General features: G+C 52.4%; 1 protein-coding gene across 5 annotated transcripts; it reads left to right on the top strand.

The window, feature by feature from the left end:
* Window positions 1–9,097: 9,097 nt before the first annotated feature.
* RASSF2 (Ras association domain family member 2) lies at window positions 9,098–56,565 on the top strand. Of its 5 annotated transcripts, none has more exons than XM_055131889.1 (12): window positions 9,098–9,172; window positions 10,181–10,259; window positions 33,099–33,189; window positions 37,726–37,801; window positions 43,141–43,292; window positions 45,544–45,632; window positions 47,761–47,921; window positions 48,429–48,530; window positions 49,459–49,510; window positions 50,098–50,219; window positions 51,787–51,884; window positions 53,195–56,565. In XM_055131889.1, the coding sequence occupies exons 3-12, from the start codon at window positions 33,131–33,133 to the stop codon at window positions 53,262–53,264; spliced, it is 981 nt and encodes a 326-aa protein (XP_054987864.1). In that variant the 5' UTR covers window positions 9,098–9,172; window positions 10,181–10,259; window positions 33,099–33,130; the 3' UTR covers window positions 53,265–56,565. The 5 variants fall into 5 exon arrangements, with proteins under 5 accessions (XP_054987864.1, XP_054987866.1, XP_054987867.1 ...); XM_055131891.1 differs by having other exon boundaries at window positions 9,127–9,172; window positions 10,167–10,259; XM_055131892.1 differs by lacking the exon at window positions 9,098–9,172 and adding an exon at window positions 9,414–9,605.
* Window positions 56,566–63,886: the final 7,321 nt, after the last annotated feature.

Below are 63,886 nucleotides of genomic sequence, written 5' to 3'. Positions count from 1 at the left end.
CCAGCGACAACCACAGCAGTGCCGTCAGGATGGCCTTCTGCAGTGAAGCCGCAGAATTCACAGCCTCACACCTGCAGGCCAGTGGCGTTCCCAGCTGGACCCCGGAGCACGGGCCCTCTCTACTGTTATCTTCTTCCTCTTTTTTTTTAAAAAAAACTTTTTAAATTTTATTGAATCACCGTGGGCTGGAGCGATAGCACAGCAGTAGAGCATTTGCCTTTCACGCAGCCAACCCGTGTTCGATTCCTCTGCCCCTCTCGGAGAGCCCGGCAAGCTACAGAGAGTATAAAGCCTGCATGGCAGAGCCTGGCAAGCTACCCATGGCGTATTGGATATGCCAAAAACAGTAACAATAAGTCTCTCAATGGAGACGTTACTGGTGCCCGCTTGAACAAATCGATGAACAGGACAACATTGAAAGTGACAGTGATTGAATCATCAGAAGATAGTTACAAACTTTCATGTTTGGGTCACAAGCTCACAATGATCAAACACCCATCCCTCCACCAGTGCACATTCCCCACCACCAATATCCCAGGTATACCTCCCCTTTCCCACCCTCCCCCTGCCTCCATGGCAGACAATATTCCCCATACTCTCTCTACTTTTGAGCATTATGGCTTGCAACACAGACACTGAGAGGTCATCATGTTTGGTCCATTATCTACTTTCGGCATGCATCTCCCATCCCAACTGGTTCCTCCAGCCATCATTTTCTTAGTGATCCCTTCTCTATTCCATCTGCCTTCTCCCCTCCGCTCATGAAGCAGGCTTCCAGCTATGGGGCAATCCCCCTGGCCCTTGTCTCTACTGTCCTTGGGTGTCAGCCTCATGTGATGTTATTCTATACTCCACAAATGAGTGCAGTCCTTCTATGTCTGTCCCTCTCTTTCTGACTCATTTCACTTAGCATGATACTCTCCATGTTTATCCATTTATAAGCAAATCTTATGACTTCATCTCTCCTAACAGCTGCATAGTATTCCATTGTGTATATGTACTAAAGTTTCTTTAACCAGTCATCTGTTTTAGGGCACTTGGGTTGTTTCCATATTTTGGCTATTGTGAACAGTGCTGCAATGAATATATAGGTACAGATGTCATTTCTACTGTGCTTTTTTTGCATCCTCGGGATATATTCCCAGAAGTGGTATTGCGGGGTCATATGGAAGCTCAATTTCTAGTTTTTGAAGGACTGTTCATATTGTTTTGCAGAAAGGCTGGACTAGTCGGCATTCCCACCAACAGTGAAGGAGTGTCCCATTTTTCCCACATCCATGCCAGCATTGGTTGCTTTAGTTCTTTTGAATGTGTGCCAGTCTGTGGTGTGAGATGATATCTCACTGTTGTTTTGATTTGCATCTCCCTGATGACTAGCAATGTGGAGCATTTTTCATGAGCCTTTTGGCCATTTGTATTTCTTTTTTGAAGAAATTTCTGTTCATTTCTTCTCCCCATTTTTTGATGGGGTTGGAGGTTTTTTTCCTTATACAATTCTACTAGAGTCTTGTATATCCTGGATATTAATCTCTTATCAGATGGGTATTGGGTAAATATTCTTTCCCATTCTGTGGGCTCTCTCTGTATTTTGGTCACTGTTTGTTTTGAAGTGCACAAGCTCCTCAGTTTGATGTAGTCCCATTTGTTTATGTTTGCTTCCACTTGCATGGTCTCTACTGTTATCTTCTTTTTCTCACCAAAATTCACTGCTTATCTGCACGTTCCTGTGTTGCTTTCTCTCAGTTCTCTCCCATGGTCTTCGCTGAATGTTCACTCCTGTTGTAATTTTGCTGCTTCACTTGCTTCTTCTTTTCTGTGGTTTTATTTTTTGCTTTCACTTCTTTCCTGAGCCCTGGCAGTCTACATTTCTCCTCTTTCCCACATCTTAATTTTTTTCTTGTGTATATATCATTTTTCTCCCTGAATTATTGTTTACAGGTCACTTAAGAAATTAGGTTATTGGGTCACTGAGACAATTTTGTTTGTGGTTTTTATCAAAATAAGTAAAAGGGTTTCTCAAGTGCAGCAAGAACTTTTTCAAGCTCTTTGGAAGAACAACTCTGAATGACAGAGTTGCGTGTGTGTTCTTGTGTGTGTGTTTGTGAATGTGTATGAGTATAGATGTGAGTGTGTATGTGAGTATGTGTGTATGTACATGTGTAAGTATGTGCGTTTTGAGGGTGTGTTGTTTTTCTAGGTCAAACATAGCAGAGCCACTAACTTCTCCTTCATTCCACAGCTCTGGTGCTGTCTTAAGTCTGTAGATTTTTTTCATTCAGTGCCACCTCCCATGCCACAGTCCCCAGTGTCCTATAGGGTTCAGGAAGGCTCCTCTCCTAAAGTGTGTGTGTGTGTGTGTGTGTGTGTGTGTGTGTGTATGAGAGAGAGACAGAGAAAGAGCAAGAGTTCTGTTGATATTTCAGCCTGTTAATGAACCACAGCAGTATACATTTACTTGTTACCTAGAACAACATGAAGGAAAGAAGTCTAGAGTCTGGCATGTCCATTGGATGGCTAAGTGACAAATGTCATGTCATGACAGAAAGTAGAGGTGTGGGATGGAGCCCTTCTGCTGACTGAGGGCATGAGTGCTGTACCCTCGGGAGAAATCTCATGGGATGCTCCCCCGCCCAGCCGTGTGGAGAGCACCAAGAAGTGACAGCGGGGACACCCCATACCAGCTCAGAACACAGACAAGGCACCTGCACCCCAGCTGGCTTCAGGTTTTGCTGGAGGCCAGCAACTTGGGCGAGGGCTCGTCTGTCCTTCCCCGCTGGGGCCAGGCACTGAGGAGGCAGGAAGCACAGGGCTGAGGGGGCCTTGACGACGGTCTGGTGTCCTGGCCCAGCTCCGGCGCCTCTGCCCTGGCCCACCTCTGCGTCTTCACGAGAGGAACAGGCCAGCAAGACGGGAGCCTGGAGCTAGGAGGGGAGCCCGGCCCTGCACCTCTCAGGAGCTCCAGGGGCCACGGGCCCTGGGGAAGGGCCCCCAGGGCTGGCCGTGGACCTGGGCAGCCAGAGGAGAGCCTCCAGGTGGAGGCTGAGCAGAGGATGGGATAGGGGCCCCCTCCTGCCGCCCTTCCGGGGACCCCCGCTTCCCTTTCTGAGCACCCCGACTCCCCTCACAGCAGGCTACACCCCAGGGTGGGACACAGAGGCTGTGTCCCCACCTGACATTACGTGAGGAAAGGGGAGAACAGGGAGAATTGGTAATCACAACAATTCGGGGATCATACATGCGGTGACACAAGGGAAGCTGTGAGAAAGATTCAGGCGAAGGGCACGAGGGAGCAGGGGATGGGGGGGCAGAGAGAGGAGAGGGAGAAGATTCCATAAGCCACAGTTTCCCTCATTAAAAAACTCTGATGGATTTTTTTTTAAGAAACTATTTTTATTATAGCACTGTGATTTGCCAAGCTGTCAAAACAGCTATTTCTGGCCCCCGATGTGCCAACACCAATCCCAGCACCAGTGTGGCCTCCCCTCCGCCAGGGTCCCCAGTTTCCCACCCACCCCCTAGCAGGCACTCTGAATTCTTATGAAGCTCAAGGCAAGCTTCTCCACTTCTTGGCATGAAGCTGCTTCAGCCACCAACCTGGTTGTGTCCCCAGTGCTGTCCTTAGTCCTCTGAGTTGGGTGTGAGCCCCCACTACCAATGTAATAATGATCATAAACCATGTGGGTTCTTTATTATTGTTATTTTATAGGCACCAAACCCAGCCATGCCGGGGAGCCTGAGGCCATGCCCCAGGGTGCTTAGGAGTCTCCAGAGCTGGTGGCCCTAGAGAGGTAGGGCAGGTGGTGCTGGACAGAGACCCCAGGACCTTGTGCTCGACCACTGGAGACATATTTCTGGCCCCTACATACGCTTATTTAAACTGCCCACCCCCCACCCCCGCCTTTTTCTCTTTCTTGTGTTTGGGCCATCCCAGTGGTGCTCAGACATTTCTCCTGGCTCTGCACTCAGGAATTACTCCTGCCGGTGCTTAGATGAAACTGGGTCGCTTTCATGGGCGACAAACACCTGCCCTGCTCCAGGCCCTCTCTCTCTTTTGGGGCCTCACCTGACAGTGCTCAGGACTTACTCCTGGCTCTGCTCTAGGCGTCACTCCTGGTGGGCTCAGGGAACCACCTCAAATGACTTTTCTGTTTCGTTGCGACCAAATGATATGGCGGATGGATATCTCTTAGTCTTAATTTCTGAACCCACCATGGGGTGAGATGGGATGAGATGCTGATTAATGCTTTTTCTTTCTTAGGCTTCACAGTTCTTATTTTTCCGACTTTTCTCTATGGAGCCTCACGTGCCACAGATGTCTAGTAAATGTCATCACTATGACTCTGGGTGTATATTCAATTGGCCTGCTGAGGGATAACAATTCCACACTAATACTAAATACAAGCACTTAGTATTTCGATACATCCAAAAATGGAAAGGAAGTCTTGATGGAATGTAACCTTCGGGCTAAAGCAAATGGAATGGATTCTGAGAGAGATGAAATGAAATCTAATTGGAAACAGTTTAGTAACCGTTTCTGTTTATAAAAACTTAATTTAGAGGGATGCTGACCCAGGGAGTTTATCCTTCAGGTTCTCTGCCAGACACATTTTTTTTTGGTGAAAAGACAGAGTTGCCTTAAATGAATGAGTCAAGATCATGTACTTTGACCTTGTACCACTCCCAACCTATTACCCAGGGATCACTGCATCACTCCCAGTGGCACTCAGCGGGCCTTGATGTTCTGGAGAACCACACCCGCCCGGGCTTTCTTGAGCTCAGCCCACTGAGCTGTCTCTCTGACTCCGAGGGTCATGTGGTCATGAGCTTCGAGTCCTCAGCTCTCCTTGTCCCCTCCCGCCACCCCCTGGCTGAAGGGGACCCAATCTTGGACGCTAGGCATCTTCTCTGGGGTCTGACACCCACACATCTGATCCTACTTAGGTACCAACTGAACTTCAGTCAAATTTTCCATCTTGCAGTGAAAATACTTTAGCAGTTATGGGAAGTCCTTAGTGGCAGATCGAGTGTGTTCTCTCCTCCTTCCTCCCCATGACTGCTGTTGTGTGTGGGGACGGAGGTGGCACAGTGGGTGTGATGTGCTGGAGATCACACACTTGCCGACAGCGGTATTGTCTGCATTGCATTTGACCCCTGGGCCGGTGCTGGGAATGGAGCTCAGTGGCCTCCCGCCCCCCACGGAGATGCTCTGCCACTGAGACCCCCCTGCCTGGGATCCAATGAGTTCAACGAGACTCATTTCCTTAAGATCATCTTGCTCAAATATAATGTTCGAAAGTAGGGAGAGAGTAGCACTGTAGCACTCTCGTCCCGTTGTTCATCGATTTGCTCGAGCAGGCATCAGTAACGTCTCCATGGTGAGACTTGTTACTGTTTTTGTCACATCAAATACGCCACGGGGAGCTTGCCAGGCTCTGCCATGTGGGCGGGATACTCTCGGTAGCTTGCGGGGCTCTCCAAGAGGGACAGAGGAATTATCTGCCATAGAGGCAGGTTGAGGACTAGGATGGTGGGGGGATAACGGGGACATTGGTAGTGGAAAGTTTGCACTGGTGGAGGGATGGGTGTTTGATATTGTATGGCTGAATCTCAAACATGAAAGCTTTGTAACTGCACCTCACAGTGACTCAATAAAAAAGAAGAAGAAAAAGATCATCTTGCTGCTGAAAGACGAGCTGGGGGAGTGCAGTGAGCAAATGTCTGTGCCTCAAAGCACCTTCCCTCTCCTCATTTTATGAGCACAAGTGCGGTTATGGTCTTTAGACTTGCAAGCAGTAAATCTAAACTTTCTTAGCTCCCTCCGACTTCTGGGCTCTGAAAACTCCTCTCTGCTACTTTGGCATGGGGGAGGGTTTTGAATGCAGAGTTCCATAAGCATCTCTCCTGAGCTCAAATCCAGGGAACTCGAAACCCATGACTCGATGTGCAGCATCAGTTATGACTCCTGCACTGACTTCTATTTTTCCCTTGTAATGAAGTTTTTATTTTTCCCCCTCGCTTTATTCAGATAATAAATGTGGCACATTGTTTTCATTTGAGATATGCAGGTGATGATGCAATTCACCTATAAATGCAAAATGATTATCACAATAACAAATGTCCCAGGACGTCCTGCTTTAAAATATTAAGTTCTTTTCTTCCTTTATTTTTGTGGTTTTGGACCACACCTGGTATTGCTCCGGGCCTAAGTCTTCCGGCCTAGACCCTGGGGGTGGAAGGCTGCAAGAGAACATGGTTGAAGGTTGGGGAAGTACACTGAAAGCAAGAGGTTGGGCCAGAGATAGCTCAGAGGGCTGGCGCTCCCTGGTTCAGTACTGGCACTATACATCCCCTTGGATGGCTGGAGAGGAAAGAGCAGGGGGGAGAGATGGAGGGAGGGAGGGAGGGAGGGAGGAAGGGAGGGAAGGAGGGAGGAAAAAAAGAAGGGAGGGAGGAGGGAAGGAGGGAGGGAGGAGGGAGAGAGGGAGGGAGGAGGGAGAGAGGGAGGGAAGAGAAAAGAAGGGAGGGAGGAGGGAAGGAGGGAAGGAGGGGGGGAGGGAGGAAAGGAAGGAGGGAAGGAAGGAGAGAGGGAGGAAGGAAAAGAAGGGAGGGAGGAGGGAAGGAGGGAGGGAGGAGGGAGAGAGGGAGGGAGGAGGGAGAGAGGGAGGGAGGAGAAAAGAAGGGAGGGAGGAGGCAGGGAGGGAGGGAGGAGGGAGAGAGGGAGGGAGGAGGGAGAGAGGGAGGGAGGAGAAAAGAAGGGAGGGAGGAGGCAGGGAGGGAGGGAGGAGGGAGAGAGGGAGGGAGGAGAAAAGAAGGGAGGGAGGAGGGAGGGAGGGAGGAAGGAAAAGAAGGGAGGGGGGAGGGAAGGAGGAGTGAGGAGGGAGGGAGGGAGGAGGAAGGAAGGAAGGGGGGAGGAGGAAGGGGGAGAGAGGGGATGTTATACTGGGAATGTAGTTCAGTGGTAGAGAGTTTGCACTTCATGTACGAGGCCCTGCATTTGATCCCTGACACCACAAAAAAAAAGGAAGATTTTTTTTTAATGTAGTAAAGTTGATAAGTCAATTTATTCAAAAAGATGGAGACTATACTAGATTTTATCTAGACTATAACTAGAATTCCTGGCAACCAGGTTGGACAATATGGACCCATGCTGGCCCTAGCTGATTTGGCGTAGAACGGTCACCTGACCCAGGCTGGGCCACTGAGCTGTTCTCCTTGGAGACTGGCCTAGAGACCAATTAGGGCCCAACAACAGGAGCTTCCTGCGAGGCCACATGTGTCTGCAACATAGGGAAGGCCAGGCTGTCATTGAACAGGTTCCGGTGTTTGTCACCATTAGGTTAATTACTGACAAGGGTTGATACGAGGAAAATAGGTTTATTCCGGTGCTAGCAGCCCGACAGGATGGGTCAGGTTGCTTGAGAGATACTGAAGGAAAATGAGGAGTAGTGCGAAGGGGGTGTGGAGGACCGAGTGAGCTGCGACTCAGGGATCCTCTCAGAGAGTCTGCAGAGTAGCCTCCTCCCCCCACTGCCAGAGCTGGCTCAAACACGGAACACACAGAGCAGGAGAACCCCCTTTTAAGACTGGGCCAGGGGCTGGAGCGATAGCACAGCGGGTAGGGCGTTTGCCTTGCACGCGGCAGACCCGAGTTCAATTCCCAGCATCCCATATGGTCCCCTGAGCACTGCCAGGAGTAATTCCTGAGTGCAGAGACAGGAGTAACCCCATGTGCATCACCAGGTGTGACCAAAAAGAAAGAAAGAAAGAAAGAAAGAAAGAAAGAAAGAAAGAAAGAAAGAAAGAAAGAAAGAAAGAAAGAAAGAAAGACTGGTCCAGGCAAGAGTCAAAGGGAGAAAAGTCAAAGGGTCAAAAGGTTTTCTTTTTCATGAGACACTTAGAAGAAAAAACCTGGCTAGGAGCAAGATGGAATCTCTGATGCTCTGTTATAAGGCTTTGGCCCCTTGAGAGAACACTTCCAGGTTCCCGGGAGTCCTCCAGTCCTCGTTAAGGAGCTATTCCTGCCCTCCAGACTGAGATCATAGGGATCCCCCTAGTCCCCATCACCTGTTCCCCAGGGGGTTCATGTTACCTGTGAAGAAAAGAAGTTCAACCAATTCAGACCAGGGGCCCCAGGTGGGGGCGGGGGCAGGGGATTAAAGGGAGCGCTTTTGTTTATTCCTCCAGGGGAAGGAACCAGATTTTTTCCCCCTCCCAGTATATATAAGCTGATCAGTGGCCTGCTTGTTCTGGGGTAGCTGACACATTTTTTTCAGCCCCCACCCTACAGCTGCATTTTGGGTTCAAAAGACTTTTGTGGCTAGCCGGGGAAGCAGATCACCAGTAACAACATTGTTTCTATGGGAGACACATTCCAAGATCCAAACAATGAATTTAGTAAAGAATGTTGGCTTCCAGGAGGATGAGCCTAACCCCGGCGGCCGGCTACCAGTTAACCATTTAGGCCTCCTTTCCCCTTTCCTCTTTGGCCCGGGACACACTCAGCAGCTGGGGGCTGGGGGCGGGGGATATTCTGATAAGGAGAGACCAGAGGGGGACAGGCCAGCTGGGTGGGCTGCAGCTTCCAAGCCCCGAGAGCCCTCGAGGTGGAGGAATGGATCAGAAGGGGGAGACGAGAGGTGGACAAAGAATCTTGGCCTCCTTGGCATGGCTGTCACGTCCTGTCGGCCCGGGACGCCCAGTCCAGTCCCGGGGCCTCTGCTCTGCGCAAATCCTATTTGGAATAAGCCTATGCTTTCGGAGAATTAAAAAAAAAAACAACAAAAACAAAACACAAGGATTTCCCACCTCCCCTGCCTGGGAAATTTGGGGTGCTCGAGGTGGGCTCCCTGGAAGCGGGTGCAGAGTGACTGTTCCCAAGGAGTGACAGCGCGCAGGACGACACGCCACCCTTTTGGAGAGGGCAGCTGCCACCCGGCTGAGGGGGCCCTGCTCCCCGCTCTTTCCACCCCCGCACTCCCACTCTCCCCAGCCGCAGGAGGTGCCGACACTGGCAGGAGGGCCCCCCCCACCACCCCGCTTTGTCTGGGAGGGAGGGGAGAGGCTCCGCCCCCGGGGGGAGGGGAGCAGGGGAGGGAGTGGAGGAAGAAAGGCGAGGGGCGAGGTGTGGGGGGCGAGATGGAGAGGAAGACCGGAGAGAGGAGCGTCAGGCCGGGTAGGGGCTGCTAGAGACCGAGGGGCGTGGGGGAGGGCCCGAGGGGGCGCGAGGAGGGCGGGGCGCCCCACCCCCCTACCGACGCGTGGCCGCCGCCGGCCCAGCCCCAATGGATGTGACCCCGCAGCCCCCGCACGCCGCCGCCCTGCCCTCTCGGAGCCCACCGTGCCGGGCGGGGGCGTGCGGGTGCAGCGGGCGTGGGGGCGGGCCGGGCGCGGGGCGCGGGGCGCGGGGCGCGGGGGGCGGGCGATGCCCTCGCCCCTGCCCTCCGCAGCAGCGCTGAAAGTTTTCCGCACAGTGTCCCCCTGTCTGGCCCCGGCCAGCCTCCCAGTTGTCGGCGGTCTCCTTGGCGGGCCGCTCGCCCCAGCGGAGAGGGGTTCGCCGGGGCGAGGAGGCGCGCGACCCCGACCCTGCCGCCTTCGGGCCGGACAAAGTTGAGGTTCCCCCGCTGGTCCTTCCTTCCCGCCACCGGGGGGTCCTGACTGCACTCGGTGCCTGGGGCGGCTTGGAAAGCCGCCCGCACCTCCCCCCGGGGGGTTGGGGGGCTCGGGGTGCCCTGGAGAGGTGCGAGGCGGCAGGTGCAGGGGCGGCAGGGTCAGCGCAGCCCGGGGAACGCCCGACCCCAGCCCCTCTGTCCCCTGTCCCGCCGACCCACGCTTCCCGGGAGGCGGGGTTCTGCCCTCGGCGCAGGGCACGGCGGGGCCGAGGCCGGGATAGCGGGATACGGGTGCGGGGTCTCCTTGGCTAGCCCAAGGCGCGCGCGGCTGCGTTGGGGTGCTTGAGCCTCCGTCGGTTCCCCAGGCCGGCGCCTGCTGTCGTTAGGGACCCGGGGCTTAGCGTCCTCCAACCCCGAGAGGCAGGTGGCTGGGCGGGCCCCGCCGCTTCTGCCACTTCTGCTTTTTGAGCATTTTGCACGCAGCTGAAAGCCGGGGCCGCGCGGGGACGGAGAGCAGCTGGGGAGGGCGGGCGGCCCCCCTTATCCCGGGCTTCCACGCCCTTTGTTCCCAGGTGTCTGGCGCCCGGAGCCCTAGAGCCGCCGAGGACAGAGACCGCTCCGTGCACCCGCCGGCCCGGAGGACCGCAAGTAGTAAGTACCTGCGCGGGGTGCATGAATGGGCGCCTCAGTGAGCCGAGAGCAAATAGCAACTTGTCCCGCCCGGCTCCGTTCCTGCCACCGTCAGGTCCTTCTTGCTACAAGGGGAGGAAAGAATTAGAAACAATGATTCTTTCAGAGAGCTACAAAGCAGAGCCGGAGCTTTCTGTCCACAACCTCTGGATGAGGACACTGGGTGGCTGTTTTACTCATCCGTGCGCGTTTCCTTAATTTACTTAGTGGGAACTTGAGCAGGTGGGCTAAAGAATCAGAGAAACTTATGGAGCTGAGATAGACTAGGCTGTCTGAGAAGGGCTTGCGTGCTTTCTTTCTTTCTTTCTTTCTTTCTTTCTTTCTTTCTTTCTTTCTTTCTTTCTTTCTTTCTTTCTTTCTTTCTTTCTTTCTTTCTTTCTTTCTTTCTTTCTTTCTCTCTTTCTCTCTCTTTCTTTCTCCCTTTCTTTCTTTCTTTCTTTCTTTCTTTCTTTCTTTCTTTCTTTCTTTCTTTCTTTCTTTCTTTCTTTCTTTCTTTCTTTCTTTCTTTCTTCCTCTCTTTCTTTATCTCTTTCTTCCTCTTTCCTTCCTTTCTTCCTCTCCCTCTCTCTCCCTCTCCCCCCCCTCCCTTTCCTTCCTTCCTAAATAGTGTCCCAGGGACCAAGTGTCGCTTTCCGTCTGGGCCCACAGGTCCTATATAGTGGGGCCTAGCGTGTGGGTCCCAGTGGCCAGCCGTTTCCCGGGACCCGAGACTGCCCTGTGGGCTCTAGAGAGACAGAAGAAGTGGGCTGCTGAGGACTGAGCTTGGAGAATGGGGGCGATTTGGACAGAGCGTTGTTCTGGCCCTGGGAGGGGAAGGAGGTCGGCACCCCGAGGCCTCTGGGCTCCACAGGCTTGGGGCTTGGTTGGAAAGTCTGGAAGGTGAACCCCGTGCAGAGGACGGGAGAGCAGAGGCAGTTCCGGGGAGACTGGATCATCTTCGGGGTACAGCACAGACACAGCCCGTGCTCCTCTACCTTCGTTTTTATGCTGTTGGAATTTGGTTGGAATGACAAGGGTCACCTTGGGGGGAGCCTAGCGTAGATGAGGCCGGGGACCTGGGCTCCCAGGTGTGACCTCCGCTAGGGCCTGGGAAGTGTGCCCCGTGCACCTGCGGAGTGGGAGGGGCCCACGCAGCACCTGCTCTGCCTGTGCCTGGCTGCACCCCCTTTTTGAAAGACATCTCATTCTGGCCTGGGGCGCTAGAACCCAGCTTTCTGTATCTGCTTATTTCTGGTATTCTTTTTTATGGGGGGGGGCTCTCTAGTTTGTTTTCTGAGGAGTTGGTGGCAGATGATCCAACTCTTCATTTCCCGTTTCTCCCATTGGGTCCCCTTTCAGCCCCCCTCTGGCTTTGCTCTCACCTCTGGGTCTCTTTCCCGGTGCCCCAGAACCCAGCCCCGTGCCTGCCTTCATGCGTGAGCTGTTTACGAATGATGAGTGTGGGCTGGAGAGGCGCCCAGGATGTCTTGGCACCTCCTCTGGGGTGCCAAGAACTAGGCCGCTGAAGTTGCCAGACCAGGGGGCCTGGCACCAGGGCACAAAGGCACCTCAGCCTGCTGGGCGCCGTCAGCCTGCTCCTTGGTCAGGCCGTGTCGATGCAGGGCACCCCTGGGAAGAGCTGGATGGCACAGTGGGAGGGGGGCATCCCGAGAGCAGCCCGGGGGTGCTTTCTCCTCCCTCCTGCCCACCAGGGGGTCGGCCCTCCTCCCGGAAGGGAGCAAGCCATTCAGCCCGTCTCGAGATGGAGTTGCCGACATCCTGCCCATTCCTGCCCTCCTCCCGCTCCACACTGCTCATGGGCCACACTAGTTATTTACCCGACGGCAGGGTCCTGGTTAAACGCCTCCTTGCCTCCTCAGAATATAAATCCTCCAGCCGGGGGAGCTGCACAGCCCCGTGATTACTGGTTCCTTGTGGCCTTGGAGGATGAGGGCAGAGCCGGGACTGGAGGCACAGTAATCAGGGCCTCGCCCCCAGCCTGGGCTCCCGGTTGCCAGGGGCGTCATTTTGACCGTCCCCGGGATGGTAGGCCAGTCTATAATCACAGGCTGTCTGCTGCTGGGGCTGACAGCTCCAGGTGGTAGCAAACTCCTGCCCTGGGCAGCAGGGCTGGACTAGAAAGGGGGAGGGGAGGGTTGACAGGGCCTCTGGCTAATTCCCACGGGATGAGCAGAGTGGCCTGGAAGGGCTTATCCTGTTCCTTCCATTGGTAACAGTTTTCTGGGGTTGGGGATATAGCAGCTGGTGCCCAGGGATGACTCGTAGCAGGGCTCTATGGGATGTGAGCATCAACCCCGATCCCTGTTTTTCAGCTCTGTGGTACTGGGCAATGTAGCAAGGCAGGCAGTATCTTTCCCACAGTCCCTGGCCCTGGCCCTCCCACAGCCAGGGCTGTAGCTCCAGATCCCACTGATTGTCTTTCCTTCTCCATTTTCCTTCCCACTCCCCTCCACCTTGCACTTGAACCCCAATCTTAGGTTTAGAGCCAACTTCCGGAGGAAGCCAAGCAGAGAGATTTTAGTAGTCTAGAGTTAAAAAGTCACTTCAAGGGGCTGGAGTGACAGTACATCAAGCAGGATGTGAGTGATGTACCTGGATTCCATCCCCGGCATCCCCGTTGGTCCCCCGAGCACTGCCAGGAGTGATGTCTGAGTGCAGAGCCAGGAGTCACTCTTGAGCATTTCTGAGTGTGGGCCAAAAAAAAAAGAATAAAACCAAAGACACCTAAAGGCCTGGCTCCCAGTTTCCTCAGGCAGAGAAAATGAGAATGACCTCACGGGGTTATTGTGGTTGGTGCTGAGACAGGGTCTTTGCAGGCACTCAAGATTAACTCAGAAGCGGCAGGGCTGGGTTTGGGGTGGACCATGGAGAGTTAGAAGGCTTTGGAGGAAGTGGCTGTCCTTACCTTTAGAAAGGACTCAGTCCTGGTGTGTTTACACAATGGGATACTATGTAAGAAAGAACAGAATCATGCAATTCGCAGCAACATGGATGGAACTAGAGGATACCTTGCTGAATGAAGACAGAAGGAAAGAGACAGATGAAGAATGATTTCTCTCATAGGTGGGACTTAGAGATCCAGAATGAGCAACCGAGATCCCAAGACAGCATGATGGGGGAACTGACCCACATCACTGAGCTGGTGGAGGGGATGGGGAGGAGTCTGAGTTTTGGGGGAGGGAGACGGTTACACTGGTGATAGGGGTCGTGTTGGATTATGTCCACGAAAAATGTTACTAATCATACTATAAATAAAAATATAATGAACAAAACAAAGTTAACAGGCAAAGTTAATAGTTTTAACAAAGTTAAAACTCGGTGGGAATCAGCAATGTTCTGATGAATGCTTAACAGTTGGGTGTCGCGGGTAGGAAGAGCCTTTTTTGGGGGGGGTGGTTGGTGGGTTTTGTAGTGTGAATGCTTTAGGCTCTCAGTATTGTGTCTCTGAACCCCTGAGTTGAGATGTGCCAGCAGCCCCAGGACGTTAGGAGCTGGTGGTTAGAATCTAGCTACAGTCTGATCTCAGTGATTGTAATGTCCAGTGAGGCCCATTTCGTGAGGAGGATAAAAATGAGCCCAGGCATCCAAAACGTGGGGGTGGGTTCAAGGTCAGCCTGTCGAATCACACAGTGGGTCAGACATTTCTGGGGGTTCACTTATAGCTTCTTGCCACGTTTGTGCTATACCTTGCTGGGGCTCTACTATGCATTCAGTGACTCCAAGGGTCCTTCCTGGCCCCGGGCCTCTTTTATTTTTTTATTTAAATTTTAAATTTTTGTTTTCATAAAGTTGTTCACAATAACTGATTATATTCAATATTTCAACACCAATCCCACCACCATTACACCTTCACCACCATTATTATTTTGTGTTGCTTGTTATGAATAGTATGAGATGTCTATAAGGGTCTGTCTCACAGTGATTTAATAAAAAAGAAAAAAATAGTATGCGATGTTGCGCGGCCATGAACGAGGCCACACCCTCCTGGAATTCTAAAATTTTAAATGATTTGGGTCTGGAGACATCTCAGCAGCGAGCTGCTCGGTTCCAAGATTCATTTGTGAATTTCTGGATCATGGCCATTAATGAGCTTAAATGGCACCCAGAGGCAGTCCGTGGGCGGGACAGCCAGGACCCCAAGGGGGCGGGGAGATGGGAAGGGGGGCCCATCCCTGGCTCCTTGAGGCCCGGGCCTTTTTTGGAAGAAGGCACGGCCTTCTCTTTCTGTCCACAGAGGAACGAACTCTTTAAGAAAAGAAAGCCTTCTGTGTGTCCAGACAGAAGTTGTCCATCATGGGGCAGCTAGCAAGGGGCCATCTAGGGGTTCAGGGTGCAGCCTTTGCTGTGGACAGTAGAGATTTACTCCATCTGATTCTGCTTCTGGGGGCTGGGGAATAGCTCAAAGGGCTATCCGGGTTCTGTAGGCTTGATTCCAGCACTGCATGGTCCCCCAAGCACCCCCAGGAAGTAGCCCTTGAACCCCGTCTGTCCCTCTGTACCATGTATGGGTTTTACTCCATGGCAACCCCTCCCCCCCAAAGGAGGCCTGGGTCTGGGGAGAAAGGAGCTAGTTTTTTCTTCATAAAAAGGCCTCTTCCCTTCCCGCTTTTGCTGTTCCTGTTGCTGATGGCCAGGAGGTTGCTGGCACACTTGGTTGAGGTGCCCGAACACTCAGCCTCAGTGCTTGCTAGGCACAGAACATTTTCAGTGTGTGACTCCAGAGGGCACACGCTTAATTTCTGGTGTCTGCACACCCCTGGCTGCAGTGGCTCAGAGGTCTCACACATTCTGCTGTGCTACTGGAGATGCCAAATTTTGGAGGTGCTGGGACTGTGCTGGGCGCATATGGGTGGTGCTGGGAAAGGAACTCTTGACCTCATACAAGGCTTGCCGCTGAGACATCTTGGGGCGCCAGGAGCTAGTTTCTTTTCTTTTCTTTTCTTTTCTTTTCTTTTCTTTTCCTTTCTTCTTTTTTTTTCCTCTTGGCCACACCCAGTGATGCTCAGGGCATACTCTTGGCTCCGCACTCAGGGATCACTCCTGGCAGTGCTCAGGGGGACCAGATGGGGTGTTGGGAATTAAACCCAGATCAGCCTTATGCAAGTTCCCAACACACTATACTACTGCTCCAGCCCCTCTGGAAATAATTTCTTGTGGGAAGAGCAGCCCCGGGGTCACCAAACTTCTCTGTCATGTCACAGATAGCAGTGGAATCTTGGAAAAACCCATGTGTAGAAAGAGACTTTGACATGATGGAATTCAACATCCTTACTGTGGATTTACTCACAAAGCTCTGGTGACAAGTAGCCTCTCTCAGGATTTCCTGACAAGGCAATTCCACCACTCGGAATTCTTTGCCTTAAAGATATAAATTGACAACTGCAGATAATATGTGTGTGAGATGTTTATGAACAGCACAACCACAACAAATAAATGCCCAACAAAGGCAAATTTGTTCACGTTGCTATGTCGAGATGTGAGAATATCCTGTGTCCCAAAAGGTATGTATTTTTATAATATGTTATCTGTCTGGGTTTGCCTCTGAAAGGATGGATGGCAAAATGATAATGATGATTATCTTTGAGTGGTGGAATTTAGGAAGACTGTGATCTTAATTTTTTAATTTTTAAAATGTATTTTTAAAAATGTTTTAAATACATTTTTTAAATGTATTTCTTATGGAGGCCAGAATAGTGCAGCAGGTAAGGCACTTGTCTCACGCGTAGTCCATCTACAGCAGACTCAGATTCCACCCCCAGCACTACTTACGGCCCCCCAAGCCTTGCCAGGAGTCACTGCTGAGCACAGGGCCGGGAACAAGCCCTGAGCACTGCTGGGTTTATCCCCCAATAAACAAGTGAATATATTGCTTATGGTAAAATATATAAAACATAAGCTCTGCCTTTTTTCGCCATTTTTTTGGTTGCTACTGTCCCACCCCCCACCCCCCACTGGCCCACCCCGTCCTACTCTGTGGTGTTGGGGATTGGGAGAGGCATGTTCAGGATTGATGCCAGGGTCTCACGTGCAAGACCAGGAGCCACATCCCTCACCCCATTGAACCATTTTGTTCTTGTTTTGGGGTCACACCTGATGGTGCTCAGGGCTTACTCCTGGCTCTGTGTTCAGGGATCACTCCTGGGCTTGGAGACCAGGGGACCATATGGGGTTTTGGGGATCAAACCCAGGTTGGCTGTGTGCAAGGCAAATGCCCTACCCGCTATACTATTCTTCTGGGCCCTTTTAACCATTTTTCAAGTGTCTCAATTCAGAGACTGTCTTAGTCTGTGTGACTTGTAGGCAACAGAGAGTTGTTTCTCATACTTCTGGGTGGGAGAGTGTTGGAGGGTCAAGGACTTTGAAACAGAAGGAAGAAGGCTCTGGAGAGGGTATTTGCCTTACACACAGCCAACCTGGGTTTGATCTTCTGCACCCCATAATGGTCCCCAAGCTCACCCTCATTCATTCATGAGAGTTCTTTCATGGCCTCATCCCCTCCCAAAGATCTACCTCCAAATTCCACTACATGTGGAGCTAGAATTTCAGCCCCTGAATTTGGGCGGGGAAAGCAAACATGCAGCCCATAGGAATGGCATTAAGTACACTCACCACTATTCATTTCCAGAACTTTCCATCATCTCAAACAGTCTCTGTATTACTTCAGCACTAATATATACCATTTCACTGCTTCCCTCTCCCCTGGCACCCTCTATTCTGTTTACCATGGCTCTCAAGTTGCCTGTTCAAGGCACCTCATCGAAATAAAATCATTCAATAGTTATTCTTCTGTGGATTTTTTTGCTCTATCTCTCTATTTGGGGTCACACCTAGTGGAGCTCAGGAATTATTCTTGGTGGTGCTCGGGGATCATGTGGGCTGCTGGGGATTGAGCCCAGGTCAGGCACATGCAAGGCAAGTGCCTGACTCTTTGTGCTATCTCTCCAGCTTCCAGTTTACCTATATATTTAAAATTCAATAGAAGAGGAAGGGAGAGAGGAAGCCCTGGGAGAGAATGCTGTGGCACTGGGTCTTTGCTAGTCTCATTTCGGGGAGGAAGCGCAGGGTCCCTCCTACCACAGCCCCAACCCCTGGGATGGAGGTCATGGTCTGACCTTCATGCCAACGGGGCAGAACAAAGGTTGGTGGCCAGGGACTGGGGAGGGCTGAGGCCAGTATGGCTTGCTGGAACCTCATGGCATAAACCCAACGGAAGTGGGTTCCTGAGACCTAGAGGTCCCTGAAGACTGAGTAGGGGGCACCCACCTTTCCCTCAGCAGTCTTCGGGCGTTCCACTGTGGGTGGATGGGGGCTGCTGAGTGCGCTGGCCCCCACCCAACATGGTGCTGGAGAGTGGGGCTGCAGAATCCTTCATTCCTGGGCAGCATCAGCCTGGTGGGGTCCACGAGGCCCCAGGGATTCTGGGAAAAGGGTGGCAGCCTCCAGTGATGCGTCACCTCTTCCTCTTTCTAACTTCAGTTGGCATCTGGGACACACGAATATTTCGTTTTGTGTACCTGACAGGATCATGGGGACTGTGGCACATGGGGGGTGGGATATAGAGGAGGCATTGTGTGCACCTGGTGTCTGAGGGGGGAGAAGATCCAGAAGCTTCCATACCATACTGAGTGCCTTGAAACCAGGTTGTGTGGTTAGAATCAGGGCTCCTGGGCGTGGGGTCAGGAGGCTCTACTTGGGGATGCCTAATTCTGTGGGGATGATGCTTCAAGTTTCCTGTGAGCTCCCGGATGCACCAGCCTGTGTTGCCAGTGAACTGGTGGGAGAATGTAGGTCTGAGGGGAGCTTCTGTACCACAGGGCTCTCTGGAAGTTTCTTGATCAAGACTTGTCTGTTTTCAGTCAGCGCCAGGGAGGCTGCTTACGCCCAGACAATTTGGGGAAGTGTAAAGATTTGCCAGAAGGCCGTTTTGAGAAGTTCTGGTGCTGATTTTACTCTAGCGCTCAGTCAGCTGGTCACAGGGCAGGCAAGGGATGGGGGTTTGGGAGGAAACTTCCTCTCGGCCCCCTGAGAAAGTTCTGGGAATTCCTGCACGGGCCACCCCCCCCCCCCCGTGGCCCTAGGAAGGGCCGAGTCCTCAAAGGCAGGGTGAGGGCTCCCTGGATATCTGGGAGCAAGCGGGTGAGGCTCAGGGAGCGTGGATGTAAGGGGGTGCCCTCCTCACAGCTGCTCTAGGGAAGGGCTCCCCACACATGGATCCTGCTGTCTTTTCTCGAGACAAGAAACCAGCCTGTTTCTGGGGAGAAGGAGGCCACAAGCCTAGTTTTGGGGGTTTCCAGCCCTCACCCCAGGGAACAAGGAGAGGAAAACCCCCAAGATCTCTGCACACAAAGCTCAGTGTCTCAGCCTAGAGCACCAAAAAAGGAAGAGCTGCTGGGGTTCCCTGTAGGAAGAGGATGTGAGATCAGAGATGAGGCTCAGTAAACAGGAAGCGAGGCCGGCCGAGACCTGCTGAAGGAAGTGGGCCCGGAGGCGGCTGCTCCTCACCTGCAGCTCTCCTCAGAGCTGAGACGCCCACAGCGGGCAGCGGCGGGGGTGTGGGAGGGGGGCCTGCAGTGACCGAGGGTGACCTGCCTTGGGCCCTCTCTGTGGAACAGGGCATCGCTTCAGTCAGGTAATTATAGGCTGGAGGAGAGCCATTGCTCTTGCCCCAGGTGGGACATCAGAAGTCCCCTATAAAGTCACCCACCCTCTCTTCTGAGAAATGCAGGTCAAGGGATGCTAATCTTTTTGTTTTGTTTTGTTTTTGCTTTTTGGGTCACACCCGGCGATGCACAGGGGTTACTCCTAGATCATGCACTCAGGAATTCCTCCTGGCGGTGCTCAGGGAACCGTATGGGATGCTGAGAATCGAACCCAGGATAGCCGCGTGCAAGGCAAACGCCCTACCCGCTATCGCTTCAGCCCCAAGGGATGCTAATCTGGTTTGCTTTCTTGGGGCTGCCGGTGTTAGTTACCTCAGCAACTTCCCATTCCTTCCCAGGAACAGCACATCTGTTCTCACTGTTGAGTTTTAGCCCATGAGGGCAGTCCCACTGCAAGTGCCCAGGTGCCAAGATACGTTCTTCTTTCTTGAGCCCTCACAGTCTGCTTATCTGCTTGTCCAGACCCTCACTGTCGTCGTGTTCCCAGGAGCCCTCTTGTCGAAGGTGATGAAGCAATAGCTTTAGATGCCTCTAAACATTCCCTGGGGGTGTGTGGATAGGGGAGGGCTGGCATCCTAGGTCCTTGGTTTCTCTGATCCAGACTTTACACGCATTTATACACACTCTCACCCCCACACACTCAATATACACTTACCCTCGTACACCCATATGTACCTATTTATACATATGTTTTCTCATACACCCATATATGGAGACGTTACTGGTGCCCGCTCAAGCAATAATGGGACCGATAAATAACGGGACCACAATGCTACAGTGCTACACCCATATATACCCATTTACACACACATTCACACACTGTCCCTCACATGCCAACATATACTCATTTATTCACTCTGTCTCCCTCACACACCCAGTTACTCATTTACATGCACATTCACACAAACTTTCTCTCACCCATATATACCCGTTTACACATCTACACGCTTCCTACATACACACAGCCATACATACTCACAGACACAGACTTACATGCCCATATGCCCATTTATATGCTCTTACTCCCTCATGCATGTACCTTTACTCATACATACCTGCTCACACATTTTCACACATGTTCTCCTTCACAAGCCTGTGCTTACACATGTACACACAAGCCTGCATACACATGTGAAATTGAGATTTTACTTTTTAAACTGCAGTGTAACTGACACATACCTTTCCATTTCCTGCGTGCCCTTCCTGTTTCTCTGACAGGAGGCTGGGGGCCCTGGAGTTCCTTTGAACCCGAAAGGTCAACACTTGAGGGCACAAGTGGGTCTTCCCTATAAACAAGTTGCTTCTCCTCAGGGCCCGTGGCATGATTGTGTGATTGTCCAGGGGATCCATGATTACTTTCCAGGTCACTCAGTAGCCTTCTCTCCTCCTCCCTGTCACTGTTAGCACTGTCATCCGGTTGTTCATCGATTTGCTCGAGCGGGCACCAGTAACGTCTTCATTCTGAGACTTGTTACTATTTTTGGCATATCAAATACACCACGGATAGCTTGTCAGGCTCTGCCGTGTCTCCTCCTCCCAACCCCCACGTTGGCATCGAGGTGGGAGGCAGGCCTTTCCAGCAGAAATCCCAGGACTGTTTCCTCAGACTTCCCCCAACTGCACTGGGGAATCCATCTCTTGCAGAGGCCTGACAGGAAGGGCTGCGCCGAGGGCCCAGTCAGCAGTGGGAAGAGCCACACCAAGCTGCCTGAAGGGGAATTTCACCTCAGCGTCCTGCTGGACCTCAAGTTCTTCACCTGGTGGGTGGCCCCGCAGGCGCTGCCTCCCGGTGAGGGACCGTGGTGAGGGCAGCAGGACCCTTGGACCTGCTTCTTACTGCATTCCTGCCCTCTGTCGGGTCTCCAGGCTTTTTCTGAGGTGGGGGCAGGTGCTTTGGGGGGCTCGTGCGTGGTAAGGGGCTGCTTGCTCTTTAGATGGTGAGATGTGGCCGAGGGGCTGTGACTCTGTGATATCGCACTCGACACAGTCCTCCCTCCTGGTTCTCCCTCCCTGGGCCCTGCGCAGTGCACGAGTCTGACCTGGTCTGCCTGTCCGTCCCTTGCTCGGGAACCCAACCCCAGTCTGTGTGGGGACCTGCTCTTGCCCGGCTCCTCTGAGGCACTGTGGAAGGAGCGCGGCTTCCCGTCGGCTCTGGGACCTGAGACTCGATGCTTAACCTCTGGGACCTGCAGTTTCCTCTTCTGTAAAATGAGAGAAATCAAGGTTTCCCCCCGAGTTCTTGGAAGGAATAAGCTGAAGCTTCCAGAGCCTCGTGGCTGGCCTTGCCTGCAGCCCTCAGATCTCGGGCGCTGGTTAGGAATGCGCGTTCTCTCACCATTCCAGAAACACTGACTCAGAAACTGGGGGGAGTCCAGCCATAAAGCGGCCATGTGCAGAATGCATCTGTGTTGAAGAAGCTCAGGAAACTGGCGCTCCAGTGCGAGAAAACTGCTCTTCTAGAAAATGGCTTGTCAGGTGGTTTTTAGCTGGAAGCTTCTACTTCCCTGGAGTCACCAGGGACTGTCCTGTGTGTCTCTGGACAGGGCAGCTTGCTTCCTGGTGCCTCCTTCGCTTCATCTGCAAAATGGGGATGTTAAGGTTTCTTTCTTCCTGGAGGTGATTGTGGGGTGGAATAAGTTCCAGCGGGTAATAGCCACAATCACGTTAAGCTCACATCAAGGCTGCTATTATTAGCCCCATTTGGAATTTTATGATTAGCCTCCACCTGGGGAGGGTCTGTTTCTGATTGGTGGCTGGGGATCCCCCCCCCCCCCTGTCTCCTGCAGCTCTCTCCTACTTAACTCCAGGTAAGAGCAAGCCAGGCACTTTCTTCCCCAGACACTTTCTTCTTCCCCCACACACCCCAGCATTCCATTGGGGTGGGGTGTGGTCATTTGGAGCTGGCTGAGCTTGATCCTTTTCTGAGCAAAGGAAAGAGCAAGTGGACTCCTGAGGCCTGGGACACCCTCCTTAGGAAAGGGGTGTTGATTTGGGCCAGGGAATGGGGTGAACAGGCCTTCCATGGACTAATCCAGGCAGATACAGTAAAACAAAGGGCTGGTAGTGTCGGCTATTTCTCTCTTTCCTTCTTCCCCTCACTCTTTCCTTCCTTCCTTCCTTCCTTCCTTCCTTCCTTCCTTCCTTCCTTCCTTCCTTCCTTCCTTCCTTCCTTCCTTTCTTTCTTTCTTTCTTTTCTCTCTCCCTCCCTACTTCCTTCCTTCTTTTTTTTTTTTTTTGGCTTTTTGGGTCACATCCGGTGATGCTTAGGGTTAACTCCTGGCTCTGCACTCAGGAATCACTCCTGGCAGTGCTCGGGGGACCATATGGGATGCTGGGGATGGAACCCTGGTTAGCCACATGCAAGGCAAACACCCTACCCACTATACTATCGCTCCAGCCCCTCCCTTTCTTTTTTGCCCATTCCCGGCTGAGCTCAGGGCTTACTCCTGGCTCTGTGCTCAGGGATCACTCCTGGTGGCCTCAGAACACCATATGTGGTGCCAGGGAATGCACCCTGGTCTGCTGCATGCAAGGCAAGTGCCCCTGCCCGCTGTACTGTCTCTCTGACCCCAGAGAGTGTGCTATTTCTTCTGACGCAGCTTCAACTGTACCCTTGTTCTGGCCAAGCTCAGTTCAAGTTCTGAGACCATGAGACCAGGAGGTGGAATCTCTTGTAATCTCCAGATCTTGGCAGCACCCCAGGCCACAGCTCAAGTCTCCTTCCTCATGTGGCACAATAGGGCTGGGGTTTCCTGTTGGCTGGGGACACTTCTTCCTGCCCCCGTGCCAGGGCCTGAAGCACCGGGGGGCTTACTTAGCGCCTCTGGCCCTGCTGGGTTCTGAAGCCACGTCTCCCGCAGGAAACGAGGAGGCAATCGTGGACACTTTCAGAACAAAGCCCTGTGTCGGACAGCCTTCTTCTTGAACCCGGCAGGCTGCAGCTTCTCTGCAGAGGCCAGTGCCAGGGCTCAGCAAAGAGGTGGGGACAGGCCCCCAAAGAGGAAGCTTCTGGCCTGCCCCAAGCGAGCCTTAGCAACGGGGCCCCAGTGCTGGCTTCCTGGCTGCTGTGGGGGTGGTGCCCCTGTGGCCAGAGGGTTCCCTGTGCCCTGTGTCAGCTCTGTGCTTGCAGACAGTGTGACCCTCTGGACTCTTCTGCCTGTTCTCTGCCGCTCCTCTTTGACATGGAGAGGGGAGTACTAAAATCCAATTCGACTGCTTTGGGGAAATCCGATTCCTGCCATTCTTGAAAGGCTGTTCTGAGCTCTGTTTGGGGGTGGGGTGGCAGGGTGCATCCTCAGTCTATACAGCTCCACCCCAAGTTGCCTCTGACACTGACAGGAAGTAGAAGGTGGGGTCCCACACAGGATAGAGGGGGTACCACACTGCTGGGTGGCATTGCCCAGGAAGTTGGTGGCATTGAGAAGAACCCAGAACGTTCTGCCTGGGCATGAGTCATTCCTGTCAGACGCGTGCAGTGATGGTTGGTGGCCCCACAGGGTTCCAAGCTGACGAGGACCTGTGAGGCCCGGGTGCCAACTCACATATTCACACCTCCAGGTGTTTCTGAGCCCTGCCTTGGACTTAGCGGGCATTCAAGCAGCATTTTATCTTTTCTCATGAGAACTGGTGCGGATTTGGGTTCCTGAGGGGGAAGCGTCCTGAGAGGGAAGCATCCTGAGGATGAAACATTCCTGAGGCTCTCGGGAGACTTCCTGCAGCTTTCAAGGAGCAGCTTCCACGTGACCCCTTCCTGAGAAAGCCGCCCGGGCCATCTTGGCCTCTGTTCACTCAAGGCCTCTGGGAGCCGTGCTGGGGATTCTGGTGAGGCCTGGAGGAGCCCTGGAGGGGTCTGACATTCCTGATAGACACAGAAGGATGTAGCGTTACCTTGAGCCAGCAGAGCAAATCCACTTCTCCAAGGAGGCAGCTGTTGGCAAGCCCCGTCTGAGGAAGGAGGAAATGTCCCCGAGGAGCCACATTCCAGCCTCAAGCTCCGGCTTCCCTGCACCCTCTGAGGCAGAACAATGCTCTGCTGAAGGACTACCGGACTGGACCCTGCGCTTCCGCCCCTTTGTTATTCCCGACGAGGTGTTTGCCTCCCAGCGTGTGTATGTGTGTACACTCAGCTGTGTTTCCCAGCTGGCGGCTGGGAGCCAGAGGTCCTTGGTGATGGTTGGATGCAGGTGCTAAGGAGGGGTTGGAGCGGCTACCTGTCATTTTTGGTCGGGTGTGAGGTGAGCTCTAGGTGTCTTCTCAGTACCCCTTGCCCAGGAAAGATGATAGTAAGAGAAACGGGGAGCGCTGGAGGTGACTTCAAGAAGAGGAGAAGACAGAAAATTGCTTCAAATAATGTTTTTTTTTTTCTTTGGAGTTTGTGGTGAGAAGTTTCTATTCAAGTTTATGTTTTTTTTGGGTTTTTTTTGTTTGTTTGTTTTTGGGTCACACCCAGCGACGTACAGGGGTCACTCCTGGCTCTGCACTCAGGAATTATCCCTGGCGGTACTCAGGGAACCATATGGGATGCTGAGAACTGAACCCGGGTCAGCTATATGCAAGGCAAAAGCCCTACTCGCTGTGCTATCGCTCCAGCCCCACAATTTATGTTTTTATAGTATATTAGATATCGTCTACAAAAGGCTGCCTTTCTCTCCAGCTTTTTAGTGGTGACTTTTTTGGGTTTGTTTTTGGGCCATACCTGATGGTGCTCAGGGCTTAATCCTGGGCTTATGCTCAGGGATGATGATGGTTAGGATGAGGATGATGATGATGATGATGAAGAGGAGGAAGAGGAGGATGATGAGGAGGAGGAGGATGATGGTGATGATGATGTGATGATGATGATGATGACAATGATGATGAGGATGATGATGAGGAGGAGGAAGATAAGGAGGAAGAGGATGATTATGAGGATGAAGATGAGGATAATGATGATGATGAGGAGGAGGAGGAGGAGAAGGAGAAGGAGGATTCCTGGCAGGTTCAAGGATTGTCAGGGATGCCAGGGATTGACTGCCTCAGTCAAGGCAAACACGCTTCCTGCTGTACTATAGCTCTGGCCCCAGTGGTTACACTTCTTTTGGCTCTATAATAATCTGTTGGTGGAAGGATTGGGGGAGGAATTTGACTTCCCCCTTTGCTCTTTTCTAAGACAGCCAATTCTCCAGAACCATAAAAAATTATGATTTCCCTATTATTTAGAAGTGCAGCCCCATCCTATGTTCCCAAGTATATTTGGGCCTATTTCTGTCTAACATCTTTTTTTTGTTAGCTGGCCTATCATTTTTCCTCAAGTACCAAATAGCTTTAATGATCGTCGAGAAAATTTAAACTCTCTAATTGCTATTCTCAGTGGTTTAAGAGGACATGCTATCAAAAGGGAATTGTCTTAAGAGCAGGACAGATCGCTTTCAGATGCAAAACAAAATTACCAAATTATAGGTTATGATGGAAGCTGTGAACAAAAGAGAGAGAGAATTCTGCAGACAGTCCAATCAGTGGGTTAGAGGAAGAGCTGAAGAATTATGAAGAAAGGATGAAATGGAGATTATGAATAAAAATGATATGGCTTGGAGGACAGCTGTAGGGATGGAAGTCTGGATGGAGGTTGGATGGATGAATTGATGATGGATGATGGCTGGATAGGTAGGTGGATAGACAATGTAGACAAATGGTTGGAGGGATGATGGTTGGCTGGGTAGATGAGTAGATGTATGGACAAACAAATAGGTGATGATTGGATAGGTAGATGGATATGTGGATGAATGAATGGATTGGTGAGCAGATGGGTGAATGGTAGGTGGGTGAATGGAGGGTTGAACAGATCGTGAGTGGAAGATGAATGAACACCTGATGCACGGATAGTGCTAGGTGGACAGAAGCATTGTCAAAGAAGAACCAAGAGCGGAAGGAAGAGAAGCAGGACTCAAAGAATATAGTAACATTTCCAGGCTGTAGAAACCCTCAGATGCTCGGGGCGACAAGGTCGAACCAGGTGCAACTCTTCTGATTTCTGTTCCCACCAGGCTATGACACTGACTCTGCCTGAGGTCCCTGCTGACTGCATGTGGTGAATCAGGGTGGCGCTGGGTCTTTCTCTGGGTTCCCGACCGGCTCCTGCCTTTGTTGACTGTGGCCTCCTCAAATCACCGTTTTCCCCCGTGGCTTCCTGGCCATAGCCTCCTCACCTGAGACTTGCATTTGGCCTCTCCCTGGCCCTCCCTGGGGAGCCCCTCAGTCTTCTGTGCTCTCTCCTGGGTGAGCTCTGCCCCTCCGCCTGGGCCAGGGACTCCTTCCTCCCTGGCAGCTCCGTGCTGCTGCTCTCTTGGGCCACTCTCTTGCACCAGCACCAGCGGATCCTGCCGGCCCCCTTTCCTCAGGCAACGCAGGTGACTGGTAACCCCCCTGCATTTTCAGGGCTGGAGCGATAGCACAGCGGGTAGGGCGTTTGCCTTGCAGGCGGCCGACCCGGGTTCGATTCCCAGCATCCCATAGGGTCCCCTGACCACTGCCAGGAGTAATTTCTGAGTGTAGAGCCAGGAGTAACCCCTGAGCATCGCCAGGTGTGACCCAAAAAAGAAGAAAAAAAAAGGAAAAAAACCCCCTGCATTTTCTTTTCTTTATGTTTTTAATGTAGGAGTACTGCGATTTATTCAGACATTGATTAAGCTGATTGAATTTGGCATAAACTCCACGTTACTTTTTTTTAATTCAGAGTGTTAATTTTATTTTATTATATTTTATTATTATTATCTGATACCATTACAGAGATTTCCTGCATGAGTTTCAGTCACACAATGATCAATCCCCCAACCCTCCACCAGTGCACATCCCCCACCACCAAGGGCCCCGGTCTTCCCCCCTCCCACCCCTCCCCCTGCCTCTGTGGCAGACCGTCTCCCCCATACTCTCTGTTGTATTGCTTGTTATGACCCCCTGCATTTTCATTCTCGCCGGTACCCACACACCTGCCTCCAGTCGGCCTGGGACCCCACTTGGGGTCAGCACTCCCCTTTCTAAATCTTTTACTGTCAGAAACATTTTCCCCCCTGGGCGCTCCAGACCTTTGACTCTGTCCCCAGGACCCTTCCGTGAATCAGATTCTGGCTAGTCCCCTGATTCTGTCCTTTCTCCCCAAAGTAGGGGAGGAATGTGTGTGTGCGTGCGTGTGTGTGTGTGTGTGTGTGTGTGTGTGTGTGTGTTGAGGAAGGTTCTAGAATTCAAGTCAGATCCTAGCCTCCCTCATAACCCACCTTGTTATCCTCTTAGCTCCATGAGAAGGGAACACAGACTTGGTAGTTGACAATTCAGACTTGGATTTCTTGTGGGATGGAAACTTAATGTTCTTGCATCTTACAAACTCATGTGAAATATATAATTACTGTCACTGTCGTTCCATTGTTCATTGATTTGCTCGACCGGGCACCAGTAACGTCTCCATTATGAGACTTGTTACTGTTTTTGGCAAATCGAATATGCCACAGTTCTGCCGTGTGGGCGGGACACTCTCAGTAGCTTGCCAGGCTTTCTGAGAGGGACAGAGGAATCAAACCCGGGTCAGCCGCATGCAAGGCAAATGCCCTACCCGCTCTGCTATTGCTCCAGTCCCCAAATGACACTGTAAGAATTCAAGCACGACCTGCAGCTAGTGCACAGAGGCACCAGACCGATGTGGTTCATGACACCGAGAGATCCTGCGTGAGGGATTTTGAAATCATTCGGCTACTGAGGATTCTTCCTCCTGATAGTGGGGGGAGGCGGGAGGAACAGGCATGCTGGTTTCCGTCTGTCCAGATCGTTACTTCTGTATATTGCACTCTCTCTCTCTGTCTCTCTCTCCCTCCCCCTCTCCCTCTCTCCCCCCTCCTCTTTCTCCGCCCCCAGTTCAGCATACTTTTCTAAGGGTTTGTGAATTGAAGATTTTTTAAAAAGTTTTTATGAATATAGAGCATTCCAGCCGGCACAATGAAACCTGTTAAAAATGTCTCAAAAATGGGGCTGGAGCAATAGCACAGCGGGTAGGGAGTTTGCCTTGCATGCGGCTGGCCTGGGTTCGATTCCCAGCATCCCATATGGTTCCTCCAGCACCGCCAGGAGTAATTCCTGAGTGCATAATCCAAGAGTAACCCTTGTGCATCGCCGGGTGTGACCCAAAAAGCTAAAAAAAAAAAAAAAAGTCTCAAAAAAAAAAAAAGGAAGAACAAAGAACCCCAACAACTTTCTTCTCTTACATCCTGAGGGCCAGAGGCCTGGATTTGGCCTGCGGGGGGTGGGGGGCCCACAAAGGCCTGAGCAGGGCCCTGTGTCTCCAGAGGGGGCGGGTGGAGCGGGCACTTCATCTTCCGCTGTATAAAAATAAAAAGAAAAGGAAAGGGCGCGCAGGCGGCGAGGCAGGCGAAGGAAGGAAGAAGGCCAAACTGGTTGCTCGATCGGTTTATTTCATGTCCATCTCCATTCTCCTCTGATTCTCCTCCTGCTTCTTTCTCCCCCATCCTACTTCATTCTCTCTCTCTCTGCCTCTCTCCCGGCTCTCGGTCTCTCTCTCGATCAGTGGATCTGGCCCCCGTGGATCTGGCCCCCATGAATCTGGCTCCGTGGATCTGGCCCCAGTGGATCTGGCGCCGTGGATCTGGCTCTGGCCCCCAACCCACTCTTACAGCCTAGTTAAATCTCCACAGCATGAGGGGGTTGGGGCATACCCATAGGTGTGGTCAGCAATAGGGTAAGGTTCTTTTCCCTCAGGGGATGCTTCTCCTAGGACTTAATTCTCTTTCAGCAGGAGGATCCACCCAAGGGCAGAGTCCCATGAATGTGTTTCTCTTCTCCTCAGCCAGCAAACATATAAGAATTCATAATATTAATTATTTTGTATGGACACAATAAGAGATGCATTAAAGCTTATAGAATTGCTCTCCTGGGGCCATCTCAATCTCAGACTACAGTGCTCAGGCCAGATCAGTCTTTCCTATCCCTGGCAGGGTCCCAGTCTCATAATTACTATTGGATCATGACAGCATTTGTCTATGATCAAGCTCTTAACTTATAGTTAAGAATTAGGCACTTTGGCCAGGCCCATCTCGATGCCAGGGTAGCACATAACTCACCGCTTGCCCTGGATCCTTCCCGTCCCACGTCGGGGACCCTACTTTGGGGTGCTAGGAACTGAGGGCAACTGAGGCTTAAGTGGAGAAAGCAGATGCCCAGGAGGGAATATCGAGGCCAATTAAGTCTTAAGTTATAAAAACATAATATTGTCTTCTTGTGTCTATACAAAAAAGACATAGCTTTAAAGTAAATTATTCAAAAGGCATAAAGAGGAGAGAAAGGCAATGTTATAATATTCAGTGTCCTAGGAAGTTCTGACCTTACCAATTAACAGAGTTTGATTAAGGGAAGAGCAGATAAACTGGTAGAATTGGTTACAGATAAACAAAAGAATGGGAGTGACTCGGGAGCACTTTGATGGGTGTGACTGATAAACCTAAGCTCCTAGTGGCAAGGGGAAAGGACAAACCAATGATATCCAACATTCCGCCTTGTAAGGCTGCCTGCGCTCCTTGGCTTGTGGCCGCATTCTCCCTCTGGCTCCTCACTTGGGGGTGACTTCCGTTCTCTGTAGCGCTGACCCTCTGCCTTTCTTACATACGAGGACATCTGTGAGCAGCAGGCATGAGGCTCCCTGGTAGAGCACTTGCTCTCCATGTGGGCGGCCCTGGATTCACCCCTGGCACCATCTGGTCCTCTGAGCGATCCCCGAGCACCAAGCCAGGAGTAACTTTTGAGCACTGCTGGGGATAATCCCCCAACCCAAACTGATAAAAACGGAACACTTGCGTGTACCTTTGGGGTGCATTTGGATAATCCAGAATTGTGCCCCTCTTTGAAAGTCTGCAAAGTTCCCATTACCAGACGAGGCAATTTGCCCAGGTGCCATGGTGAAGACCTGGCTCCTTGGGGCCCGTTTTTTAGTCCCCTGTCCCCATCTCCTAAAACATCTGGGTAAAGTCCAGACTCCGTGACATGACGCAGTAAGGGTCCTGCAGAACTCACTGTGAAGCTGCTCTCTGCTCCCCCCCTCATCACCAAGCCCCTGCCCTTGGATTGCTTGTCTCCCAGGCATCCCTCCCTCTAGGCTTCACATGGAAGGCGGGTCTGCACCGTGCAATCACCAGGAGGGCCTGGTGCGGCCCAGCCCTAGGGAGTAGTGAATGCCTTGTGCATGCATGCGTTTTTTCCATTAGAGAAGGGGTAATCTACTTTCAAGGGTACTCACCAGTTAGGGGGAGTACCTGAAGACCAACTCTTTTTTGCTTAAAGACCAACTCCATTAACCTTTTTTTAAATATTTAAAATACCTGTTTTGTTTTTTGAGCCACACTGGCAGTGCTCAGGGCTTACTCCTGTCTCTGTGCTCAGGGATCACTCCTGGCCATGCTCAGGGGTGGAGGGGGGCACACGTGTGCCACAGATCAAACCCAGGCCAGCAGTGTGCAAGGCAAGCACCTCCAATGGCTGCACTCTCAGTCTGGCCCTGGGAGCTTGATTTCCTTGCCGTTCACTCCACCCCCCAGCCCCACCCCTGACAGTGAATATGGGCTCTGATGTTAGCCATTCTTTTCCTTTTTAGAGAAATAGGGGGGACATAACTTAAAGTTGGCAAAGATCAACTGTGCCCATCCAGTGCTACTTTGGGGTACATGGTGGGGGGTTGTTTCATTTTCTGAATGGAGCTCAGCTCTCCACTTGCCCCCAACTTCAGCCCATTTCCTGATTTTGCCACAGTGAATGACCAAATCACAACAGTGTGAAACCCACAAATTCTTTTTTTAAAAAAGTTTTATTGAATCACCATAAGATACAGTTACAAAGCTTTCATGTTTGAGATTCAGTCATATAATAACCGAACACCCATCTCTCCACCAGTGCACATTTTCCATCACCAAAGTCCTCAGTATCCACCCCCCCTCATCCCAGTCTTCACACTGCCTCTATGGCAGACAGTTTCCCCAAGACACTCTCTCTACTTTTGGGATTATGCTTTGCCTGAATTTTTCCACCACCATTCAAGGCTGCCTGCCAGGCTTGAAAATAGATAATTTATTTTTTGTTGCTCATTTTGAATATCACGAGAGTTCAAGCAGCCGCTTTGTGGCCACATGCTTCTGGGATCCTAGATTGTAGATGGTTGGGTTCCGGAGACATCTCTGTTGGGCACTATTCCATTTTGGGATTCAACTGGCCGTCTCTGGACCAGGGCTGTTGGTGCGCCAAGATGGCACCTGTCAGAAGCTTGTGGGCGTGACAGCTCGGCCTCGGAGCGGGTGGGGAGTATTGTGGGACTGCCGGGCACCTTGCCGCCATGTGGCCTGGAGATTGAATCCTGGCACCCGAATACCTGGCCTTGCTTGTGGGAGCTCTTGGGTGCCGGGATTCCATCTGGAGAGGGCAGGGAGACTGCTCCTGCTCCATCTGGGGTGCCCTGGGGAAATGGACTCGGTATGAAACCCACAAACATTAAGTGAGAGTCTGACACGGGTCTTGTGGGACTGAAATCAAGGAGTCGGCAGGCTGGCTTCTGGGTCCTAGAGGCCCCAGGGGGAATCCACTTCCGATCCTTATAGCGTCTTGGGACCACCCTTGGTTGTTTCTTAGCTTGTACCTCTTCCTCCTGCTTCAAAGCCTGTGCAGGGGCCCAGTGCCAGCCACGTACAGAGCTGGTGCCTTCCCTTTGTCCTCTCTCTGTCCTCTCTCCCGCACCCCAGGATTCCTTTCCTTTTCAAGGCACCATAAACCTACCACTGTCTGTACCACACATGGTTAATCCTTTCAGCTGATCTGGATGGACACTTAAAAATTTTATTTATCTATATTTATTTTTAATTTAATTTTGATTTTGTTTTTTGGGCCCACACTCAGCGATGCTCAGAGGTTACTCATGGCTCTGCACTCGGGAGTCACTCTTGGTGGTGCCGGGGATCGAACCTGGTTGGCTGTGTGCGAGGCAGACGCCCTCCCCGCTGGACTGTTGCTCGGGTCCCATGTACGGGGCTTGGGGGGCCCCACCTTCTTGTGCTGGGTTAAGCACATTGCACAAATGTCTCTGAGTTCCTACTTTTACTTATTTTGTGGGTGTATACCCGGAAGTGGAATATGGCTGAATCATACAGTAATGCTGTTTGGAATGTTTTTGAGGAACTTCCATGCCACTTGCACAGCCACTGTGACTTTTACGTTCTTCTCAGAAGGAGGCAAAGCTCCAATTTCTCCACACCCTCCTCCCGACACTTGGAATTCCTGTTCCTTAGCAGCCACCAGAGAAAGTGGGGGCTGCTAGTGGCTAGAGACCAGGGTGGCTGCTACATGTGCCCCAATGCTCAGGCCAGCCCCACTCGGGGAATGACCCTGAAGTCAGCAGTGCCAAGGCGGCGAACCCCTGACGCGTGTCTACCTGAGTATCCTATGCATCCAGATAGATGGGCATCTCTTTTACGCCTACACATCTTATGCATATTTATTTTATGCATAGTTATTTTTATTTTTGGCTTCAGGGGCCATGCCTGTTGATTCTCAGGAGTTACTCCCAACTCCGTGCTTAGGGACCCCTCCTGACGGTGCTCAGGGGACCATATGGGCTGCTGGGGATTGAATCCAGGTTGGCCATGTGCAAGGCAAACGCCCTCCCCTCTGTGCTGTAGCTCCGGCTCCAGTTTTATGCATATTTTATGCCTGCACATCTGTTTTTTTCTGTGCTGGGGATCAAACCCAGATCTCATGCCTGCAAGGCACATGCTTTACTGCTGAGCTATAAGCAGGGTTGGATTACTGGGGTGGGGGGGGTGGGGGGCTCCCAACTGGGGCTCAGGGCTCCTTCCTGGTGACTCAGCCAGTCAGGACAGGGGTCCAGTTCTAGGTCCGAGGATGAGCTGCTTCTCGTGTCCTGCAGTGCCAGGACTTACCAAGTCACACTCGGAGTTGCCCGAGGGCTGCCAGGGCTGCATCCGTGATGCTTGGGAGACCATGAGGTGTTGGGGACCAAACACGGCAAGTGCATGAAGCCTGGCACTCGGCCCCGGCCCCGGCTTCTGTGCACTTTTCGGCGCCCTGACCTGACCTGACCTGACCCTCTGTCTCCTTTCACATCTAGGCCGCTCCTTCTGATGACAAGAGAAGGGAGATATGGACTACAGTCATCCAGCTGCCCTCGTCCCGTGCGGACAGGACAAATACATTTCCAAGTAAGAGCCTTTGTGATGGACTTTCTTTCTGGGTCTTCTGGACACAAGTGGTGGGCTCACGTGTGGGAGTGGCAGCTGAGTGCACTAGTGAGAACATTGTCGGGTCGTTGTTGTGCATAAAAGCCGCTGTGAGCGCCCCTGAGACACAGAGTGAGGAAAAGTGCAGCTTGAAGACATGGCACTCTGGAACTCTGAAGTCATGGAGGGCTTCCAGGAGGTGGTGATGCTGGCTGCTCTTGGTCCTGTCCTAGGTCCTCTTCTGTCAGAAACCTGCCTGTCTGCCATCCCTTGTGCTGCTGACTTTCGGCTGAACTAGGATCAGACAGATGTCCCCTGTACAGAGGACACGGTTGGTTTTGTGGCTGTCTAACCTCTGAAATACCTTGTACCCCAAGTGTTGGCTGATGTAATTGGATTAGGATTTGAGCCTAAATTGCCTTTTTTTGATGTGAAATTGGAGGGATTTGTTGTTATGCGCAGCACAGGGATTGTATCTCTTGGATGATCTCGTCTTCACAGAGAATTTAACTCTCTGGACCAAAGTGTTTTTTTTTTTTTAATTTTATTTATTTTTTTTATTTAAAAATTTTTATTAGTGAATCACTGTGAGGTACAGTTACAAACTTATGAACTTTCATGTTTGCATTTGGTTTACATCCCTTCACCAGTGCCCATTCTCCTCCACCAATGTTCCCAGTATCCCTCCCACCACCCCCACCCCAACCCCCACCACCCCACCCTGCCTCTGCAGCAGGGCATTCCCTTTTGTTCTCTCTCCTGTTGGATGACCCACTCGGGTTGAAAGCTGCGTGCTGAAAGTAGACTACAGACTGAAAATGATGGCCACTCAATACCTCTATTGCAAACTACAACATCCAACAAGTGTTTTGTTTTAATTTTGGAGAGCGAGGAGGTGTTTTGGACCATAATCAGTGGTGCTCAGGGATCACACCTGGGGGTGCTTGGGGGATTGAACTCAGCTGTGAGCAAGGCCAGGGACCTACCCCTTTGTTATCATTTTGGCCCTGGCAAAGTTGTTTTTCCATCCGTTAGACACTCTTAGCTGAGAACACATAGTTGTGTGAACTGAATCATGCTGATCTGTTCAGCCCTAAAGCAGATAAACTCCTAGTATTTCTACTGGCCAGTCATTTCATTTTCCTTAAATGAATGAGAATGAATGAATGAATGAATGAATTGCTCCCCAGCAGTGCTCGAGGCCACCGGGGCTACATGTGGTACTCACGAGACTGAGGAGGCGCCAGGAACTGAACCCAGGACCTTACCTTGTGCATGCCAGGGGTGTGCTCTAACCTTTTCTGAAAATTCAATTAAAATTGTTTGGGGGTGGTTTTTGTCACACTCAGCAATTCTCAGGGGTTACTCCTGGCTGTGCACTCAGGCAGTAGTCCTGGCAGTGCTCGGGGGACCATGTGGGATGCCGGGGATCGAACCTGAGTCGGCCGTAAGCAAGGCATACGCCCTCCCAGCTATGCTCCAGCCCTGCATGCCAACTCCCTGCCCCCCCCCGCCCCGGGTCAGTCATTTCAAGCCCCATCTAGTTTCGGATCTCTGTGTTCAGAGTGCCAAACAGATTTTGTTTAAAGTTATTTGGAGTCACATTTTTCCCGAGTTCGTTTTGGCTTGCTTAGCATCACTCCAAATTAGCTGGGCTTAACTTGTCAGAAGTTTGATGGCATTTTCAGTCAGTTTTAGCCCGTGGTGTGACCCCCACATCTCTCCCCTGCATGGGTGGACGGAGAGAGAGCAAACGCCCCCACGCTGACCTGGGAAGAGGCAAAAGGTCCTGGCAGCTGCCCTGAGTCCCAGCCCAGACCTTAGAAATGCACTTTATTTTATTTTTTTAATTTTACTTTTATTAAATTTTTTTTTATTAGTGAATCACCGTGAGACAAAGTTACAGACTTACAGGTTTTCATGCTTACGTTTTGGTTATGATCGAGTACCCATCCCTCCACCAGTGCCCATTTTCCACCATCAATGGTCCCAGCATCCCTCCCACCACCCCTACTCTGTCCCCTTCACCTCACCCTGCCTCTGTGGCAGGGCATTCCCATTTGCTCATTCTCTCTTTTCGGGTGTTGTGGTTTGCTACAGAGGTATTAAGTAGGCATCACGTTCAGTCTATAGTCTATTTTCAGCCCGTGTCTCCCATCCCTAGTGGGCCCGCCTAGCACCCTTTGCTTGGTGATCCCTTCTCTATCAGAGCTGCTTCTTCACCTAGCATGTGAGGTCAGCTTCCAAGCTGTGGAGTACTCCTCTTGGTACTTATCTCCACTATTCTTGGGTGTTAGTCTCCCATTCTGTTACTTTATATTCCACAAATGAGTGCAATCTTTCTATGTCTGTCCCTCTCTTTCTGACTCATTTCACTTAATATGATACTTTCCATGTTGATCCACCTATATGCAAATTTCATGACTTCATCTTTTCTAACAGCTGTATAGTATTCCATTCTGTAGATGTTCCAAAGTTTCTTTAACCAGTCATCTGTTCTCGGGCACTCGGGTTTTTTCCAGATTCTGGCTATTGTGAACAGTGCTGCAATGAACACATAGGTGCAGATGTCACTTTTACTATACTTTTTGGCAGCTCCGGGATATATTCTCAGAAGTGGTATTGCTGGGTCAAATGGGAGCTCAATTTCTAATTTTTTGAGAAGCCTCCATACTGTTTTCCAAAAGGGCTGAACCAGTCGCATTCCCACTAGCAGTAAAGGAGAGTCCCAGAAATGCACTTTTAGATTTCCTCACATGTTCTCAGAGTGCTGAGGGCTCACGAGCAGGTGGGCTTCTCTCTCTTTTCAACAGGAGAGCTGTGCTCCCACGGGACCCTCCCCGCCAATAAGATCAGTTTCCAGGCTTTGAAAGTCTCTTGAAAAAAACTGAGGTGGGGAAAGGGTCCCTTTTGGGCCACAGCTGGTGGTGCTCAGGGCCTTCTCCTGCTGGGGCTCAGGGGAACAGATGTGTTGCCAGGGATCGAACCGGGGTCCGCTGCACCCAGGCAAGTGCTTTAACTCCTTTACTATCTCTCCAGTCTTAATTTTTTTTATTTGAAATAAGATAAAAGTTTCAAATCATCTAGAAGAAAATGTTCTAGGCAGGGCCCAGAAGTTGCTCACCCTAACAAGGAGAACTGGTCGGAAGCTTTGGCGGGGGGAGTGCAGTGGGGCAAAGGCAATTAGGAGAGAGAAGGGACCACTATGACAGTGGCAATTGGAAATTATCACTTTGGACAAGAACTGAGTGCTGAAAGGAAGTAAAGGATGGTGATGTACATGTATTGTACATCACCATGTATTGTACATGTATTGTACATGTACATGTATTGTACATGTATTGTAAACATGGTGATGTACCTGTATTGTACACCGTAATATGCAGGAAGGGGTGGGGGGCAGAGAGAGAGAGAGAGAGAGAAAGTGCCAGGCTGGCCAGGTGAGCGTGGCAGAAACTGAGGACATCAGTGTGGGAAATGTACACTGGTGAAGGGACAGTGTTGGAACATTGTATGACTGAAACAACTTTGTAATTGTGTATCTCATGGTGATACAATTACAGAAAAAAAAAGAAGTCTCTCTTTCTGCCCATTCTGATCATTCTCACCAGAGTGACCACTGCCCAGAACTCTGACTCACTCTGAAACTCATCTAAGGGATGATGGCCAATGTGCCCTTTTGTGTTTGGTATCTTTCACTTCAAACAACATCTGTGAGATTCGGGGTGAGGGGGATACGATGCAGCTTGCACTGCCTCATCACGTTGCTATGGAATATTCCTCTGTGTGGCAAGAGCTGCCTTTTCCTCCTCATTCCACCACGGAGAGAAGCTTGAAAGCTTTTACCCTCACAAGCGGGTCATGCCTACGAAGCATCATCGGTAGATCACAGACCTGTCCCTTTGCACCTTCTGCAAAGCCTTAGAGATTCTGAGCCCCCCGAAGCTCTGTTTGATGGTCCTCTGTCAAAAGACAGCATGCACGAGGGGAGAGAGGCTGTGGAGAAGCCTGTCTGTGGACCAGAAGTGCGTTTGCCTCTGGAAACTAACTGACTGGCTGAGGCCTCCCAGTTCGGCGTGGCTTTGGGGAATATTATTGGGGCAGATCGCGCTGCCTTCTTTCTGGAGTTGCTCCTTCCATTGATGTTTCATGTATTTATTTTTGGGTTTTGGGGCCACATCTGGCGATGCTCAGGAATTGCTCCTGACTGTGTTCGGGGCTAACTGGGATCAAACTGGGGTTGGACGCGTGCAAGACAAGTGCTCTACCCACTGTGCTATCTCTGAGGCACCACTGATTCTTGAGGCTGGTGTTTATTCTTGATGTTGACCCTGGAGAAGCCAGGAATGTTGGGACAGATGGGGTGGTGGTGCAGAAGATGGAACTCTGGGTATGGCCAAACGCCTGCAGACAAACCTAGGGTAACCGAGAGTTGGGTTCCAGGGGAAAAGAGGGAACGACCATATTTGAAGTGGCTTCTCTGAGAACGTTGCTTGTGTTCCCTCCTCCACGCTCCAGGAATGAACTTCTCTTGCATCTGAAGACCTATAACTTGTACTATGAAGGCCAGAATCTGCAGCTGCGACACCGTGAGGTAAGGATCAGGTGTTCAAGGACACTGCAGAGGGCTTCTTCCCAGGTGGGAGAGTTTGGTCTTTGTCCCCCCCACCACCACCACCATGTCCCTGGGATCTGCCACAGTGAGAGGCCTCTCAGATATTAGGAGTCCCTGGAGTTCTCTGGAAGGAGACTCCAGATCTCATTCTCTTCTTAGAAATGATGAACTCCGGGGCTGGAGCGATAGTCCACTGGGCAGGGCATTTGCCCTGCATGCAGCCAACCCGGATTCAATCTGCGGCTCTCTGTAGGGTCCTCTGAGCACCACCAGGAGTGATCCCTGAGACAGAGCTGGGGAAAAGTCCTGAGCACTGTTGGGTGTGGCCATCTCCTCCCACAAAAGATGAGGTTTTCTGTTCAGGGATAGTTCAGGGCCCATCCAGGTGAGTTAACACGAGCCTCCCAAATGGGGTTAAGTCTGAAGGACCTTGTGAAGGACTTTCAGTGACCTATAAGCAGGCTTCCTCTGGTAGGGCAAGTCAGAAACCTTCCCCAGCACTCAGTGTGTATTCATGTTGGCCCCCGTCCCTTTGCACAGCAACCCAGACAGGCAGGCAAGTCTGGAGGGCACCCCTTATCCCTGGCCGGCAACTGCAGCTTTTTGGGTTCCTGGCAGTGTTTAGAGGGACCATATGGGATGCCGGGGATCAAACCTGGATCGGCCTCATGCAAGGCAAACTCCCTCCCAGCTGCACTATGACTCCAGTCCCTGAGGGTTCCTTCTTGAAAGGCCCTCTCTCACCCCCCTGTCTCTGCCCTGCCCCCATCCTGAATCTAAGCTTACTCATCCTGGATCCGTTTCTGTGACAGCATTATCAGATAGATGCTGAGTTATAGAGGAGCTAGGCGGAGTAAGTTACACGCAAGTGTTCCTGACCAATAAGAAGGCCTTCGGGCATCTCTCTGGATTCATTTTCAAGGTGTGGAGCCGTGGCGATGTAATCCACAGAGAGGGATCACTGATGATAGAATTTCAGCTACCAAGCCAGTGACCTGGTCTAGTCTCTGGCTGTGGCTGGGGACAGAGTGAGGGACGTGATGGCCTTCTCTTTATCCCTAAAATCACTCCACTTAGGCAAAGTCTTACTTTGAGTTGAATTCTGTCCTACAATCATGGGATCTAAGATGCAATTCCAGCCTTCAGGGCCATTAGTCTATGGCCTATTTTTTTTTTTTTTGTTAAAATTAATTTATTGAAAAATCAGATTTATTGTTGCATTGAATGACATTATCAGGGTTAAAAGACAATAATCATAATGGAAGAATATTAGATATCATGTGTGTTATAAGGGATTATATGTATAATATAAAAATAAATTTTCTAATACATTAATAAAAATTATCAAACACAAAATATTCTAAATATCATTAGACATTAGAAAAATGCATTAAGCACAATCAAATACTATATCCTATGTGCTTGAATGGCAATAAATAAGATAAACAACAAATGTTAGGGAGGATGTGTTGAAATTATAACTCTAATATTTTCCAATGAGAATATAAAATAATAGGATTTTTTTTATAATTTATTTATTTTTAATTAGAGAATCACCGTGAGGGTACAGTTACAGATTTATACACTTTTGTGCTTATACTTCCCTCATACAAAGTTCGGGAACCCATCCCTTCACCAGTGCCCATTCTCCACCACCCGTAAACCCGGCGTCCCTCCCACCCTCCCCAATCCCATCTCCCCCCCACCCCACCCTGCCACTGTGGCAGGGCATTCCCTTCTGTTCTCTCTCTCTAATTAGCTGTTGTGGTTTGCAATAAAGGTGTTGAGTGGCCGCTGTGCTCAGTCTCTAGCCCTCATTCAGCCCGCAACTCCCTTCCCCCACATGGCCTTCAACTACAATGTAGTTGGTGATCGCTTCTCTGAGTTGCCCTTTCCCCGGAACGTGAGGTATGGCCTATTCTTGAATGCAAACTATGCTTCCCCAAGACCCCTAGGACCCCAAAGTTGCTTTAGCCTCTCCTGCCCTCTTTACTCCCCCTTTCTCTAAAGATGATGATGGGTTTGTTATTCACAAGCCAGGGTCATTGGTATCTACAGCCTGGGCCTGAAGACACAGCCAGTGATGACCTGGGTCTAATCTCTGAGCCCTGGCCAGACGGTTTGGTTCCTAGGGGGTTGAAGTGGTCATATAGCAGGTAAGATGTTTACTCCTTACATGCGGCCGGCCCTGGTTTGATTCTCAGCACGATATAAGATCCCTGAGCACAATTAGGAGTGATCGCTGAGCCCCCATCAAGGAGTAAGACCTGAGGAGTGCTGGGTGAGGCCCTCCGACCCCATATTTGGTTCAGAAACCAAAACTCTGCAAAGGGGGCTGGACCTTTAATTAAAAATTTTTTTTTTATCTTTGTGTGTGTGTGTGTGTGTGTGTGTGTGTGTGTGTGTGTGTGTGTTTGGGCCACACCTGGCAATGTTCAGGGCTTACCCCTGGCTCTGTGCTCAGGAATCCTTTTTGGGGGTTCAGGGGACTATATGGGATGCCAGGGATTGAACTTGGGTCGGTCGCGTGTGAGGCAAGTGCCTTACCTGCTGGCCTGTTGCTCTGGTGCTGCTCCTTTTCAGACGTTTTCCTCAAAGCTTCTACAAATGAGTGGCCGACGTTAGCAAAATTTTACTGTGATATGTAAGGGCTAAATTGCAGTTTTACTGTGCTTCCCAGGTGCTCCTTTGCATTAAAAAATGCCTTCTTTTGATGTATTGATGCAGTGAAAGTTAGAAGCATAAGCAGGTCACTAAGTGCAGTTACGGGGGAGGCAGCCAGGGGCAGGAGGTCCGAGTGGCCCGTGTGAGAGCTGGGCTGTGAATAGGTCATAAATCGTAAAGCTGGCCAGAGCAGGACAGAAGGGCCCCAACCTGCCTGCTACCTAGGTGGGAAGGGCAGTGGGGCCGAAAAAAACAATTAGTACATTAATGAACGTCTGTTCAGGACCCAAACAGAATGTACCCACCAGAGACTTCCCAGCGAGGACCCCCTCACAGTCCTGTGCTGTGCCCCTCCTGCCTCAGTGTCCCTCAGTATATACTGTATATACTGAGTAAAGCCGATCAAGAAAACCCCATTGTTTGGCTCTTTTCTTTGTCCCACCATTTGTTAGACTGCCAGAAAAAATTCCTGTAAAAGTGCCCTGAACCCCTGCCTGGGGCCATTTCAGGCAACTTCCTAGTTGTGATCTGTCTTGCCATTAAATAATTTAACTTCCTTGGGGCCGGAGTGATAGCACAACGGTAGGGCATTTGCCTTGCACGCGGCCGACCTGGGTTTGATTCCCAGCATCCCATATGGTCCCCTGAGCACTGCCAGGAGTAATTCCTGAGTGCAGAGCCAGGAGTGACCCTTGTGCATCGCCGGATGTGACCAAAAAGCAATAATAATAATAATAATAATAATAATAATAATAATAATAATAATTAACCCTCCTTGTTTTCTCACCTAAAGATGTTTTCAGTGTGATTGATGGATAGATTTCGTTACAACAATTGTACTCAAACCAGCTTTCCTGGGGAGTAGCCCCTTAGAATAAATTCTTGAGATGCTCGGTGATGAAAGAGCTTCGTGCTCACAGACGCAGTGAGTGTGAATGTTCAGGCCTTTAGAAGGATTTCACATTTAACTTCTCATCAGTCAGCAGCCCTGGAGTGTAAATTTGGGTTTCTTGCAGGATTTATTTATAGATGACAGCTCAGAGAGTGGCAATCTCCCCCCCCTCACTCATCAGAGACTCAGGGAAGTTGAGTGGTTAAGGGCCGGAGCACTGGCTTTGCATGCGGGGACCGAGGTTCCTGGGTACCACGTAACCCCCAGAGCACCATGGAGTCAGACAACCCCTCCCACAGGAAATCTGAATTACACGGCATGTCCCAACGCATGATCATTTGACCCCCCCTTTCCTCCCCTGACGCCCTCTGTGAGGTAACGGTTAATCTGCTAGGGATGCTAGGGAGTTCCCTGAAGCACAAATGGGGGAAGATGCTTCGAGTGTCCTCCCAGCAGCCTGTCAGATTGCTAAACACAGAGCCACAGACACAGCGGGGCGGGGAGGAAGCTAATTCCAGAGCTGAGTCCTTGTTTCTGTTAGCAAGGCTAGTCTCGCTTTAAGAGATGGGTCTGTTGTTCTTGAAAGTCATTTAGTATAAAGATAGACTTTGTGGGAGAGGGAGGTTGGGCCATACCTGGCAGTGCTCCGGGCTTACTCCTTGCTCTGTGCTCAGGGGCCCATATGTGGTGTCTGCTACTGAACTGGGGTCAATTTCATGCAAGACAAGTGCCCCTACTACTGTACTATCTCTCTGTTCCCATTGTTGGCTTTTTGCGCTCTTGTAACAGAATACTCTATAAATTATAGTGTATTTTCTTCTTCCTTCCTTTTCTTCTTTATTTCCTCCCTTCCTCCCTCCCTCCTCTCTCTCTCCCTCCCTCCCTCCCTCCCTCCCTTCCTTCCTTCCTTCCTTCCTTCCTTCCTTCCTTCCTTCCTTCCTTCCTTCCTTCCTTCCTTCCTTCCTTCCTTCCTTCCTTCCTTCTTTCCTTCCTCCCTCCCTCCCTCCCTCCCTCCCTCCCTCCCTCCCTCCCTCCCTCCCTCCCTTCCTTCCTCCCCTCCTTGCTCCCCTCCTCCCCTCCTTGCTCCCCTCCTCCCCTTCCTCCCTCCCTCCCTCCCTCCCTCCCTCCCTTCCTCCCTCCCTCTCTCCCTCCCTTCCTTCCTTCCTTCTTTCCTTCCTTCCTTCCTTCCTTCCTTTCTTCCTTCCTTCCTTCCTTCCTTCTTTCCTTACTCCCTCCCTCCCTCCCTCCCTCCCTCCCTCCCTTCCTTCCTCCCCTCCTTGCTCCCCTCCTCCCCTCCTTGCTCCCCTCCTCCCCTTCCTCCCTCCCTCCCTCCCTCCCTCCCTCCCTCCCTCCCTCCCTCCCTCCCTCCCTCCCTCCCTCCCTTCCTTCCTTCCTTCCTTCCTTCCTTCCTTCCTTCCTTCCTTCCTTCCTTCCTTCCTTCCTTCCTTCCTTCTTCCTTCTTTCTTGCCTTCCTTCTTTCCTTCCCTGCTTCTCGGGTCTGCCTCATGCAGGGCAGGTGCCCCCCCCGCCCCCCCCACTCTCTCGGGGTCTAAAGAGCTTTTCCTGATGGCGCCTGTGCATTTGCACTTCTGGGCTGCTTTGGTGCTGGCCTCTCCGGTCAGCTTTGGGGGCTGCAGGGCAGCGCCTCAGAGCTGGGGTGGGGCTGCCTCTGCCCTGTGACTCTCCCTCGGTGTGCTCAGCAGCACCCATGGCAGGGTGGCGCTGGCTTCTGTGTGGGGTGCAGCGTGCCTGTCTGTGGCAGGAGGAGGACGAGTTCATCGTGGAGGGGCTGCTGAACATCTCCTGGGGGCTGCGCCGGCCCATCCGCCTCCAGATGCAGGACGACCACGAGCGCATCCGCCCGCCCCCCTCCTCCTCTTCCTGGCACTCGGGCTGCAACTTAGGGGCACAGGGGTGAGTGTGGGGTGACGGGCTGGGAGGGGGTACGGGCCCAGCCTCTGCACGTCCTGAGGCGGATCAGCCTTAAACTTCTCTCCGCCAGCCCCGGTGCCCCTCAGATGGGGAGGGGGGCTGGGCACTGACTGCGGGCCTCACCCCTTGTTGCGCCTGTCTCCAGAGGAACTGTGACAGGACAAGAAGGGGAGACTCCGAGTGTGAGAGAGGAATCCTGGGTGCCCGTGGGAGCCAAGGGCTTTTGCCCCTGGGGAACACCCCAGTCTTTGGTGTGTGTGTGTGGGGTGGGACCAGCAGCTAGCCAGGCCCCGTTTGCAGATGGTGGGTCGGGTACCCCGGCACCCCGGGCCCGCCCTGCTAGCCCCTTCTCACAGAACAATCCCGCGCCACTGACTGGGAGGGCGAAACCCTCTGAACCAGCTCTCTGGGCCTTGGGGGGACCGAGGAAGAGGGAAAGGAATGTCAGTTCTGTGCCAACCAAGCGGGGTCGGCCAGGGGCCAGGAGTTGAGGGGTGGGAGGGCATGTGCTGGTCAGGTGTCTGGAAGGTTCTGTCCTCCGAGTCCCCGCTGGAAGGTCATTGAGGCTGAGCCTGTTTCCCACCTCTCCCCGTGCCCCACTGAGTAGCTGCCCGCCTGGCGGGAGGCTTGCTCTCCGGCTTCCCCGAGCATCAGCGTTTAGCTTCCAGAAGCTTCTGAGGCCAGCCCGGCCCGGGGGCGGGGAGGGCGTGGAGCCTGGGGCGCTGCCCGCGGTCCCAACCACAGGGGTGTTTTAGAGGAGAGCCCAGCCCTCTTGTGCTGACCACTCTGAACACGGCCTCCAGCTCCGCAGCCAAATCTCTCTCCCGAGTGGAGAGAAACCGATGCTGTGGCCCAGGCGGGGAGCGGCCCCGGCCCCTCCGGGAGGTCAAGGCAGGGCGCCCCTGCCCTCCCTGTTGGCTGCGGCTGCCGCCCCCGGCTCTCTGGCTGCTTCTCACTTGGCGGGCTTCGCGCTTTGGCTCTGCTCAGTTCCAAGGGGCCCAGCCCTTTGCACAGCCCCCAGCCTGCCGTGGGACATGCCGTTCCGAAGAGCGATGGTTTCTGGAGTCGCAGCCCGCCCCAAAGCCCCTGGCTGGGCCTGCCAAGGGCCCCTTCCCGGCCGCGCCGGTCTCCTCTTCCTGCTCTGCGGCCGCAGGCCGGGCTGGTTCTTGACCCCTGCAAACGCCTTTAGGGAAAATCTGGGGATGGTGAGTCCTGTTTTCCGGTGGCTGCTGAGCCCGGCTCCAGCACACGGTAGCTGCCGAGGGGCCCCGTTTCCCAGGTTCCCCAGCTGTTCCCGTACTGGGCCTCCAAGTGTCCCTTCTCCCGTGAGAGGAAGTTTCTTCAGACTCTCCACTTCTTTTGAAAAACACTTTGGGGGTGGGGGGTTACCCAGTTGGTGCTCATGGTTTGCTCCTGGCTCTGCACTCACCTTTACTCCTGGTGGGCTCGGGGGGCCTGCCGGGTGCTGGAGACCCACGTGGTCCAGGTGGGCTGTGTGCGAGGCAAACACACACCTGCTCGCTGGACTGTCTGCAGCCCCCAGATTGCCCAGGCCCCGAAGCTGCCTGGCCCGGGGCTTCTCTGCACTGGCTCCCGGAAGGGCCTCGTTGTCCCCCTCCCCATCCCCGCCCCGCCCCTACTGGATGGTCCAGGAGGCTGCGTCCTTTCGACTTAAAGCAGTTCTTTGCCAGTGGGCCGGGCCAGACCCCCTGGGGTCACCCGTGTCCGGTGTGGCTGAAGGCTTCGTCCCCGCCACCTGAGCTCACCGTCTCCCGGCCCACAGCGAGCCCGAGTGACCGCCACTCTCCTCTGGATGCCAGGAGCGTTTGGAGCCGCTCCTCCAGCAGAAAGGGCTGGAGCAGGAGTCCCCCCCTGAGCCGTGAAGGACTGTGTTGAGGGGCTTCCCCGGGCCGCTCTCGAACCAGCCCGCGCTTAGCAGAGCTGCCGCTGGCTCCTTTGCTCTGAGGGACACTGGGTTGGATGAGTTGGGGGCTGGGCGCCTGCAGACACATCGAATGAGCCCCTCCGTGTAGATCCCCACCCTGCGCGGTGCTCAGCAGAGGAGCAGGGCCAGCCTCACTGGCACTGGCACAGCCCCCTCACCCCCACTTCCCTGGAGGCCAGATGCGTGTCAGAGCTGGGGCACAGCAGGTGGAATGCGCTCCTCGCAGGAGTGAGGTGGGCTGGGGCGGGGCCTCCTTCCCCGGGGCCGACCAGGCTTTCTCTGCCCCAGGGCCATCCTGAAGCCCCTCACCATGCCCGACATTCAGATCTCGGAGGTGGACGCCCCGGCAGAGAGTGAGGAGAAGCCGAGTCCTGCAGGTACGGCCCTGGAGTCGGGCGCCAGGGGGCGAGGATTGGTGGCGCACATGTCTTCTGTTGCTCGTCTGCCCAACAGATAAACCCCACGGGGTTCAAAATGCAAAGGGGGTGGAAAAGAAGGCACGCTAAGGCCCGGCAGGAGGGCTCCGTGGCCGAAAGCACCTGCCTGGCAAGGGTGAAGCCCAGAGTTCGATCCCCGGTCCACCCACATGCACACTTTGGGTTCTCTTTGCTGTCGGGGACTGCCGGCGTCACAAAAGAGTGTGTGTTGTCTGATGTCTAGTCAGGCGTATGTGAGTACCACAGCTGGGAGTGTGACGCCCGGCGAGCATGGGTGGGAGCACCACACAGGCCTGCAGCGAGCACCACAGGTGAGCTGTGTGATCCGTGAGCGCTGCAACAGCAGCAGCAGCAGAAAGGAAGGGAGAGAGGGAGCGACAGAAAGAACTGGGCTGGGGAGACGGCCCGAAGGGTCCGAGCACGTGCTTGGTGTGCATGCTGCCTGGACTTGATTCCTGGCCCTGCTTGCTCCGGGGCGACCTCAACTGCAAAATCTTGAGTCACCCCCCCACCCCACCTCCCAGCACCACCAGGTGTGGCCTAAGCCCCCTCCCTCAATAAAACAAAGCACTCGGTTTTCCCTCTGCTCTACCCACTTCCTACCCAGTGTCTCCCTAGGAGCTGAGTGAAGGCCCCAGCACAGGAAGGAATTCTGCACTGACATAAGCCCACGCACGCTACTGTCTCTCAGGCTGGGTGCCACTCCTCTCTTCCTCTTTCCCTTTCTGTGCTGTAATATTCTGCACACCTCCCTCTTTCTCTCCGTCCATTTGTCGTGATAATTGGTCCACACAAACCTACAGGGCGCATCTGCAGCCCGACCGAGGGGCCGTGCCCACCGTTTGGAGAAACGACGACGTGTCTCCCTTGCTCTCTATTGCCAGACTGCAGAGTCACGTCTGCTCGTTCCTATGACGGGGCAGGCTTGCAGTAGGTGACCTTGCGAGACACATGTCAACTCACCCATCTGTCAGTGTCTGCAGGATCCTTCCCAGCAGACTTGCTGGGCTCTAGTTTTCGCCCTGTGCATTTGTGAGTTTGCAAACTCTTGCGAGTCCTGGGATCGTGTTTATCCCACGCCAGGCACTGTCCCGAGAGCCTTATGGCAGTGGACACACTTAACCCTCACGATGACCCTATGAGGTGGGTGCTATTAGTCTCCCTATTATTATTATTATTATTATTATTATTATTATTATCATTATTCTGCGGTTTCTTTGAAGGCCACACCAGGTGATACTCAGAGGTGACTCAGGACTTGTCATGTGGGGGTTGTTCCCGGATGTGCTTGCGGGCCATGTAGCACTGAGGATTAAGCCTGGATATCTACATGCAAAGCACATGATCCAGCTTGTTGAACTATCTCCCTGGGCCTTAGATATTCAATTTTATTTATTTATTTATTTATTTATTTATTTATTTATTTATTTATTTATTTAATGGGGGGAGGTTTGGGCCACACCAGGTGGTGCTCAGTGCTAACTCCTAACTCTGTGCTCAGGGATTACTCCTGCCCAGGCTCTGGGGCCATATGGGATGCCAGGGATCGAACCCTGGCTGACCATGTGCAAGCCAGGAGCCCTACAGGCTGCACGGTTCCTCAGGTTTCTCTCCCCATTTTAAAGATAAGAAAAGTGAGTCACAGAGAGGTTGTTGTGATGAACTGGGCCTTGGCCTTAGCCCTGGCTCCAGGCCTGTGCTGAGAGCACTTCCTTGGACAGGCCTCAGTGAATGCACGCCATGTCCCTGCTCCCCACCTCCCAGTGGGAGTCTCCCCCACACACCTCTGCTTGTGGAGAGACAGTGGGGGCGCAGCATTGACCCTGAGGCGCTTCTGTTGAGGGTGTCGGGGGCCAGGAAGGCAGAATCCCTCCTTCGGCCACGGGCAGTGGGCTGCGGCCCCCGGGCTCCCTGGCGTGTTTTTGCAGGGGTTAAGGGTCGGGTGTTGGAACATGGTATGACTGAAGCTGATACCATGTATCTCAGTGATTCAATTTTTTAAAAAAAATCATATCCCACACACCAAAGGAAAAAAAAAAAAAGGAATCATCTTTGTCTTCCCTCCCAGACTCCAGGGGCCTGAAGCCTGTACAGGAAGACACCCCACAGCTGATGCGCACACGGAGTGACGTCGGGGTGCGTCGCCGCGGCAACCTGAGGACTCCCAGTGACCAGCGGCGAATCAGACGCCACCGCTTCTCCATCAACGGCCATTACTACAACCACAAGGTGGAGGGCCCGGGGGAGAGGGGGCTGGGGAAGGGGGGGCAGAATCCTTCCTGGGTCACAGCAGCTGGGGGTCAGTGATACCTGGGAAGCCAAGCCCTGGGGTTAGGGGCGAGTTGCAGGCCTGGGGGCTCTGGGAGGCATGAGGGATGTCCGAGCAGCCTCCCAGGTGTGAGGGACCCATAGACACCCCTCATCTTCTCAACCCTGTCTGTGCTCGAGCTCCTGGTTGCCCCTGAGGCAGCGTGGTGGGACACGGCCCGAGGGTGTCGAGCGCCGGGCACACGGCCCCCTGCCTGCTAACTCTGGGTCCCCCCTGAGTGTGAGTCCAGGAAGAAGCGCCTGTTGGGGGCGCCAGTCACTGCGGCTTCCCGAGGCTTCCTGGAGACGCCTGCCCCTCTCTGTCCCCCTGGCCTTCCCCAGTCTGCCCCCCACAGCGTCCCTTAGTCGGGGCTCAGGGCCCAGCCTGCGGCTCCCGGGAGCAGCGCGCCTCACGGCCCTGTCTTGCAGACGTCCGTGTTCACGCCGGCCTACGGCTCCGTCACCAACGTCCGCATCAACAGCACCATGAGCACGCCGCAGGTCCTCAAGCTGCTGCTCAACAAATTCAAGGCACGTTCGCTCCAGGGGCCCCGGGGAGCAACCCAGTGGGGGCTCGGGGAAGTGTGGGGTGAGGGCGACGCAGAGGGTCTGGGGGTCCTCAGCTCTGGCTTCGCCGGGCAAGGCAGCACGACTGGGAGCTTTGGGAAAGCAAGGTCCCAGGGGTGCCAGGGCAGAAAACTGGGTATACTCGTGCTAGGGGAAATGAGTGAGAAAGAGAGGGACAGACATGAAGGACTTCACTCATCTGTGGAGTATAGAATAACATCACATGAGACAGACACCCAAGGACAGTAGACACAAGGGCCGGGAATATTGCCGCATAGTTGGAAGCCTGCCTCATGAGCTGGGGGAGAAGACAGCTGGGACAGAGAAGGGATCACTAAGACAAGGATGGCTGGAGGGATTGGTCAGGATGGGGGACGGTAGATAAAGGACCAAACGTGATAGCCTCTCAGTATCTGTACTGCAAATCATAATGCCCAAAGTGAGAGAGAGAGTATGGGGGAGATTATCTGACATGGAGGCAGAAGGAGGGTCGGAAAGGGGGGTTTACTGGGGATATTGGTGGTGGGGAATTGCACTGGTGGGGGATGGGTATCTGATCATTGTATGACTGAAACTCAAACATGAAAGCTTGTAACTATCTCACAGTGATTCAATTAAAAAAAACTGGAGATACGGAGGAAAGCAGGTGAGGGAGCCCTTGGGCAGAACATGCAGTGGGCAGGAGAGAGAGGGCAGGAGGGCGCTATGGCACTGCTGGCCCCACTTGTGGTGACACCTGTATGGAGTGATTCCTGAGCACAGAGCCAGGCGTAAGCCCTGAACACAGCCGGACGTGCTCCAAAACACCCCCTCTCCCAACCAAACGGAGGGGAAGGGTGCGAGGTTAGCATGTACAAACACTCTCAACGAGTATCCTTGGCTCCTGATGCAGATCGAGAATTCGGCAGAGGAATTCGCCTTGTACGTGGTCCACACCAGTGGTGGTAAGTCTCGGGAACACCCTGCACTTGGGAAGGGCTAGTTTGCTCGGAACAGCAGGTGAAAGGGCCCTTCTGCCTCATTCAGTCTTAGATGCTTCCGGAGGTCCTTCACCTCCGAGGCTAGGAAACGTCACAGAGGGTCACTCAGGAAGTCCTATAACCTAACAGCTCCTCACAGTGAAGCAACCTCTCTAGAGCCGTCTGGAGCTGTCCTTCAGTGTGGCCTCTTCCGGGGGGTGAGGGGGAAGGCATGGTGCTGGCGTTGGGGTGGTGGGGGAGCCGACCATTGCTTCTAAGAAGGCCTCTGAAGGGGGCAGGAGAGCGGGTAGTACAGCGGGCAAGGCGCTTGTCGTGCATGCAGCTGACCCCCAGCATCCCATGTGGTCCCCTGAGCACCACCTGGAGTGATCTCTGAGCACTTCCGGTATGGCCCCCAAAGAGTAACAAGCGGAGGAGAGCCTCTCAAGTCACTGCTCAGTGAAAAATCAGTCTGGTCATAACTGCTGAGGCTTCCGGTCACTCTGGGCCCCTGAGTTGGCCAGTCCGTAAGTGAGCAAGGCCTCAGGCCGCCCCGGCCGTGTGTGTCCCAGAGAAACAGAAGCTGAAGAACACCGACTACCCGCTGATCGCCCGGATCCTGCAGGGCCCCTGTGAGCAGGTCTCCAAGGTCTTCCTCATGGAGAAGGACCAGGTGGAAGAAGTTACCTATGACGTGAGTGTCTTCTGGTCAAGGGTCTGTCTTCGGGAGCGGGGCCGCGGTGGGGCACGCATCTTAGGAGGTTCTGGCCTCCTGAGCTGCGAATTCTTGTAGTCCCTGGGTTTCTCGAAGCAGTGAGAATGAATGCAGAGATGGGGGTGAGGGTGTGTCCACAGGAGAGGCTGGCAGGGTGCCCGGGCACACAGAGGAAGGGAGAGATTTCTTGAGGCCATTCAGAGCCCTGGCAAACAGGCTAACGTTTGCTTGTTTGTTTGTTTGCTTTTTGCTTTTTGGGTCACACCCAGAAATGCGCAGGGGTTACTCCCACTCTGCACTCAGGAATTACTCCTGGCGGTGCTTGGGGGATCGTAAGGGATGCTGGGGATCGAACCCGGGTGGATTGCGTGCAAGGCAAATGCCCTTCCCACTGTACTACCCCACCAGCCCCTAGCAGACTAAGGTGTTGCAGTCCCTTTCTTTAGCCAGTACAGGAAGTGAGCAGCCTAAGATAAGTTTCCTCTTTTTTTTTTTCTTTTTGGGTCACACCCAGCGATGCTCAGGGGTTACTCCTGGCTCATGCACTCAGAAATTACTCCTGGCGGTGCTCGGGGAACCATATGGGATGCTGGGAATTGAACCCCTGTTGGTTGCATGCAAGGCAAACGCCCTACCCGCTGTGCTATCGCTCCAGCCCCAAGATAAGTTTCCTCTTGTCTTGGACTGAGGACATGAGCTGAGCAGTGAGAGGCATCCATCAGTCTTGCCTGCAGTTGAGCATCCCCCAAGTTTAGTCATGGACAGCAGCAAATGTCGGCTGCTGTGCTGGGTGTCTGCAGACTGGGGCTGAAGTTGGGTCTGCCCTGTGTGGCCCTGCTGAGAGCCAGGTGCCCGGGACAGGGATATCTGGGGATATGGTTCTTGACGGGCTGCTGGCTTGCATGCAGGCCACCAGACCAAACCCTACTGAATCTGTCAGTGGCAGCCACTCAGATGTGACTTGTATCAGTGTAGAATGATGCAATTCCTGTCCCAATGGCCAGAGACCAAGACCCGCCCACTGGCCAGAGCAAGCAATACAGCCAAGCCCAGCAGGAACAGAGTGGGAACACATACGAAGACTAGGGTGGGTAGAGCAGGGTGGGGTGGCTTCACTCGGCTCACCCGGGGCCTCCAGGTGTCTGCAGGCTGGGGATTGAAGTCAGGTGGGCCTTCACGTTTTGGAGGCTCGGTTGAAATGTGGAAAGGCAAATCACCATCATTCTCAGCCGTGGGTTTTGAACATGTCTGAGGAGAGGAGCAGTAGTTTGACGGGGGTGGGTTCCGACCGCTCTCTGCTTCCCTGGATCCAAAGAAAGCTCCTGTCCAGGCCTGGCTGCTCTGGTCTTGGCTTGAGAGCGCTTGGCCCCGCTCCCTCCGGCCTTCTGCAGCGTGAGGCTTGGCACCTGCTTCTGAGGAAATCCTGGAGGAGTGCAGAATAGACTTCCCACGGCCTTGTCCCTGCTGCGAGAGACAGGCTAGAAAGGTCGGACATCGTTCTGGGGTGTCCGGACACGTCCTGGGCAGACTCCTTCTTCCTCCCCAGGTGGCGCAGTACATTAAGTTTGAGATGCCCGTGCTTAAGAGCTTCATTCAGAAGCTCCAGGAGGAAGAAGACCGGGAAGTTAAGAAGCTGATGCGCAAGTAAGCCCCCACTGCAGTTGGGGGTCCTTCTGGGGTCCCCGTGTGTGTGTGTGTGTGTGTGTGTGTGTGTGTGTGGCAGCACTTTGATGGCAAAATTGCTGCTTGGACCTGGATCTTGGGGTTCTTCAGGGGAGACCCCGTTGATAAGCCTGTATCCATGTGGGGGGGGGGTCACTCTTTTGTGTTATAGACCTTTAGTGCAGGACAGAAAAATATCCCTGGGGATTTCCAGAAGCTCATGTGAGCAGGAACAGGAGAAAGAGCCCCTGACCTCTAAAACCGTTCCTCCTCCCTGTTGAACACTCATTTTTGTTTTGAGGGGGGCCACACCCAGTGGTGCTGAGGACTTACACCAGGCTCTGTGCTTAGGAATCACTCCTGGCAGGTTTCAGGAATGATATAGGATGCCGGGGATTGAACCTGGGTAGGCTACATGCAAGGCAAGTGCCTTACCTGCTGTGCTATTGTTCCAGCCCCTCTGTTGAACATTTCTACTTAGCTGTCCTTGAGTTAAAAGCCCTTCTTAGGGAAGAATTTTATGTATATATATACACACACATATATATGTATGTATATGTATATGTATATGTATATATAGTAGTAGATTGTATTTCATGGATATGACAGACCAGTTGATTGACTTTTGGCAGAAGAGGACAAGAGAAAAAAACAAAACAAAACAAAACTATATTAGCTTTTCGGGTGATCATGACTGGAAAGGCAGGGTTCCACTTATTTGACACTTTGCTGGTGGCAGATACTCCAAGTAGCATGTGCTGTGCTGTGCCAAGCCCCCAACACCAAGACTGTCCCCGTAGAGCTCAGAGGGTGCTGCATGCTCGCCCAGGAAAAGAGACGAAACTTCACTCACAGACAGTCCCCGGGTCCCCACACCTGGTCCTCCACATTCAGCCTCTTCTTCAAGGGCAGGTGCTGCGGTGAGGCGGGACCTGCGGAGTTGCCTTTCTTGGCAGCACAGGGTCAAACAGTGGCGTGTAATGTGGCCTAGTATATTCTGCGCCTAAGAAATGCTGTGGGCAGGGCCTGACACAGAGCTCAGTCGGCGGGGTCCCCTGCGGTGGTCTCTCCTTCACCATCTCATCCTTCTCCTGCCACAGAGCTTGGATTTGGTCTCTGCAGCTCATTCACCCAGCTGTGGAAGCGAAAGCAGGCAGCACCCCAGCTAGCGGGCTGGCCCGAGAGCAGCACCGAGGGCCGGGTCAGCCCATCTGCACCGACAGGAGTGCCAGGGGGGCTGGGCTGGGGGAGTGTGTTGTTTCCTCCTCGGCTGACGTGATTTCTGCCCCCAGGTACACCGTGCTCCGGCTGATGATTCGGCAGAGGCTGGAGGAGATAGCAGAGACCCCCGAAACCATCTGAGCCGACGGCAGGAGGGGATCCAGGACCACTGGGGCCATCTCTGCTAGGAGAAAACCCACAGGACGCCGGGGGCACTGCCCTTCCCGCACAAATGACTCCAGCTCCCTGCTTACCTCGAAGGGAAAACCCAGCAAAGCTCGGCCCACCCTGGGGTCCCGCCCTCCTTCTCTGCACTTACAAGGACTTTACAAGGACTTCGATTTTTGTTATAAGGAGAACCTGAAATGTGTGTGTCTGTGTGTATGTGAGCATGCGTGTGTGTGAGTGCGTGTGCATGCGTGTGGGCTGCACACATATGTACACACATGTGCACAGCTCATGTCTGAGTGTCCATCTGATGTTTTCACGATGATGGAATTCCAAGTAACACAGCACCAAGGCTGCTTCCCAGAGCCATCGCCGATCTGTGGGAGTTCAGCTGAGGTGATTGCATCCTTCCCTTGAGTGCCAGGGAGCAGCCCCCCGTGTCTCGACAGCTCACCTTTCAAAGGCAGAGATACCTCGCCCCCCACCCCACGCCCCCCACCCCCACCAGGCCAGCAGGACCGGTCAGTGGGGGATGCTGGGAAAGGAACTCGAGGGCTGCCCAGGCCTTTGGAGCCAGAGGCAGGGTCTGAGGCTCCTGCACCGGAGACTTGGTTTCACCGAAGACAAGGGCATGTGATGCCCTGTGTGGGGATGACATATCCAGTCAGTCACCCGTGGGCCATCTCTGGGGGACAGTTGGGATCCAGAAGTTTGGCTCTGAGGGTCCAGCTGGGACCCCAATTCCGGTTCCCTGAGCAGGCCGTCCAGGCCTCCCCATGACTCGGGCTGGCTCGTGACCTTGTTCTTGCTGGTGGTCAAGAGGTCACCCCACTTACAGACCATGGGGCGCCCGCAGACATGGAGGGAGCCAGGTGCCTGGGTCCACACCCCAACCCAGCTTGGAGACGATGTGCCTGAACTAGGACCCCTCTTGCCAGGGAGCGAGTATGGGGTTCAGAGGGGCTGCCCTGGGCAGGGGCAGAGAAAGGGTGGAGCTATGAGGCCTCTGCTTCCCGGGGTGACCTTTACAAGCAACCCCAACGTGGGGGCAGAAAGTCTGTTTCGGGGAGGCCAGACAGCTGGGCGCCCAGGTGCTGTGACCCATGGGAGAAGACCCAAGGTCAGAAGCAGGGTGCCGGGAGGGAGCTAAGCAAGCCAGAGGGTCATCTCTGAGCCTCGGGAACTGGGCAGATGAAGAGAGGGGCCTGCAAAGGGCTGTCCCCGCCCCCAAGGCCCTGTGGATGGCTCACAGCAGGCGGCCAGCTGCCACCTGCTGTTCAGCCAAGCCTCTCCCCCTCCTCCCTTGATAGGCAGTGCCAGAAGCCCTGGGGTGTGGGCTGGAAATCCAGAGGCCTCTGCACCTTGGAGGGTTTCCGCCCACCGTGCAGGAGTCAAAAGTGTGCCAAGAGCCTTCCTTCCTTTGTGAGGGCCCGGAAGGGGCTCCTTGGTGAAGGCGCTTCCGCAGTTTGAGAAAATGACTGGGCAAGCAGCAAGCCGTTTGCATTCTGAATGTCCAGGGCCTTCACAGGAGGGTCAGGAGGGAGGCTCACCTTTCTCCTTGCTGGGGGGCAGGGGATTTCCGGGAAGCACAAACTGCTAAATCATTGGCCGAGTCGTTCGTGATGGACCACTCGCCCTGGGCACCGGACCCCTCTGTCGGGCATAGGGTGGTGTGGACTCTGGGGAGGGGACAGTGTCAGGACTTGGGTTCTGCTGGGTGGGTGGACAGGCGGGAATCAGGCTCTCCCCTTGTCCCTGGCATGCCTGGCCACGCGCTGCCCTGTGCAGTCCCTCCCGGGCCCAGCCCACTCCTCACATCCTCGGCCCAGTGGGGAATTTGGGGAAAGTTCCTTTGAAAGGGCAGCGGCTGAAACAGACACTTCCCTGAGATTTTCTCACTGATATCACATGGCTTTGCAGCTTTGAACTCCTGACTGTTTTGTCTGGGTTTATGTAACTGTGGGCAATGACCCTGAAATTAGTGAGGAACAAAAGGCCAAGTTATATGGTCACCCCTCCCCTCCTCCTGTTTCTCCCCCCTCCCCCACCTCCTGTCTTTCCCCACCCCCACCCCAGCTTGTGAAAAGCAGCCTGGCCACATCTGGCTGCTTGCTTTTTCCAGGGTTGCAAGGTGATCCAATCAAGGACATAAAGCACAAGGTCACCTTCTGTAGTCCTGTCCTCGGGAAGGTGAGGACTTAAGTGGGGGTGGGGAGGGGTTATTTTAGGGGGTGATTGACAAGCACAAGTAACCCCTCCTGGGTGCAGACTTGCCAAGTCTGGGCACAGCCCTAACTGTGAGTTTCGGTTGAGGTTAGAGAACCCGGCAGCCACACACCCAGATCTGGGGTCAAGGTTGGGTTTGGAGACTTGGAAGAGAAAAAGTTCCACTCCCCTCTCTCCTCCTTACCAGAAAGAACACAGTCTTGTGTGCTCAAGCTCTCCAGATAAAGACATTTTATACATACTATAGATAAGACTTTGGCATAGACTAATAACCAAAACCAAAAATATTCTCAATGCAGTGACCTCTTGTCAAAACCTCTTTCTGTGCATGTGGATGGCACTGAGGCATGGAGCACTCTGAAAATGGGTCATTTCCCCATTCTGGAGCTCAGGGAACCTGGTGTCACAAATTCATCTCCAAGAGACAAAAAATATCCTCCTGCACACACACAAAAATCTCGGGGTCTCTAAGCGACCAGACCTTGGTGTGGAGGCAAGAAGTGAGGCCAAGGGATATTTCTTGGAGAAGTTCTAATGGTGCAGTAAGAACTCCCCTTTAGCGGTTTCACAGAAGGCCTGGCTCGAGGCAGATGAAGTGAGCAATCACCTGGAGAGGTGGAAATAAGAACTACCCGGCACCCCGCCCTCTGGGCTGATTGGCGGCGCGCTGGCCCTGTCTCGGGAGCCTACAGCGCCCCCTGGTGTTTAGCCAAGCACAAGACGCAGTCCTCAGTGGCAGCCTCAGTTTCCCCGGGGAATCCGCCCTGGGGATCTGTTTCCCAGGCTGGTGGTGTCTGGAGTGTGGGTGAGAGTGTTTTCCGAGGGAGTCCCCACCTGCTTTAGATGTGTGAAGTCTTGTCTTCATCCCCGTTTGCCTTTTGGCCTTGGCACATGACTTGGTTCCGAGTTTGGTTCTGAACTCACAAGCAGATGCATTTCGCTCTCTTCATATTCTTGGACGGGGCCGCGGTCGGGAGCTGTGAAGTTCTGTGAGGTTTCCTTTGAATGCACCTGATTTAGAAATGGTTGAAATAAAGCACTTTCCACAGCGGTGTCTGGGGGAGTGGTCTCCGGGGGTCTCCTGGGCGGGAAGCCCCAGGCATTGGGAGGACGGAGCAGAGGTGTAGCCCGGGATGAACTGACCTTCCTGCGGGGGCTCCGCTCCCGGGAGGAAGCGTGTGATGCGCTCACTCTCGCCAGAGTGCTCCTAGAGGAGGGAGGTGAGCGGACGCCCTGGGAGCCAGGTCTTCATGGAGTGAAGAGCTTTAATGAGGAGAGCTGCGAAATATCTACCGGGGGGCTGGGTATTGCGGGAAACTGCTCCCCTGTGGTGTCCAGAGAGTCTGGGGGGCCCTTTCCGGCAAGTCTCAGCCAACCGGGCTGCCAGGTCAGTGCAAATATCTAAGAATGCAAGACTGCTGTGGGCCGCGCCATGGTACCTAGAGGTGTGCGGGGGACGCCCAGGGGTGCTTGGAATTGAACCTGGGTCAGGTGCATGCGAAACATGCCCCCTAACCACTGTACTACCTCCTGTCCTCTTCCTCCCCACCCGCTTCCCACTGAGGCTGGACTTTTGTCCGGATCCTCACCCAGCCTTACTGGGACCAACTTGCTGGACCCTTTTCTAGCACTTGATTTCTTCGTCTAGGAGGACTTGGTTTCTTCCTCTAGGCAAGGACCCAGACTCTCGTGGGGATGTGGGGATGACCTTGAATTCCTTTTGCAACTCCTCCGGGAGTTTTACCAAGCTTAGCACCTCCCCCCCACACACACACCCGCTTCCCCACTCAGCTATGTCCCACGTTCTTTTCCATGTGCAGAGAAAGAGTGACGGCTGATTTTCTGTGTCAATTTGATCGGGTCCCAGTACTCAAATCTTTTTTTTTTTTAAGTGGGGTCACACCCACTGGTGCTCAGGGGTTACTTCTGGCTCTGCGCTGAGGAATTTCGGAATTCCCTCCTGGAGGTGCTTGGGGGAACATATGGGATGCTGGGTACCGAACCCAGTACCCAGATCTTTAATCAGACACCACCCCCTGGGGGAGGTTCCAAAATCAAGAAAAATAAAAGAATGTAAATGTCTCTAGACATCTTCAGCTCGTCCGCTCCCCACCCCCACCACTCTCCGGGGACTCTGGCCACATGTTGGGGGGGCGATGTGGCTTGTCCTGAAGACTGAACGTTCGATTGGCCTCCTAAGAAATCTGGCTGTGGAACATGAAGCATGACCAGCCTCACGTAGTCTCTAGAAAAAGGTCACATTAAAACTGTGATGCGATTTTTAAAAATTGAATAACAATGATTTGTAACAGTATTGATAGTTGAGCCTTGGGCATATACTATTTGCACACCAATCCCACCACCACGTCACCAGAGCCAGCTTTCCTCTCCCGGTGTCCCCATACTCCCTCCCTGCCCCATGGCCGCCTGTCAACTTGACAGGCACAGGATTTTTTTCGATGTCCAATCTCCACCCCCAACAGTGCTTGAAATGTTTTTTTTTTTTTTTTTTTTTGCTTTTTGGGTCACACCGGTGATGCTCAGGGGTTCCTCCTGGCTCTGCACTCAGGAATCACTCCTGGCAGTGCTCAGGGACCATATGGAATTCTGTGCTCAGGGACCATATGGGATGCTGGGAATCGAACCCGGGTCGGCCACATGCAAGGCAAACGCCCTATCCGCTGTGCTATTACTCCAGCCCTGTTTTCTTTTCTTTTCTTTTTTTTTAAAAAGGCAAGGAAAAGTTTGGATAAGCCACTGTTCCCTTGGAGGGGCTGTTTCAGATGCCTATATTTAGAATTTTTCCTCCCTGCTGTAGCAAACTGACAAGTTGGTGCACAGACTAAGCTGGGTGCCATCGAGGTGCAGACAGCTGACCGCTCCGGGGAGGGAGAGCGTCACGTGGACAAAGGCAGCCGAGAACACAGAGAAGTGGTCCATTGGGTACACCTCCCACACCCCAAATCAGGGCAGCCAGCGCCTGAAAGCACCCGATCCATATTAATAGCCTGGGTGCCATGGGGCTGGCAGTTCTTGGCTGGCTTTAGGGAAACAGATTTTGAGAAATAATTGGGGGTGTCTATTTTAGGTATGAAGTGTGGCTGGCTGGGGCTGGCTTCGGGCACACGACTTTGAGGCATGGATGCATTCAGGGTGTCTCTGAGCGAGCAGGCACAAACACATCCACCAGAAGTGGAGCTTGCTAGTTTTCCCTTTGAAACCATGCAAAATGAACACTATTGCCTGTGCTGTCAACATGCAAGTATGTGAGGTCTGCAAGTTGACTCCTTCCTCCCTCCCCTCCCCTTCCCTCCCCTTCCCTCCCTCCTTCCCTCCTTCCCTTCCTTTCTTCCTTTCTTCCTTCCTTCCTTCCTTCCTTCCTTCCTTCCTTCCTTCCTTCCTTCCTTCCTTCCTTCCCTTTCTTTCTTTCTTTCTTTCTTTCTTTCTTTCTTTCTTTCTTTCTTTCTTTCTTTCTTTCTTTCTTTCTTTCTTTCTGTCTGTCTCTCTCTTATCTCTTTTGGTTTTGGGGTCACTCCTGGTGATACTCCTGGTGATTCTCCTGGTTCTGTGCTCAGAGATCACTCCTGAAGGGCTCAGGAGGCTGTATGACGTGCCAGGAATTGAATCTGAGTCAGTTGCATGCAAGGAAAACACGCTACACTCTGTATTATAGCTCCGGCTTCTGCAGATTGACTTTGGATGAGTAATATATAATAATAGGTAAATCAGTCCATACTTTGTAAGTATATAAGCAAATTAAAACTATGAGTTCAAATGATATACATGACAATGTTTCAGCAACAGTATTGCAAGCTGGGAAGTGGGGGTGGTGCAAAATGTACACTGGTGAAGGGATGGGTGTTGGAACATTGTGTGCCTGAAACCCAATCATGAACAGCTCTGTACTGTGTATCTCACAGTGATCCATTAAAACAAAACAAAACAGAACTATGAGTTTATTGTGTGGTTCTAAGTCCTGATTTACTCGGGATGGGTCTAATTTTTATCTACTTTTTTGGTGTAATTATCAATAGTAACCCTTTCTACTCAAATTGTGCCTATGTAGGCAATAAATATAGTCACTGTACATTGGCCCCCAAGATACCTTACACTAATTTTAACATGTGAAGTTTTTTTTGAGGGGGGGAGCAAGGAGTCACAACTGGAAGCGCCAAGGGCTTAGTCCTGCCTCTGTGCTCAGGACTTACTCCTAGCAGTATCCAGGGACCAAATGCGGTGTGAAGGGTGGAACTGGCCCCCCACCTGCAGGACAAGTGTCCCAACCCCTGTACTATCTCTCCAGTCCAATATTTTTTTTGCTTAGATTTTTAAAAAAATTTTTAATTGAATCACCATGTGAAAAGTTACAAAGCTTTCAGGTTTAAGTCTCAGTCATACAATAGTCAAACACCCATCCCTTCACCAGTGCACATGTTGCACCACCAAAAACTCTAGTATACCTCCCTTGCCCCCGCACCCAGCCCCTCCCCCCCAGCTGTGTGACTGATGATTTTCACTTTACTTTCTCTTTACTTTGATTACATTCAATATTTCAACAGAAAACTCACTATTATTATTTGGAATTTCCCCCCAACAATCAGACCTGCCGAAAAAGGCATCATTTGATAATTTGTTTTCCGTTGCTGAGAATGAAGAACACATGGTTTTGGATTTCTGGTATTTTAGTAATTAAGTCCAGAGAAATTTCTGCCAGAAGTTGCATCACTGCAAGCTTGTACCTCTGTTTAGTGGGCATTATAAGCTGGCGGTTGCCACGCCGTCACCAGCGAAAGGAAAGGCTGAGAGAGAAAAACATTTGCTCTCCCAGGGCAGCATGGGGCCGTAGCTTAGTTTACAGACTAGAGACATTTCTGCAAAAAGCCACTGGGTGCCGAAAGTAGTTAGTAGGCCTCCGGGATCATGGGCGTTCAGGGACGAAGGAGCCGTTCGTGTGCCGCAGTCCAATATTTTTATAAGAAAAAGTTTTCAGTTGGAATTCAAATTGAAATGGGAGTTTTAAACTTCAGGATTGGAATAAAATTTAAAATCAAGACATGCTTTGCTGGACCGCAAAGGTATAATATAGATATTATATCTGTCAGTGTTTCATTAGAGCTACTTTAAACGGTCTTACAGGAGAATGGGCTCATTTTTCTCAGTGGGATTATGTAACTGTACACATTAGGTTTGTCTGTGCTGTGGAAAGGCTCACAGCACGGTGCTCACTGCCAGGCAAGTGATGATTGGGTCGGTGATTGAATTTCAGGCACACAATATTCCAACACCCCTCTTTCACCAGTACACATTTCCCACCACCAATGTCCCCAGTTCCCCTCCCTCTCAAGCCCCCCAGCCTGTCTGGGGCATCAGTGAAGGACTTGCCGGCACCTGGCTTTGGAGCTCAGAATCCCTCTCACCTCGGGGGCTGTGTACCCAGAAGGGGAGCTGAAGGTTGGGGCACAGGGACAGTTCCATCATGCTAACGGGAAGTAATTATGTCCCCAAGGTGTCTGGGGGTATAACATGGGGGATAAACTGCTGATGTGAATTCCCACTCATGGTAAATATTAAATGTCTGGGCTATAAAAAGTCTTGAATCCGAAATGATCTCCAGGAAGGATTCTGAAGGTAAGGAATGAAAATTACATGCCGTAAATGTAATGCCAAGTGGTCCAGGTTCTGTAATGAGATTTTGGCTGTCGCACAAGTTGTCACAAAAATCAATTTAGCAGTTTGGTCTCAAGCTCTTGAATTAATGAACCAAGTAAAGGAAACAAAAACATCCACGTTCCTTTAAATTTTTTTTAAAAAGGCCTGGGGATGTGGATTGAGTAGTAGTGCACCTGTGGTGTAGGCGTGAGGCCACGTGTCTGACCCCCAGCACTGTCCGCACGTGCTCCTGTTGATCCAGTCCTGCCACTTGTGATCCCCAGCTTGGCAATCCCCAGAGTTCCATCTCTGACACACTGCCACCAAGTGTGGACTGCCCCAGTCATCTCAACAACAAAGACAAAGGGAATAAAAGAACGGAGTCAGTGGGGGGTAATCAGTGATAATCACACCTTGCAAGCATGAGGTCATGAGTTTGATCCCCAGTGCTACCCACATGCTCCAGCACCATCCAGGGAACCTGCTGTCTGGGAACCCTGATTAGGCCACAGTTTGTGATTTCGGACACACAAGTGAGTGCCAACACCACAATTAAAGCATGTGTCCTCGTGACTCCAGTAGTGCCTATAGGGAACCCGGTGGTGTCAGGAATTAAGTTTGGGTGGCTTCACGCCAGGCAAGAGTCCTTACCCTTGTCCTCTGCAGGCCTTAATGCTCCTTCCAGGAACTGGATGAGCAAAATTCAAGAGGGAAAAAGATACTCTAAAAGCTGTCCCAATAGATGACAGATCCCAAATGACTCTCGGTGACTGTAGGCACATAAACACTTAAAAAAATACCCACCAACTCTTGGGATGTAGAGCTAGTGTAGGGGTAAACGCTTACCTTGCACACAGCCAAATGTGGGTTCAGTTCCCAGCATGAACATGGTCCTCCAACCACAGCTAGGAGTGACCCCAGAACATGGAACCAGGAGTAGCCCCGGAGTAATGCTGGGTGTGGCAAAAGAAAAAAAAGAAAGGAAAAATGCCATTAACAATCAAAATGGACCCTAAATGACCTTTATTCATTTATTTTTTGCCATACCCAATGCTGTCACTGTCATCCCATTGTTCATTGATTTGCTTGAGCAGGCACCAGTAATGTCTCCATTGGTCCCAGCCCTGAGATTTTAGCAGCCTCTCCTTACTCATCTTTCCCAATGATTGGAGGTCCTTTCAGGGTCAGAGGAATGAGACCTGTTACTGTATTTGGCTTATTGAATACACCATGGGGAGCTTGCCAGGCTCTTCCGTGCGGGCGGGATATTCTCGGCAGCTTGCTGGGCTCTCCGAGATGGACGAAGAATGTATATCAGAGAACACAAGCAAGTATGTTAAAACCAAACACATGTGTGCTGCTTTAGGCACATCAGTGGGCTAGACTATAAGAGGTTACATGTGTGGGCATGCTTCTGGGAGCTTTGTTTTATGGTCTCTGGATCTTGGCCGTTGATGAGATTACATGGCGTCGAGGGCAGTTTGTGGGTTTGACTGCCAAGCTACTGCTACTCAGGGATTATTCCTGGCTTTGTGTTCAGGACTTACTCCTGGTGGGCTCAGGGGACCATTTGGGGGTCCAGGATGGAACCCAGGTTGGCCACGTGCAAGGCAAATGCCCCATCTGCTGCACTAGAGCTCCAGATCCCTCCTCCCCCCTCAGATGACCTTTAATGAAATCAAGATCAAGTGCTAAAAAGGAAGAGACCGGCATATGGTCAACCTGTACATGCAGGGCGAGTGCATCAGTAGCCTGATGGTGCCTCAGGGTACTTGATACCCCAAAACTGCCGCTGTGCCTTTGGCCATACCCAAATAACTTGGGACCAAGTTTACCAAAAATTAAACAGCCAAAATTTAGGTATGTGGGAGCCATGCCCACAAACCACCTCCTGCTCAGTTATACAAGCTCATTTATTGGCCTTATTTCAGAGAGACCCATAGATAAATCTCAAAAGAGATCAAAGCCACAGTTAATCTTGAACCCACACATGGCTGAACAGACCAGGGTAAATCAGAGGGCAGCAGGTTGGCCTGTCCCCACCCAAGCAGAGCCCCCAATTGCTTCCACAATCCAAAGTCACTGCGTATCGCAGCCTGACTCCACCGTCTCAGGACGGACCTCACCAAGATATAATCTGCTGAAAATTCGGGTATGCAGTTTTTGTGACTGAAATCTCCAGGCATTCACAGAGTTGGGGTGGGCTACCTCCCCCCACTTCCCAATACACATGGAAGCATTGACAGTCACCCCCACGAACCAACTTCAGCACCACCCTGTAAACTCTATTACTGGCCTTGCTTCAGAGACCCATAAATAAATCTCGAAAGAGATCAAATGCCAGAGACACAGCAGTGAGTCCTGGAAGACACCACAGATCCAGAGATCTCTCCGGGCCCCATACCAAGCCAATTTCATTGGGACACCCCAGATGGAGCAGGTGCAGTCTCCCCGACTACTCCAGATGGAATCCCAGTGATCAAGAGCTGCCACAAGCAAGGCCCAGGTATGCAGGTTCCAGGACTAAATCTCCATGCCACATGGCAGCAGATGGGCCGCCCTGGCTGTCACACCCACAATATACCTCCAGGCATCATCTTAGTGCACCAACAGTCCTGGCCCAGAGATGCCCAACTGAATCCCAAAATGGATTAGTGCCCTACAGAAATGTCTCTGGAACCCAACCATTTACAATCTAGGATTCCAGAAGTGCACAACTG

Source organism: Sorex araneus, chromosome 3, assembly GCF_027595985.1.
Source record: "Sorex araneus isolate mSorAra2 chromosome 3, mSorAra2.pri, whole genome shotgun sequence".
Lineage (NCBI taxonomy): Eukaryota > Metazoa > Chordata > Mammalia > Eulipotyphla > Soricidae > Sorex > Sorex araneus.
The sequence above is the reverse complement of the archived record's forward strand: the minus strand, read 5'-3'. Positions and strand labels throughout refer to the sequence as shown.

Excerpts from the sequence above, each read along its gene's own strand:
- RASSF2 (XM_055131889.1), top strand. The coding sequence starts at position 33,131 with ATGGACTACAGTCATCCAGCTGCCCTCGTCCCGTGCGGACAGGACAAA. Across the intron at positions 43,293-45,543 it reads TGCAACTTAGGGGCACAGGG|GGCCATCCTGAAGCCCCTCA; the intron begins GTGAGTGTGGGG and ends TCTCTGCCCCAG. Across the intron at positions 51,885-53,194 it reads GTTAAGAAGCTGATGCGCAA|GTACACCGTGCTCCGGCTGA; the intron begins GTAAGCCCCCAC and ends TTCTGCCCCCAG.